Source organism: Herpailurus yagouaroundi, unplaced genomic scaffold (assembly GCF_014898765.1).
Source record: "Herpailurus yagouaroundi ecotype Mexico unplaced genomic scaffold, PumYag 199, whole genome shotgun sequence".
Lineage (NCBI taxonomy): Eukaryota > Metazoa > Chordata > Mammalia > Carnivora > Felidae > Herpailurus > Herpailurus yagouaroundi.
Genome location: NW_024412430.1, coordinates 19,689,815 through 19,761,903, shown reverse-complemented (window position 1 = coordinate 19,761,903; position 72,089 = coordinate 19,689,815). Strand labels below are relative to the sequence as shown.

The 72,089-nt window shown below is 47.4% G+C and overlaps 1 long non-coding RNA gene across 2 annotated transcripts; it reads left to right on the top strand.

Moving 5' to 3' along the window:
* Positions 1–38,168: 38,168 nt before the first annotated feature.
* LOC121013575 (uncharacterized) lies at positions 38,169–44,758 on the top strand. Of its 2 annotated transcripts, none has more exons than XR_005782784.1 (3): positions 38,169–38,452; positions 39,336–39,807; positions 44,534–44,758. It is a non-coding gene; the product is annotated as an uncharacterized LOC121013575 (long non-coding RNA). The 2 variants fall into 2 exon arrangements; XR_005782783.1 differs by having other exon boundaries at positions 38,206–38,452; positions 39,695–39,807.
* The last annotated feature ends 27,331 nt before the right edge of the window (positions 44,759–72,089 follow it).

The window sequence follows — 72,089 nt, the reverse complement described above, 5'->3', positions numbered from 1 at the left end:
GTTTATACTCAAGTTAGTTAGCATAAAGTGCAGCAATGATTTCAGGAGTAGATTCCTTAGTGCCCCTTACCCGTTTAGCCCATCCCCCCCCTTCAGTAACCCTCAGTTTGTTCTCTATATTTAAGAGTCTCTTACGTTTTGTCCCCCTTTCCTGTTTTTATATTATTTTTTATGTTTGAAATATTAAAGGGACAACGTAGAGAATGATCAGTTAATTAGCTTGTAGGTGGTCATGTTATATAAATGTTCAATGGCAGAAATTCTTTGGGGGCAGCCTCTATGTGGGTTGTGAAGCATGTGTATTTTTAGTTCTTCAACCTGGAAATGGAGAGAGAAAGCAGAACACAAACAGACACAAACAACAACAACAACAACAACAACAACAACAACAACAACAGGGAAGTCACTCACAGTAAAATATTAGGACGAGTTAGTGCAGTAAATTGGATTATTTTTAGAAATACTCAGTCCTTCCCCTGCTCCTACAAGAAGGGGTTTACCTCTCTGGTCTGCCAATGCTGGCTTGGTCACGTGAGTGGAGACGTTAGCCTTCGTGACACAGAAGAAAACCTGAAGACTGTTTGCGCAGTTGGGCTCCAACGCCTCAGACAACGTGCTGGAGCAGGAGTTGGATGTCAGACACGTGGCACAGAACTGCCCCTGCCAACTCACCCCAGTGGAAGCCCGACCGATGTTAGTTCACTCCCCTGAGTGCACAGATGCAGGAGATATCAACACCCGTTATATCGGATGCTGAAATATGGTGGGTGGTTGTTACGCAGCATTACTGTGGCAATAGCTAGCTGATACAACCGCCCACTGAAGATCAGCAGAATAAAAGGCATGCTCTGAAATGATACCGTAAGTCAGTGAGCGAACAGGCAAGTCAGCTTTTGCTGTGGCAACAAACAATTCCCTTAAACAGTCAGCATTTCATTACTTACCCCAGGGTCTGCAGGTAGGACATTGGTTTTCTACCGCAGCCGCGGGTCAGCGGAGACCCGATTCTCAAGCCCTTCCAGGCTGAAAAAAGAACCATCCAGCTGGGATACACAGTTCCCACCAGACAGGAGGCACATGTAGAGTGAGCCGACACAAGCAAGCATGTTCGGGTGTTCACTCGGCCAAATCTGCATCCATTTGCACTGCGGAAAGCTAACGCCAGGCCCTCAGCCCGTCGCTTGTGAGACCAGGATGTACGTCTACCTGGGCAAGGGGAGTACACGTTTCCTGAGCAATAGCACAATATACTCTCCCACCTAAAGTCGTGCAGCTGTTGGGGCGCCTGGGTGGCTCAGTCGGTGGAGCGTCCGACTTCTGCTCAGGTCATGATCTCATGGTTTGTGGGTTCGGGCCCCGCATCGGGCTCTGTGCTGACAGCTCAGAGCCTGGAGCTTGTTTCGGATTCTGTGTCTCCCTCTCTCTCTGCCCCTTCCCCACCCCCCACACGTGCTCTGTCTCTCTCTGCCTCTCAAAAATAAAGAAAACTAATAAAAGAAAATTTTAAAGTCGTGCAGCTGTTAATCTGAGAACATTTCATGAACAGTGCGATTCCTGTAAACAATACATGGTCAGAAACATGATATGAGAATGGCAACGGGTCTCCGTATCAAACCAACACTGTTTTCTAGAAGCTTCACTGAGGCCCGTTTATTCCCAGAAATTCTCTGTCGGGGGATGAGCAAAAAGCAGAGCTGGGGACAAACAGGATGAGTCACCAAGCTGTCCCATATCCTAGTGCATCTGGAGGAAGACGTGTGCTTTCTGATTTATTACAGGAACGCGTGGTCAGGGCCAACCGCCTGTCTTCTCAGCCCCCAAGAGCCACTGTCAGCTCACTGTGCGTCTGGTGGCTCCTTCTGCAGGGTTCCTGGAAGGATGATATCAGCTGGGTGCGGGCGCTTCCCGCCAGAGCAGGTGCTGGCCTGCATGTGGGTTGGGGGGGCGGGGGGGGGGGTGGTGTCGGCCCCGCAGCCTGCCTGCCATTTGTCTGTGCCGGGGACCCAGCACAGCGTGTGGGAAGGGAGTTGCACAGGGTGGGCTAGGAGAGCCCACAGACACCCCGCGGATACGATTCGGGAGTCATCTGGCCCGCCTCCCGCCTGTGCGGCCGCCTCGAGCTTGGGTTTACCCTTTTTCCAGCAGCGATTTCCCCGGTTCTTATTTCGCATTTTACATTGTACTCGGGGTGCGGTGATATGGAAAGCTCGTGTGAATACAGCACACAACCTGAACACGGTGTCCCGCATCGGAACGTGCAGGCTGCCTTCCGGTCACAGGAGAGTGTTCTCAGTAACAAAAAGAAATAAGTAATTTAAAAAAGGACTCCAGACTCCTCCTTCCATTTCCAGGCCGGCCAGGGGAGCACCTCTGTTTTAATTATCTAAAGGCTGCACCCCAACATCCCTCTATGATTCACGAGACGGCTGAACGTGGGCACCTTGGTCCAGAAGCTCCTGTCACGCCCGGCAGTGACTCGACTGCCTCCCGTCACCATTTTAAGACAGAGACCTTTGAATACGATGTCTGAAATGATACATGTTTGCATTGTCTTAATAACGAATTTATTTATTTATTAAAAAAAATTTAATGTCTATTTATTTTTGAGAGACAGAGGCAGAGCGCGAGTGTGGTAAGGCAGAGAGAGAGAGGGGAAACAGAGAATCTGAAGCAGGCTCCAGGCTCCTGGAGCCCGACGTGGGGCTTGAACTCACAACCGCTGAGATCATGACCTGAGGTCATGAGTCAGACACGTAAAGACCGAGCTGCCCAGGCGCCCCACTAACGAATTGAACTGCGGGTGCGTTTATTTAGAATGAAGTGAAGTGTCCCTCACACAGTGACATTTCTGTGTTGCTTCTTTATGACACAGCTTTTCCTCGGAGGCACATTCCGCGAAATGCGTTGTGATGTGGAAAGCTGGCGTGAGCCTTGTCTCAGGGCGCGTGTCCTAATGCCTTGTGAATGAAACAGGAAACGGAGAGAACTTGGGTTCGACGTTCACCTGTGGTTTTCACGTTATTATGGTAAAAGCACGTCGCAGAAGGTCTACTCTCTTAACAGACTTTTAAGCACAGCCTTGTTGGCCACAGGCAACTCCCCAGACTCGTTCATTCTGCACAACTCAAACTTTATCCCTTGAACAGCAACCCCCCCCCTCCCCCAGCGCGACCCCCACCCCCCGCTCTGTGTCCCTGCACTGGACGACTCTGGGGCCCTCATGTCAGTGGAACCACGGCATGTTTGTCCTTCTGTGTCTCCTTGTTTTGCTTAGCACGGTGTCCTCTGGGCTCACCCCTGTTGTTCCATGTGGTAAGGTTTCTTTCCTTAAGGCCAAATAATATTCCACTGCAAGTATCTCAATCTCTCTCTGTCTCTCTGTCTCTCTCTCTTTTAATCCAAAGCCAAAATGTAGAAACGACCTAAACATGTACCCACATTTGAATGGATTGCAGATTATATTCACTAATGCAGGAGTTTTCCTTGGAACCCCGGATGGGGTTATTGCTTTCAGTAGGAATGAAACACAAGAATCCCAGGGGTGCCTGGGGGGCTCAGTCAGTTGGCCATCCGACTTCGGCTCAGGTCATGATCTTGCAGTCGATGAGTTCAAGCCCCACGTGGAGCTCTGTGCCGACAGCTCGGAGCCCGGAGCCCGCTTCGGATGCTGTGTCTCCCTCTCTCTCTGCCCTTCCCCCGCTCACGCTCTCTCTCTCTCTCTCTCAAAAACAAATAAACATTAAAAACAAAACCAAAAACAAGAATCCCCAATTCCAAGGAACCGGGTTCCTGGAAGCCGGGGCCCCCTCCTCAGCTTGCTCCTGCTCCGTGAGGGCCTCTGAAGCCCTGACCCAGCCTGGGCTACTCAAGACATGAGTCAGTCACCCATGAGCACACCTGTTCCTTCTGGACTCAAGTCAGGAAACATTGGACACCCCCGTGGGGATCTGTATTTATAGGAAACGAAAGCCATCAGAACAGAACAGTTGTTTAGCAACATAACACGGGTCTCCTAGAAAACAAATTCAGAAGCAGCGTTCGCCAGCCCTCTCTCCCTCCTGCAGTCAGAAGAGCCTGGTTCCCAGTCAACACAACAAACATTTCCGAGGGCATGATACTCAGGGCATTATTTTTCTCTAGTTGGCATGCGAGCAGGCGCGTGTCCCCACGGGGCCGTCGCGGGGAATGGCGTCTGACCGTGGCCGTGTCGGTCAGGGATGCCCCTGGCTTTCTTCCCTTCCTAATTCAGCTTCCGTGACTTTGTACATACCCAAGACCCTGCTGCCCTGGGACGTTTCCAGACGTGATCCCCAGCCCCAACCTGTGTATTTGGGAGTGTTTTATAATCCTAGTGACGGGGTTCTTGAGCCAACGGCTGAGAAAGGATTCTTGAGATGTCCTTGGTGCAAAAAGGCGGTTTTATTAAAGCACAGGGACGGGACCTGTGGGCAGGACGGGCTGCACTGGGGTTGTGGTCTCGCTCTGCGGGTTTCAGGTGTGCGTCAGCGGGCTGCGGGCTGGAAGGAGATTTCATTTCCGTTAGACTTCTCTTGCCTTTGCTTCGCTCGTCACCAGTAGCTGACTAGCCGCAGCCATTCAGTGTGGGCACAGACACCGGAGTCCAAAACCCAACTCATCTTCCAGTTCCTTGAACCGGCTCCTTGTTCTGTGGCTCGGCAAACCTCACCCCTGTCCGCACCAGCTGGAGTCTCCTCATGGCCCCCCTCTCTCTCCTCCCGCACGCACACCCTCGCACCCTCTCCCCCCAGTGCTTGGAAACTGCCGCTCACCCCTGCTTTGGGGAAGAAGCCTCTGGGCCCCACCCGAATCTTCGAATCTTCGAGATGCTGGGCTTTTTGGCCTGCAGGGGTTCCCCAGAGCCCAGCCAGAGGTGCCTCTGCCCTCCCGAGGGGAGCCCGGGGCTCTGCCAACACTAGGCTCCGTCCGTCCCCCTCCGAGGGTGAGTGTGTGCTCTTCCTCCTACCCCACTGCCCTGCAGGATTCACTCCAGTTGCCCCCGTGGCCAGGGGTGCCCCGATTTACCTTCCCTCCTCTTCAACATATCCAGCCCCTGACCTCTGTTCTCCGCACCACCTTCCCTTCCCTCGGCCTCACGAAATGCAAAGGGCTCCACACGCTGCCTCTAAACCCTCCCATTTTTAGGACTCAACCCTGAGTGTCTCCCTCGTTCGGCTGTGCCCTCCTGGCATCGTTCATTCACCTCCACTCAATCAATGCCTTCTGACTTCAGATTAACACTCCCCTCCCTTCCTAGACTGGAGGCTCCCTGAAGGCCAGCCCTTCGAATCTTATCCTTCGCGCCCAGCAGGACGTGGCACATGATAAGTGACACAGAACTCTTGGATAAATGACCAAATCCCTAACACCAAACACCCACTGAAGCAGGGATTCACATCTCTCTCAGGATCTGCAAATATTCGTCCTAGCCTCTCTCTTTACCTTACCCTGGTTATTTTCACTGGAATCAGATAGAAATCTGGACCGCGAGAGGCAGCAACCACCAAACTCATGTATTTTTAATATCGTCCCTTTATTTCCTACAGGTGCATCGCTAAGTGATCCGTACATGTCACAGCCCTCGCCGGAGCTGAGGGTCTTGCATTATCCCGTGGCGTTGGCCCCAGCCGGCCCGCCTCACCACTGTCGCAGCGGATGGACCTCTGTGAACACCCTCAGACTCCAGCTGTGCTCAGGACTCAGAGGCGTCCTGACAGAAACCCAGAAAGCAAGCGTCATTTCAAGTGAAATCAGGGTTTCTGGCAAAGGATTTGAAAACATTCCATGGTCTTAGCACCTGCTGCCCGTGCGGGACCCAGACATTTGGAGTCCCTCGTCCATTACCAGCTGCTCAATCCCCCAAGTGGTGAAGAGATGGACAGGCAGTCTTCCGCTTCTATAAAGGAAATGTCCATGAGAACCTTCCACGAATGAAGGGCTCTGGGGTTTAGGAAAGAGTATTCTGAAGATACGCTCATCACGTTCTTTTACTACAAATTCCCGGATCTTGTAAACAATGAAAACGAAAGCTCTCTGTAAATTTCCCACTCTTCGAAAATTGAGAATACAACTCAGCGGGGCGCCTGGGTGGCTCAGTCGGTTAAGCGTCCAACTTCAGCTCAGGTCATGATCTCATGGCTCATGGGTTCGAGCCCCGCGTCAGGCTCTGTGCTGACAGCTCAGAGCCTGGAGCCTGCTTTGGATTCTGTGTCTCCCCCTCTTTCTCTGTCCCTCCCCCGCTCAGGCTCTGTCTCTGTCTCTCTCTGTCTCTCTGTCTCTCTCTCAAAATAAATAAACATTAAAAAAAATAAAAAAGAATACAACTCAGTGTCCTTGCTCCTTGTGTCTGGATGGATCACGGATTTAGGACGGGACCCCGGAGGCATGTGATACGGTGTCTGTGCTCACAAAGTCTGTGCTCACAAAGTCTGTGCTCACAAAGTCTGTGCTGGGGGCCATCTGGGCTGGCGTGTGGGCACAGGCCTCTGAGGGAGTGCGGGCTGCCAGCTGCTGAAGCCATTTCACTCTTCCGCCAATAAATGCATTTGTTTTTAATGTTTATTTAGTTTTGAGAGAGAAACAGAGCACGAGCAGGGGAGGGGCAGAGGGAGAGGGAGACACAGAATCTGAAGCCGGCTCCAGGCTCCCAGCCGTCAGCACAGAGCCTGATGCGGGGCCCCAACCCACGAATCACGAGATGGGAATGTCAGGCCGAAGTCTGGTCTGAGGATCCTTCCTTTGGGAGTAGGTGTGGGGGGTCCCTGCAATGTCCGGGAAGAACTCGGTGGGAATGGGTAATGGCCCTCCCGGAGCCATGCAGGGCTGCCCGTGTGCACAAAGGCGCTTCCTGACAACTCAGGCTGATGTGCGTTTGTTCTAGAACGGAGCTGTTTAGTTGCCAATATTTCAATCCATTCGTTTATGAAGCCGACACACATTCCCCGTATTTTTGGCCTTGTTTTGTGAGTAACATCTTTCAAGACGCCTGTGCCCTGGATATTCTGAGAAGCCGATTCTGGTAAAATTATCTTTAGTTCCACAAACAGTGCCGTTTTCATTATGTTCTGTGTCTCTGCAGGGCAGGCTCTTGGCACACTTATCTGGGATCTGTAAAAAAAAATTCAGATTGTGGGTTTTCAAAAGAAGTGGCGGGCAATATCACTCCCTTCTAGATGCTTCATTAAACAATGGAAGGAAAGGGCTCCGTCGTTCAACGGGTGCCGCGTTACTCTTTTGGAAACTCACAACGTTCCTGATAAAGTCACCTATTTTAACTCCATGGAAGCTGGTGTTTCTCAAACCTGCCTGGCCACGGCTCCCTTTTCTTATGTACCATCTGTGGGCATCACTGATAACAGGGGAAGGTACTTTGAGAAACTGCTCATCCAGACCCACTCACCAGAAGGACCCTCTTGGATGTCTATCTCCTCCTTGTCCTCTGGCAGAGGCCACAGCAAAACTGTCTCGGGTGGGCATGAAGATCCCCCATTGTCTCATTGTGCCCCCGAGACTGGGCGCAGCCGTGACCCCCCCCGGCTTTGGCTAATTTGATCCAGAGTGAGACGCGGCATGTCTTAAAAATGAACGCATTGAGGGGCGCCCGGGTGGCTCGGTTGGTTAAGCATCTGACTTCAGCACAGGTCATGATCTCGTGATGCGTGGGTTCGGGCCCCGCATCGGGCTCTGTGCTGACAGCTCGGAGCCTGGAGCCTGCTTCGGATTCTGTCTCCCTCTCCCTCTGCCCCTCCCCTGCTCGTGCTCTGTCTCTCTCTCAAAACTAAATAAACATTGATTGGCAATAAACATGTATTGGCAGAAGAGTGAAATGACAGACAGGTAAGTCTGCCTTGCCATCTGTCCCCTTAACACATCGCCAATTGAATGCAAAATCTCTTGCTAGGGAACGCACACTTAATCACGACCACAGAAATCACTTTCAGGGTCTTCTCGGGATTTGGACTAATTTCCAAAGGCAAGGGAGGGTTACCTTCAGGAATTTCCATTCTTTATAAAGGTGAGACCGATTTTCAATATGCATTCAGTATTTTCCTGGCCATTGTATTCAGTGCCCTGGGCCTTAGAACCCGCATAGATAACATAAGTGGCAAACGTTTGAGGGTGTGCATGAGTGGCCAGGCAGAAGGTCTTCGTGCTAAGTCATGCAGCTGGAAACAAGAGAGCTCGATGATGGGAATGTCTGTTTCTACCCCAAGTTTGGACGTGCCACATGGGAGACCGCAAGACGAATGCTCTCTGCTTGGCTGTAAGGGGTTTCGCGCTATTGAAATACCTTGCACTAACGGGTCCGGCATCCTGAGTACGGCCGAGAGACGCGGGAGTTCTCTTTTCTAAACTTGCTTCTGCAGATGACCGTAACCTTGAGTGTTACTTCATCTGAACGCACGAGGACGGTGTAATACTCTTAGAGGCAGATCAGAGGCACACAGTACGTGACTAACCAGTAAGAGAGAACTCACAGAAGATGTGCTGGACTTCACCTGCCGCCCTGGACCCTTTTCTCTCTGGGTGTTAGGAGGCTCCCGCTCCGTCTGGTGCCCTGTCAGGTGTGGCCGAGGGGAGGGACTGGGAGGAGCTCTGACGGCTGGAGCCAAGTTCCAGCGGCTTGGGCGCTGTGGGCTGGCCGTGTCCCGCTCTTGAAGGCCACCGGCAGGTCAGGCGGGCTGCTTCTACCAACCACCCTCACTGGGGTCCCGGGTGATGTTAATTATTCCTCGCTGCTGCCTCGTCAGGCTGGAGCTGTGAGCCCCGGGCACCCACCCTGCTTCACTGTTGAAAGTGTCTTTAATTACTGCTTGAGGATGGCATCCTTTCCCTCCTGGACTCTAATAGGCACAAATAGTAAACCCATTTCTCTGACACTCCACCCATTGTTTCCTTTGTCACCTGACGCAGACAGAGACTTGAATGGTTTCCGGTGTTGACCATCCATCATCTCGAGTCTACGCCATGCTTCTGTGAGTTCGGATGCGCGTGTGCATCATGTGTACATGTGAGAGAGAGAAAGAGGGAGGGGGCAAGGAGAGACAGAGACAGAGAGAAATGTCTGCACACATATTCACGTACACCGCCCACGGCAGCTGATAAAAAAAGTGGGTAGAGAGACGTTGACGGATCAAAGAGGAGATGTAACACGTCACTACATCTGCCTCATCCCAGGTAATTATCACCTGTTAGTTGCGTTTCGACCAAGCAAGTGACGCCTCCCTCAGTCCCATGAGAACGCCGGACGAGCAAACGTCAGATGGTGATGGGAGAGCTCACAGTAAGAGAGTGACGCGCGTCTCGTTGAATAAAGATGTCACTGTGGGAAGAACACACCCAGTCGATCTTGAGCATCTTCCTTGATTTGACAAACGTTTACAGTTCCTCTAGGGAATGAACAAAGTGAAGAGCTGGAAATCACTGAGCGTGACTTTTGCTTCTTGTCATACAGTCTAGAGAATCAAGAGCTCGGCGGTGAGGCCGGCAGGCACACCCACAGCGTTCTGGACGTCTGTCTGTGTGTGCAGGGTGCAGCGATGCAGGGTGCAGGGAACACGGGTTCTAAATCATGTGTCGTATCACTTAATGAGTGCAGAGAAAATAAGAAAACACTGGAGATGGTCTCAACTGGAAATGGGGAAAGAGGCCTTTACGATGAACAGTTTCCATTGCTTTACTGTCTCCAGCCAGCCAGTCTTGGATATTTGCCCCTGTTTCCATACATCACTGCAAAGCCTCCAGCCTGCCTTCTTTGCCACATTGCAAAGGAGATTGGACAACGGGTCCCCCTACTTGACTACAGAAACGCCTTGAAGTCACAACCCACGTTTGTCGCGTTTTTCCACTTACCGGTTTCCTGGAACAGAATGTACACCCGTGGTTTCTTGTGCAAGGGTAGCTCAAGTCAGTGGCTCAAGATGTGGTCTGAACTGTGAGAGTGGCCCAGAGTATTCTAGAAACGAGTTCCTCATAGCTTGGGTGTTTGAAGCCTGGTGAAATGTATCCCCTATTCATTCCATGAGTTGGCCATTCGTTGGCCCTAGGATACTACCTGCCTGTTCGCTCAGCCAGGGCTGTCCCGGGGCTCCCATTCGTTCTGTCCATCCATCATATCCCAGCGGTGACTAAGAGGTGGTGAGGGGCCATAGCTTCAGTGACAGGGCAAAGGTGACTTTGCCGCTAGCCATGACTCAGACCCTGGTGACGCACTGTAAGGAAGAAGCGAGGACAGAAGACCAGGGCTGGCCACGCCTCCTGGTGGAAAGAAAGATTGGCACCCACAAACGCCAGACATTTGGCTTACCACTTACCACTGCCCTGGATTCTGGGGAATACACATCACAGAGAACACAGCAGGAAAGGCACGCGTTGAAGCGTGAGCAGATCATGTCTGCTCACCCAGTCAGCTGGGCTGGCATTCCCGGGGACGTCATGGCCTCCAATGGAAGAGCGGAGGACTCAGTCTGGAAGCATTACCACACACCCCGCCTTTGCCTCCCACACGGGCTCTGCCCGAGTTCCCACTTACTCACTCTAAACCAACACAGCCTGGTTTTTAAAAAGAAGCCATCATCCGAATGCTGACCCACATGGTCCTAACGTGCTAGTGGTATGCATTCCAGATGCTCTGCAGCGTGGTGACCTCAGGCATCAGCTGGGTCCGGACTTCTGGTAGTTGGCGGCTTCCCCGACTCCGTAAACTCTCAACTATGATCCAGAGACACCAGGGTCAGAATCACATGCTCGGCCTCTCCTCTCAATGGGTCCTGTACTTCTACTCCAACTGTGGGCAACTCCTTCCTTAAAGACACTGCTTTCCCTTTGGGCCACTTGAATGGTGGCTTTGCCCCATCATCCTTTACCTCGGGCTTGGATGTGGACAGGGTGTCCCCTTGTTCTTCCTCGTGACTTCATGACCACCGTCCCCCCTTCCTCACTAAGCCCCCAACTTTGAAGACCATGTCTAAGACCAAGGCCCCTTCCGCTCTTCATGAAATTATTTGAGTGTTCCCCGTTATTCCTTCGGGGGGTGCAGCTGGCTTTCTGTCTTCTAGCCCTCCCTCCGTCACCACAGTTGATGACCTCAGGATTCACACAAACCATAGCATCGTGTGCCGGGGCCCCTCCTTTCCTACTCAACCTGGCAATACTCTTTCCTACCATATCACCTCAGAAACGCCTGACCACCATTATATTCTAGATACAGAATCTAGATCTATATCAACAGCAACATCTTACTCTCTGACCAGAACCTGCTCGTGTTCCAGGCCACTTCCTCTAGTTGGGCCACCGCAAAATGTCTTCCGCCACGGAGCCCTCTGAGCCATGCACCAACACGCCCCCATTTTCCTGATCATATACCCACTTGTCTCCTCTCTGACTTAGACATCTTGTTCCCACACGGTAATCACTCCCTCATAGACAATCTCAACGTTCTTGCCGCTTTCTCCCTGTGGTGTACTTGCCCTTGAAATCTCCTGCTTTGGCCACTCTGCGCATTCTGTGACAGGACCCACCCATGCCCGCAAAACACACAGCCATGAAGTTCAGCCATGCTTTACCTGCAGCTGATCCAGCATAAGGTGGACACAGCCTGCCTGGCCAGGCTGCCAGCAACCCTTCATCAGTCTTTACTCTCTCTGTGAGACAACTGATCATCTTGCTCCCCAAATCCCCAAAGCTGTGCCCCCTGCTCTTTCGAAGCTCATTTCTTTTCCCTCTAAAAAAAATTAAGTGCAATCATGTCTCCCTTTGGGCACAAGAAAATGCTGTGCTATATCCCATCCAATCAATAAATATAGACACTGGAGCCCCTGGGGCTCTTTCCACTCTTCCAACTATTCTCCCATTTACCAACATAAGATTATGGAAAAATAAAGTTGAAAAAGTTGTCTTTTCTTGCATTCTCTACAATACCATTTCTTTTTAAAAAAAGTATCATCGCATTACAATTGTTAAGTTCACGAACAAAGCAATCCCCACACTGTGAACCCCTGAGCAAAACAAGGAGCATTCAGTGCTTTTGCTATTCTCTCAATCTCCTGTTCCTTATTATTAGATGGTATTTTCACTTTACCTTTTCATTAAAACAAACAAAATGTTAGTTTTTTAACTGTAATGAGCTAAAGAGATTTTATAACCAGGTTTACTAGTATTTCTACTATTTCTCACGTTCTGCCCATCATATTTTTAAGGAAAGGCTTTTCAATGGTAAATCCTTTGTTTTTGTATGTTGGGAGATAACAGTGCTCACCGCATTGTTGAGTGATATTTTAGCTGGGTATAGGGTCGACACTCTGTGCTGCATTTCTGGGTGACTGCTGACCCTGGGAGAGAAATTCTGCACAGAGAGGCAGGAGGATTTTCTGAGATTTGAGCCCAGAGAGTTCCTTCCAGTCATGGAGCGGGTAAGCAGCTCTGCCTTTTGAGAGTACTGGAAGTCACATTGACCCTTTTGCAACATGAATTATATCATTTCTTTACTATTCCATTCTGTGTCTATGATATAAATTCTTCCCAATTTTCATTCTAGACCTTTCTCCAGAGTGGATCTTATTCCCAGTTATCACCGGCTCATCTGCATGTAGATTTGCTTATTCTAGTGCCTTCATAGGTGGGGGTTCTAATTACCAGGTCAATGTCAATGAGGAGTGTGTATGTAAGGAAACTATGTCAGCAGAGAGGCATCACAATTGTCCTTAAAAGAATCCAAAAAACAAACAAACAAACAAACAAACAAAAAAAGAATCCAAACCACTCTCCAATTCTTCCTGGATTTCTCCTTATCAAGATAAGTTTCTTCCTCTAGTGTGTGTACAGAAGCCACTGATTTCTCTTGTCTTTTCTTGATGCATTTTCTTTCCTCCTACTCAATGCTTCCCTTCTGGTTATGATCCTACCCAAAGTCCAGAATCCTAGATTAGAAGTTGTGATTTTAAGACTGACATTATTTCACTGTCTTCTGCCATTTATTGTTTCTAATGAGAAATATGGCACCAAATTATCAGCTTTTTGTGAGTCTGTCTTCTCCAGTAACTTTACAATTGTATTTTCATCTTTGAAGATCTTTGGTTTCCATCCAATGTGAATAGGTTAATTTTTACTCAAGTCCTTAGTGGGGACCTTATTCAGTTCTTCCTACAATCTGAAAACTGCACAGTGGATTTTTTAACTGAAGTGATATCTTCATTTGTGTTCTCTCTCCGTAGTCTGTCCTAGGCAGGGATCTCCCAGGTCCCTCTTCAGATTTACCCCATTTTCGTTCTCTCAAAGACAGAAAGGGTAGGGTAATGTTTACCTTATCTATAAAGAGCTTTTAAAAATTCCAATGGCCCTATTTGCTCTTTCTAGTATTTCAAAGTGGTTATTTTTTATGTCCATGTGTACCTAGCACTTTCCTTCATAATTACTTATATTTTTTAGTGCAGACCCAACGTTACTTTCTCTCTCCAGAGATATTAATGTATTTATGTTATAGCCATCCCAGTACTGCAAAGACAGGAGGGAACTCTTAATTGCTGGGTACTCTTGGGCAGTCTTCAATGCTGCTGGGGTCTCAGAATTTCAGTTTGCAAATTCGCTTGAACAGGAAGCCTTAATTCATTCTCTGTTGTGGTTGTTTTAACGATTTTGCGGTCCATCTCACTGCCCCTTACCATGGCCTAACAGAGGCGACAATCGGCAGGCGGATCTTGGGATTCCATTCCTATAGTGATATCATCATTTATCTAAACAAGTTCTTAAGGCGGCGCACTGCACCAGACCATGGAACAGCAGGATTTCCACCAATCGTGCAGGCTATATCCAGGCCGTGTTTGTGCAGCTAGCCTGGCCTCAGTTGTCCCACACACAGAGGGTGTCCTAACCCCAAACCTACCCTAACCCTAACCTCAACCTCAACTTTAATCCTAACACTAAACCTAACCCTAACTCTAACACTAACCCCAACCCCAACCCCAACCCCAACCAACTGAGAAACAGCTCCATTCAAACACCTGTCCTGCCACACAGGTGAAGACGAAAATGGAACGTGAGGGTCTTTGCTGCCGGTGACAGGGTGCTTTGTCCCTGGTGCGGGTCACTGTTGTCATTGTCCATGTAACTAGTAAGCTGAGAGCTACAAAAAACAATTTGTGTAAAAAGAGGTTGCCTTGCTCGCTATGGAAGGGCTCCTGCTGGTTAACGCGGAAGCTTTTTTCCTGTTGCAGAGAGATATAGGGATTCAAAAATAGAACGCATTCAGTTTCAAATTGTCCTGAATGCTCTAAAAACATCCCCTTTAAAATGTCATCAGGTGTGCATTTTGGAGCAAACAATAAACAACACCTAGAAAGGCGGACGTTTCCCAGGAAATTACTTGTCTGTTATCAGTTGCTATTTATGTCAGATTACAAGTCTGTTCTTGTTTATCTGTGATTGAATAACCACCCCCAATCCAGCGGTTCTGTTGCCCCCGCCCGATGCCAGAAGGCTGCCTCGCAGATGCCTTTCCACGACACCACCACGTAGCCTCCCCCGGTGTGGCCCTTCTCTTGCATCCCGGGCCCCGCCAGGCCACGGGGTGCCTGCATTTGCTCGCTTCTCGGGATTGATCGTCTGGAAATATCGATCACCTTTCAAACCTGCACCTGTGAGCTGGATAGGACCCGGGCTGAGTTCTTTCTGCACTTACAAGAGTCTATGGTGGACAAGGGTAGTGTGTGCATCTTGACACAATCTTTGCTCACACAGGCGCTAATGCCAGTGCCTTGCACACCCCGGGCAAAGAGCACAGAGGCTGCTCCTCTCCAGGTTGGGTAGTTCATTGAAGCGCTGAAGACACTGTCTTTAAATCCTTCCCCCAAATCACCTTGAAGCCCTCTCTCCACTCTGGTCCTAGACATTGCTCGGCTGTCCAATGGTTCCAAATATGCATTCAATTACCCGGGCACGGGAGGGAAACCAAGTCACCTCTACCTTCTTGACTGCCTGTCCCGTGCGTTCTCAGGTAGCCGGGCCATTCTTCCACAAGCTAGTGCCCTTGCCCTGTGCGGTCCAGCAGGATGGTGCACACCTGTCCTTCCCACCCTCTGGCACCCCCCTCCTTCTCCCAGGCTCTCGGCCTTCTCACCCGTGTGCCTTCTGGCCTTCTTGCCGGAGGCGGAACCCCACCAGCTAGCGCCGTGGAGCCCCTCTCCCTGCTCCTCACCTACTGGCTATGGTGGCGGATGAGCCGCTGTCCCCTCCCAGGGCTAAGACGCATCCCGCGCACCTCTGTCCTGCTTGCTCTCCGCACCTGTGCGTTTGGTGGGTCTAAATCCTCAGCTTCCCACGAGGGACTTGGCTCAAGCAATGGCCTCCTCTTTCCCCACATCATCGAGCCTCTGTCCTCTGCTGTTTAAATATCACTCATCTCGAGGACAAGCTCTCTCGGGCTTCCTTCTCTGCAGTCACTGCCAACCGCCTGTCCGGTGTCTCCACGTGCGCGCCTCGGGTGTCTGCAAAGAGCAGAGCTCTGATCTCCGCCCGTCCCCACCATTTTCTTCCCAGTCTTGCCGTCTGCGTCACCGGACAGCTCCTCGGCCCTACCAGAAGTTCGACGCCGTCCTTGGTTCCTACGTTCGCCTCACCCCCCACCTCCCCGTTCAACTCATCGGCAGGTATTTTCTGCTCCCACTCCAAAGGGTGTCCCTGGTCTCCCCCCGCCGTCTCCACTCCCGCGTTCACATCCAGCCACATGCCTCCTGCCGGGACTTCCTCAGTTCCTGTCCCCTGTCATCTCCCTGTTGTCTCTGTTGCTTTTTACCGTTTTGTTCAGAACACTGCAAGGGCCGGGATGCCCAGGGTCAAGGACTGGTGCAGACCATGTGTACACAGGCCGGGGGGATGCAAACAGGCAAAAAAGCGAACACGCAGCTTACGGGCCTCTGGCTTGTCTGAGCTGCCTTGCACGCCCTTGCTTGAAAAAGCTAGGGAGGGAGGGATACCCGGGGTTGCTGGAGCTCTTGGGTGTTCTCACTGGCTGCAACATCCTGGCTCGGTGTCTGTCCCACCTCTGCTCGTCAAGGTAGCGAAAAGGTAACTATAGTGACCTTTCTTTCCCCCTGTTTACACTGATGGTTGGCTTTCTGGAAGTGAATCCTAGAAAGCATGTGAGTTTTTTTTTTTTTCAACGTTTATTTATTTTTGGAACAGAGAGAGACAGAGCATGAATGGGGGGAGGGGCAGAGAGAGAGGGAGACACAGAATCGGAAACAGGCTCCAGGCTCCGAGCCATCAGCCCAGAGCCCGACGCGGGGCTCGAACTCACGGACCGCGAGATCGTGACCTGGCTGAAGTCGGACGCTTAACCGACTGCGCCACCCAGGCGCCCCGCATGTGAGCTTTTGACACTGCAAAGAATAGGCTCAAATCTCAGCTCCCCCATTATCCCCTGAGTTTCTTGGGAATTCAATTCTTTATACCTTGGAGGTTATGAGGTTTCTAGAGGAATACTAGGGGGGTGACTGCCCAGCATACAGAACCCCAAGCTCCTACCTGCCTTTCCAAGGAGAATCTCTGCTTTTGTCTAGACTAAATATGGGGGTTCTGCCTAATTAAAAAAATAAATTTGTCGGTAAGCCTGGGTGACTCAGTCGGTTGAACATCCGACTTCGGCTCAGGTCACGATCTCGCGGTTCGTGGGTTCGAGCCCCGCGTCGGGTTCTGTGCTGACAGCTCAGAGCCTGGAGCCTGGTTCTGATTCTGTGTCTCTGTCTCTCTCTGCCCCTCCCCCATTCACGATCTATCTTACTCTCTCAAAAATAAATGTAAAAAAATAAATAAATAAAGAAGAAATAAACTTGTGTTGCTTTAAAACTACTCCATGTTACTTCAAAAACTACTTCTTTAAAGCCCAAATAATAAATGTTAATAGTAGAAATTGTAGGCATGTTGGCAAACTTCTAGAGGAAGCATTTTAAGAAGGAAGGGATGTAAGTTCAGAGGTGACTCTTATTTCTTCAATGCATAATGAATAATGTGGTCCTGATATCACTAATATGAAATAACGCACAGTGATTTAAGATCGTGCACGTGGCCATCTAAGGAGCTGGCCGCTCTCTTGTTGTAAGGGTGTTTTTTGGGTTGGGCTCTACACAGACTTGGAGAGGACGTCTCCAGTGTAAGTGGTTTATTTGGAAGGTGACCCCAGGTAGGCACACTGAGGGGAGTGGAAAGAGAGGCAGGATGGGAGGGAAGAAGGAAGCCAGGGTTCTGTTCCTTTGGGGACCTCAGGGTGCTCAAAGTGATCCACCTCCGACAGAGAAGAGAGAGCACTCCCCCTCTTGCCCTCTGTCGCCCCTGACCGAGAGCTGCTCACAAGGCATCGGCTCCTTAGCTCAGCTGGTTGGCTCCACCTGAAGGTCAAGAGACCGCCTTCACGTGTGCAGCGGCAGGAGCTGGCGGGACAGATGGCATGGGTCACGGACCATAGCCCCGTTACGTGCAGTATGTTAGGACGGGGACTGTCTCATGTACGTGCACGCGGAGTGAGTGCAGGGTACGACCGTGCTGGGGCTTTGACGTTGGGTGGATTTAGGTTGGAATCTCCCCCATATTGCTACTAACAGAGCTATGGGGTTGATGGTTCAGATGGTTTTCCAGAGGGGTGGAACCGGTTCCCGTAACCACCAGGGGGCGATGGGAGTTCAGCCACTCCTTCTGGTCAATTTTGACTCTTTATATATATTTCAATCTTTCTGGTAGGTATATAGCAGTATATCGCACTGTGGTTTTACTTTTCATTTCCGGGCAGATAAATAAGCTTTATGGACCAGTTGAACATTCGCTTTTGTGACGTGCAATGTTTGTGACCTGCCTTTTCACTCTGTTAATTGACGAAAGGAATGGCCTAATTCGTAAGTGTCATCCATCAAGCCTTTCTTTTATGCTTATTGCTTTTCCCGGAGTTCAAAAAAAATGTCCTTTCATGACAATACTGTGAACATGGTCCCCTAAATTATGTTATGTCACATTTCAGATTTAGATTTATAATCCAATGGACTTGATTTGTTGTCGTTGTTGTTTTGGTATGAGGGAGGGGGTCAAGGGTCTTTTCTTTGCTTGTTTGTTTGCTTTCTATTCTGACTGTCGTCGATGCATCATGATTTCCTGAAAATAGCCCTTTGCTGAACTGGAGTCCCACGTTTACAGTAAATCAAGCTTCTCTATGTACACGGATGTTTTGTACCACCTGCTCTATTCCACTCATGCGCTTGGTTGCCTAATGCCAGCTTCTGTACCGACTTGATGTAGATGTTTCCATACATCTTAATATTTGAAGCTTTCCCACTTCGTTGTATTTTAGGATTTCCTTGGCTATTCCTGGCAATAGTTACATAAAACTTTGAAATCAGCTTGATGGTTTCTACCGAAATTACTCAATGCTATTTTCATGTGGATAGTATTGAAGTGATGAATAGTTTTGCTCCCCTTACACAATTGAACCTACAAATCCATAAGCATGATATAGCACTCCATTTGTTCGAGTACATTCTATTTTCCATCATTAAAGCCTGGCCTGGTAGATTGTGGTGACACAGTCATGCTTCATTTTATCTATTTGCTAGTTTATGATGGTTTATAATGCTACTTTACATTCTAATTTCTTGTTAATTTAGAGTAATGCAATTAATTTTTTATTGACCTTATATTCAGCATTCTTGCTAAATACACTTACAAATTCTAACAATTTATTTGCATACTCACCTCTAATTTCTACATACCCAAGCATGTGGTCTGCAAATAAAATATTTCTTCTTTTGGGGGCGCCTGGGTGAGTCAATTAGTTGAGTGTCTGACTCTTGGTCTTGGCTCAGATCATGATCCCAGGGTGGTGGGATCGAGCCCTGTGTTGTGCTCTGCACAGAGCATGGATCCTGCTTAAGATTCTCTCTCTCTCTCTCTCTCTCTCTCTCTCTCTCTTTCTCTCTCTCTCTCCCTCCACCTAGGCTCCTTTCCTGCTCATACTGTTTTTCTCTCTAAGGAAAAAAAAAAGAACAAACAAAAAGTGTCTTCTTTTTAAATTATTTTATTTTATAAGATATATTTTATTCATAAATATATTTTTATTTGTAGAAGCATTTTACCTCTTTTTCTTGTCATATTGCAGTGGTAAGATCTACAGGGATAATGCCAAATTGAAGTGAACTTTGTTTCTTTTGGAGCTGAAAGGAGTAAGATTTCCACTCTTTAGAATTAAGCTTGATATTTCTTATAGGTACATAGAGATGCCGTCTACCAGGTTATGGGCATTCCCTTCTATCCCTAGCCTGCCAGGAAGTTTTGTTTTGTTTTGTTAATGATATATGGATGTTGAATTTGTCGCCTGCATTCTCTGCATCTCAGATGATGGCGACGGTGATTTATCTCCGTCACCCCAGTAATGTGATGCTTCTACAGACTGAATAGCAGTGCTGAATCATTGTTACGGTCCTAACATGACTCAACTCCTTATGGTTTCTTTTTTTAAAAATTATTTATTTATTTATTTTGAGAGAGAGAGAAAGAAAGCAGGGGAAAGGCAAAGAGACAGAGAGAAAGAGAAAGAGAGAGAGAAAGAGAGCGAGAATCCCAAGCAGGGTTCCTACTGTCAGCACAAAGCCTGACACAGGGCTCAATGTCACGACAGTGAGATCACGATCTGAGCTGAAATCAAGAGTTGGACGCTCAACCAACTGAGCCACCCGAGTGCCCCAGGTTTCTATTATTTTTATACGTAAGTATATTTGGCTTACCATTTTTTTTTTTAATTTAAGGTTTTTGCCTTTATTTTATGAAGGGGATTGTTCTGTGATTTTCCTTTGTTATCCTGTCTTTGTCAGACTTGGTATGTTATGTTGTCTTCATAAACGAAATACAGATGTAGACTGTTGCTTTCTATCCTCTAGAAGAGGTTGAATACATTTGGCATCATTTATTCCTTTAATTTTTAGTACAATTCACAAGCAAGATTATCTAGGCCTGAAGTTTTATTTTTCTTGGGTAAAGGTTTTCAATTATTGATTCCATTTATTTCATAAATATAGGACGAGTCAGAGTTCTTATGTATCTTGTGCTAATTTGGGCAGCTTAGATTTTCTAGGTAGTAGTCTATTTTTATCTACCTTTTCAAGTTCATTGGTATAGAGTTTGCATAAGACCCTCGTATTCCCTCTGACATGTAGGCAGGGTCTAGAGCCGTATCCAAGTTTTTATTCCTTTATTGGTGACTTGTGCGTTTCTTTTCTTTCTTTCCAGAAATCAGTCTTGCCCCCTTTTGACTTTTGACTATTGATTCCAGTGTGTGTGTGTGTGTGTGTGTGCGTGTGTGGTTATTTCTCTTTCCTCCCTTCTATTACCTGCTGGTCTAATCTGATTTTCTCCTTATAACTTTTTGAGATAAATATCAAGTTCCTTGATTTTCAAGTTTTCTTCTTTTTCAACATACGCATCCGTACAGCGTTGGCCGTAGACCACAAGACTTGTGATGCCGTATCCTTATCATGACATCTTTCTGTTCACTGCACCTACAGCTTCTGGAGCACACGTCTCTCCCGGTGTGCTGACTCCAGCCCCGGCTACGGCGAGAGCTGGCGAGCCGACAGATGCCGCCCCTCCCCCTTGCCTATGAGCCATGTTGCTGTCTGCGTTCTGCCCAGATGTCCCCAGATCCTCCAGAGGCTGCTTGGTCTGTGCACAGATCCGGTCCCCGAGTCCAGGCCCCAAGCCCACTCAATCCACAGCCAGTTGTCGCTGGTGTGTGAATATCTCAGCCTCCCTCCTTTTTGCTGGAGGAGCTGGAAGGCGTTCTCTGTGCGTGGGCGAAGCAGATGTTTCACTCTGTTGACTTTCCCAGCCTCTCTTCTGAATTGTCCCCGTCTGTCACTTCTTCCTGGGACCCCTCCCAAATAAACTGTATATACCATGCTTTGTCTTCAGCTCTGCATTTTCAGTATTTTAGAGTAGAATATCCAAACATAAGAGAATGTATTACTCTTTTTTTCTAATTGGCTTCTAGCTTGATTTTACTGTGGTCAGAGAAAATTCCTTCTAAGATTGCTAACTGAAGCCATATTTAGGATTTCCCTATTCAACAATACATAGAATTAATATTTTTAAAAACACGTAAATGGAGCTGATGTGGTATGTGGTGGTATTTTTTTTTAAGTTTATTTGTTTTGAGGGAGAGAGAGAGAGAGTGAGCAGGGGAGGAGCAGAGAGAGGGGGAGGGAGAGAGAATCTCAAGTAGGTGCTGTCAGCATAGAGCTAGACGTGGGGCTCAAACTCAGCAACTGTGAGATCACAACCTGAGCTGAAACCAAGAGCTGGACGCTTAACTGACTGAGCCCCCCAGACGCCCCAGTGGTGGCATTTTTAGTGGATGGAGGAAAGGGATTATGGGTGAAAATAGTCAGGGGCAGCTTCTCTCTCGGACACTTTGTCATTTTGGTCCTCAAATGGGTCCCGCCACCTTTGCAGGCTCCGAGGTACCTCTCACCCCCAAGAGGCCCTCACCTTTCGAAGGCTACATAAAGTGGGGACAGAGAAGGCTGCGTGCAAGGATGTTTTCATGCAAGCCTTCATCTGGAGGGTTCTGGAACCCAGCCACGATTCAGCCACATTCACTGTCAAATGTACCGTCAACAACGCCAGTGGGCATCAGTCTGGGATGTCCTATGTCCACGTCCCTAAAAGAGCCTAGTGTGGCTCCTGGTGGCTTCCCTAGGCAGCTGGAGGCAGGGAGGACTGGATGCCTCACTTTCTCAGAGCAGAATGAAAATGCGGGAATAAAAGTACTAACACATCGTGTGTTTCCATTTCTTCCACGGTGTCTCTCTTGACTTACCACTGCAGTTTTCAATTTTGGATTTAACGTCACGCTAAGTAAAGTTACAATTAAAAAAAAATTTTATGTTTATTTACTTTTGACAGAGAGAGAGAGAGAGAGAGAGAGAGAGAGAGAGAGACAGAGCATGAGCAGGGGAAGGGCGGAGAGTGGGAGACACAGATTCCGAAACAGGCTCCAGGCTCTGAGCTGTCAGCACAGAGCCGGACGTGGGTCTCCAACTCACGAATGGTGAGATCATGACCTGAGCTGAAGTCGGACGCTCAACCGACTGAGCCACCCAGGCGCCCCAAAGTTACAATTTTAAGTTATTTGCACGGATTCTGCCATTCCTACCGCTCTGCGTTAGATGAGACGTGCCAGCGTCCCCTGGAAACGCGAGAGCCTTCCACTTCTGTCCAGAACCTCCAGAATCGGGCGTGCACACTGAGTTTGCACACGTGCACCTGACTCTGACCCCGGGCGGCGGGCCTGGCGTGCCCACGGTCAGCCCGCCCGCGGCTTCCAAAGCCGCTGCGCTGGGTCATTCTGTCCTTCCCTCTCCTGTGTGTCCTTCGCAGAGTAAAGGGTTGGCTAAGAGGGAGGAGGTAACAGGTAAGAAGTGGCAGAACGGGGCGCGTCGGCTGACCGCGATCCCTGGAAAGCCACCGCCGCCTTTCCGCACTCGAGGCAAGTTCTGGTTGGACCAGAGCATGTGTCGGCGTTCCCCCTTTACTCCGTGATGACCGAACGCGCTTAGCTTTACTCACTTTGCGTGTCTCTGAACTCTACCCATGCTGGGTGCACGGGAGCTCTGCCCCCACGGGACCTTGCAGGCTCCGAGAACGGGGCGGCAGGAAGGCGGACGTTCACGTGGTGGGAATCTCCTCTGCTCCCGCGCAGCTCCAGCGTCCCACGGACTTTGCTTACAAAACCCAAGTTCAAAGATGAGTTACCGGGGGTGTCGAGATGCTGTGGCAGAGCGTCAAGCCAAGGCCGGGGCTCTTCTGAGTGCGGGGCCCTCTGTGAACGTGCAGGTCTCCTCCCTGACTGTGGATGAAAGAATCCGCATGGGGCGGCTTCAACAGAGTAACGCGGTGTCATGATCCGGGTCCGCGTTTGCCTGGGCCCCGCTACACTCCCCCCACAAGGCAGGGGCCCCTTCCTTGTTTCTGCGGACAGGAGACTGGGCTTCACGGAGCAAGGACAAGGAACTTGGGTGGAGAGGGGTGAGCTTTAATTTAATTTGTTTTATTTTTCCCTCTGCGGTGGCTGTAAGATATCCTTGACAATGACCTCGCTGCTCAGGCCGAGGAGGCCTTTGATTTCTTTGCAAGCCTCAAGGAGGTTGTGGGCCGGGCCCGGCTAGGCTGGGACGCTCACTCTGCCCCGGGCCTGGACGCAGCCTCTCTCCTGCCGGTGACGGGGAGGGCCGGAGCTCCCACCAGGGGGCAAGACATCAGACACCCCCGGCTGTCACCTGCTCCTTCAGATGCGGTCAGGCTGGCAGGGAACTAAGTGTTCTCCCGCCACGCTTCGTGCACGGGGCCCACGTCAGTGGCTGGCCCCTCGCTCCCTCGCCCCACCCCATCCGCCAGGTGCCCTCTCTCTGTTGCCGCGCCCTTCTCGGCCCTTCCCTCCCGGCCCCTGATTTTGGCATGGATCACCCCCGCCCCCTCCCCGAGATTCACCCTCCCGATTCTCCTTCTCCAAACGCTTGCTGACAGGTGCACACTCTTCAAACTTCCGCCCTTGGCTCTCGTGTCCTAGCCACCTGCATAAACTGCAGGTATAAATACAAACCACTTCTTGGCTAGAGATCTGAGATCACGTGCAGCACTAATTGGAAAAGAGCCTTCCAAAAATACCTACTGGCGTTGACACTCAGTGGTAAGGCTTCCAACCCTGAACTCCCTCAAGTCACTTAATTTCTCTGGGCTCTCATTGTCTTACCGCCAGGCTGAGATGTGTGCTTATAGCTAGAGACCTTCATCTAGATGAGGATATGCACATCAATTTGCCCACGTACTAGTAGTTGGAAGGATTGTTTCTGAGGGTTCCATCATGATAAAAGCCTACGCTCCTCTAGACGCCTGCCTGGTTTTCGCAGAGGAGAAGGCAGCTGTGCCTAGGATTTCTGTAGGTGGATAACATGGAAAGGTATTCCTGTTAAAGGAATGGCCCGTGGCAAACCCCGGAAACCCGAGAGGGGGCTGTGAGGTGGGCCGTAGGGATGAAGGAGGACCATTCTGCAACAGGAGATAGAGACTCCGTCCTGCCAGGGAACCCCCCCCCCCCCCCCCCCCCCCCCCCCCCCCGTGGCGAGGAATCTGTTATTTGAATGGATAAGCCAACAAGATCCAACGATATTCAGCCTATTAGAGACTCACTTTAGCTCTGAAGATGCACCGGGAAGGAAGGGTGTGGAAAAAGAGACTAAAAGCAAATGGTAACCAACCAACCAACCAACCAACGGACCAAACAAATAAACAAAACAAGCCAACAGAGTAGCGATCCTTACGGCAGACAAAACAGACTTTAGGCGAAAAACGCTAAAAAGAGACAAAGAAGGTCCTCATCTAAAGACAAAGGGGCCAGTCCACCAGACGTAACAAGTAGGAACAGCCAGGGACTTCACACAGGAGCACATCACACATAAAGCAAGTACGGACAGAACCAATGGAAGCTCAGGCTTTATGTCCAGTGTCACAAAGCACTTGAGGATTCGTCAGCGGTGGACGGGTTTGGAAAGACTGGTGTTGGAACGCAGACTTGGTCTCTGGAAGGGACTCAGAGAGCTCAGAAGAAAACCCTGCAGGCGTCGGGGAGATCAGAGATGGTCAGGTGCCTCCGCGGAAAGATCGCCACGATCCTCCAGAATCAGCTAATACTTGCTGAGGTCGGGGCAGACTTGCGGCGGCCAGTGGGGGGCACGGGGTGCTGATGCTGGGGTGCGGGGAGCCCGTGGTCCTGGAAGAAAACGTGGAGGGAATCCAGTGTCAAATTAAGGAAGCCGTACCGATGTTCGTTATTTGAACAGGTTGTGTAATCCGCATAAATACGACCATAGAATTCTGCTTAAAATAACAGTCGGAAGTTTAATGTCTTTGAACGTGGTATTATCTTTTCTTCCCCTCTGCTCTGCCTCCCCCTTCTGGGTTTTGTTTTGAACGGTTTTATTTTTCATGAAAAAGTTATTAGAATCTAAGTGCAATTTCTCCCACATCCACTAGGGGGAAGCAAAGTACGCAATTCTATTTTTTCCACCTGCAACTTCGGGTTTTCAATAAAAATCGGGTGCTTCCATTAAACACCTACGTTATCCAATGGCAAAAGTGAAAGATACATATTTTGGGAAATATAAAAAAATATATAACAAGGAACTGTAATCAAATTGCAATCCTTATGCTACATCTGTGGCTTTTAAGTTGTTTAAGTTGATGTGTAAATCTGTTTTGCTCTTAATTGGGATTACGCTGCAAATTCTGTTTAGTTTCGGGATTTATTTCACTTACCACTGTATCATAAACATCTTCCCACATCATTCTTCAATTTTTTACTTTTAACTGAAAAACCGTAACAGTTGCATATTGTCTGTATGTTTATATCTTTCTATAATGTAGCAACATGCATTACAAGAAAGCCAGTGTAAGCAGCCACAGCCATGCATATTTGCCCCCATCTCTGGTCCTTCCACGGGTGTATTTGCAGAGTTTAAATTCTGTGGTTTAAAGGAACGGACATTTTGAAGGCCCTTGATTTACACAGTTACCTGCGTCTGGCTTACCTAGTGCTACTCACACCTGTATCTGCACAGGCTACCACAGTGTCCCCTTGGCCAATTTGACATGGGTGTTCTTTTTCATGTTAAAAAAGTATTATTCTTGGGGCGCCTGGGTGGTGAGGTCAGTTAAACCTCTGACCCACGGGGTGCCTGGGTGGCTCAGTCAGTTAAGCGTCCGACTTGGCTCAGGTCAAGACCTCACGGTTTGTGGGTTCGAGCCCCACGTCGGGCTCTAGGCTGACAGCTGAGAGCCTGGAACCTGCTTCGGATTCTGTGTCTCCCCCTATCTCTCTGTCCGTCCCCCACTCACGCTCTGTCTTCGTCTGTCTCAAAAATAAATAAACATTAAAAAAAAATTTTTTTTAAGTGCTCATTGGAGCACCTGGGGGCTCAGTGGGTTTAGCTTCTGACTCTTGATTTTGGCTCAGGTCACGTCCTCCCAGCCCGTGCTGGGGTTTGGGTTCTCCTGTCAGCTGAGTTGTGAAAGACCGTCCTGGGTGCGCACCGAGCGGGAGCCAGTCGAGGGCCAGTGTGGTGGTCAGTGGTCAGTCCCGTCACTGAGTCTCAAAGTCTTTGTGTTACTATTGGATCTGAGCCACACACGTGCAGCCTCTGGGTGTGAGGCTAATGAAAAGTCCACCAACAACTTTACAGGGTCTCTTTCTCACGCTACCTTCTTTCCTCAGTCCTTCTGGTACCTTCTAGTACTTTCTGGTACTTTCTGAATTTTTCTCTGTATTTTTATCCCTGGCCAGACAGCTAGGGCTGTAGTCACAGCACTCTGTCATGCATGGTCTACATCTGCTTCTGTGTCCGGGTGCCCATGTTCAGGCATCGGGATGCCCTGACTTCAAGCTGGGGACATTAGAGAAGAAATGGAAATTCTCCCATTTCTTTTCTCCCATCAGCTTGGTGGTACTCTAAGTTTTGGTCTTCTTTTCCAGTCTGCCAACTACCATTATTTAGTTAGTTAGCTGTATGTTGTATTGTGGTTAAAAAATACATAACATTAAATTAACCAACTTAGCCATTACTACGTTCATTATGAAAGTCAGTAGTGTTCAGTATATTTCACATTTTGGGGCAACCGACTTCAGAACCGTTTTCATCTTGCAAAACGTAAACTCTTAGTCATTAACCATGAGCTCTCCCTTCCCCCAGCCCCAGCCCCCGGTAGCCATCATTTTGCCTCTCTGAGTCTGACTGCTTTGGATACTTCCTATAAGAGGGATCATACAGTATTTGTCTTTTTGTGACATGCATAGCATAATGTTCTCAAGGTTCATGTGTGTGTTGGGACTTCCTTCTTTCTGAAGGCTCTATAATATTCTATTTTATGTATATGCCATATTTAGTTTATCTGCTAATCAATCAATAGACATCTAGATGGCGTCCACCTCTTGGTTATCGTGAATCATGCTGCAATAAACAAATGTACAAATAATTCTTCGAGATCCTGCTTTGGCTTCTCTTGATATGTACCTAGAAGTGGCATTGCTGAAGGAAATGAAAGGGCTGTTACGCCCTTTGTTTATATGTCTCCCTGGAAATACATTCTTCTGACAATAAAAATAACTAGCCCTGGGCTATTGTAGAATTTGTACATTGGGGATGTTATGCATTAAGTCTTCTAACTTATGGTAGAAATATGTTTTTATGACTATATACTAAGTGAATGGAGAAAGTTTCAATTTGACTAAGTTATTTATAAAGTGTAACTTATGATTGGTAATCCTCTGTAAGATACTACTTTTTATGAGGTAAATCGACCTAGAAAGAATTCGTTCTTCCCTCAGCGTGACACTTAATAACACTGTTAGCGATAAAACTCTCCCCGAGTCTTTTGGGTGTAATTCACAAAGCCAAGTACATGTCGTAAAATTCAAGTAGATTAGAGGCAACTTCTATTTTATCGGGTATACTATGTATTGGGAATTGATTTATGGCGTGCAACTGACCATGACGGTGGTTCATCCAGTGAAGTTTATGAAGAGTTGTCCTCTTTTCTTGGCAAAATGCACGCATCCACCGTAACTGCCATTTTGACGGAACAGATTTTACTTGGAATTTATGAACAAAAGAGTCTCATTTCACCATGAAGGATGTGTCTTTTTTCTAAATACTGCCTAAAGCTCTTACGAATTGCTTATTGTGCTCACACGTTCACATCTGCCTATTTCTGTGCATTGTCATGCAGCTACAGGGACGCTTCCAGAAAGAAGGCGGTAGGTTCTTGGCTCTGCGGTAGGTTCTTGGAGTAACGGCCATGTGAGTAAACGTATATCTTGGGAGAAAATGGAACCACATATTTGAAACTAGTCTTGTTCTAGAATATCCAGGACATTTGTTTTCCTTAGAGATAATATTTGTAAACCAGGTTATTTCCTTTACCATTCAAAATGGCATAGTTTTTAACTTTTAGGGTCAATCTGTATTTTTATCAAATTACTATGTGAAAATGGTTTACAAAGTTAAAAAGTGCAGTCAGTTTTATAGTAGGAAACTGTAATGTCCTGCCCCAGTCCTGACTGCCTCTCCCCAGAGACAACTGCTTTCAACCATTTCACTGTTTACTTTTATTACTTTGAAATAACACACATTGGGGCACCTGGGTGGCGCAGTCGGTTAAGCGTCCGACTTCAGCCAGGTCACGATCTCGCGGTCCGTGAGTTCGAGCCCCGCGTCGGGCTCTGGGCTGACGGCTCAGAGCCTGGAGCCTGTTTCCGATTCTGTGTCTCCCTCTCTCTCTGCCCCTCCCCCGTTCATGCTCTGTCTCTCTCTGTCCCAAAAATAAATAAACGTTAAAAAAAAAATTAAAAAAAAAAAGAAATAACACACACATTAACTATTTCTCCCTGGATTTTCCCCCTTCATTATATTTTCACTTCTGTTGGCTGCTTTTAAAACCGTGCTTAAATATTATATATATGTGTGTGTAAAATATGCATAACAAAACTTACCATTTTAACCCTTGTTCAGTGGTTAAACATTTGGAGAACGGTAGCATTAAGTGTGTTCATGGTGTTAGCTACATCACCACCATCCATCTCCAGAACATTTTTCTCCTTCTAAAATTTGTACCCAGAGTCCTTGATTTTTTTTTTAAGTTTATTTATTTATTTTTGAGAGGGAGGAGAAAGAGTGGCAGAGACAGAGGGAGAGAGAGAATCCCGAGCAGGTTTCACACTGTCAGCGCAGAGCCCAATGCGGGGTTCAAACTCACAGACCGTGAGATGGTGCGCTAAGCCGAAATCAAGAGACACTTAACTGACTGAGTCATCCAGGTGCCCCCCCATATTCTTCGAGTTTTAAATGTAACCATTCTCTATCTATCTATTTATTTATTCTTTTTTTTTTTTTTTTATGTGAAAGATGAAAATCAGAAGGAAACTCTTCCCTTGCTGCCTGGGCAGGAGTCACATGAAGAAAGAAAAGCCTTGGAAGGTGAAGACTTGTAGGACCCTGCTCTCAGACACTGACCCCTGCACCTGTGTGGGCCCCAGCTTCGTCCCCTTATCACATCCTCCTGACCTACGTACCGTGCCCCACGTCAGCCCACCCCCGCAGCCCCATCCTCTTCTCTCAGCCTGGCAAACCTTTTATAAACTTAAAGCAATGCCTGGGGCGCCCGGGTGGCTCAGTTGGTTAAGCGTCTGACTTCATCTCAGGTCACGATTCACGGTGCGTGAGATCGAGCCCCAAGTCGGGCTCTGCGCTGACAGTGTGGAGCTTGCTTGGGATTCTCTCTCTCCCTCTCTCTCTGTACCTCCCCTGATTGCATGCTCTCTCTCTCTCTCTCAGAAATAAATAAACATTTCTTAAGAAGTTAAATGAATATCAGACGGTCACTTGGTTATCCTGACGTCAATGTCGTTCTCTGCCACGCCATTATGCTTACATATTCCTTCTCACCCAACTCTGCATTTTCCTTGTGTTCCTTTATTTGGTTGCTGTGGGAGCTCATTACAAAGGCTTTCAGTTTTCTGGACTTGGCATCGTCCTCTCCTCTTGAGTCAGGGCCAGCCCTTGACCAAGAAGGGGGTAGGAGTGACGCTCTGGGTCTCCTGAGGCTGGGCCATAAGGAATCTTCCAGCTTTCACCTGAGTCCCTTGACACCCGCTCTGGGCAAAGCTGACGCTCTGGTGTGAGGAAGTCCACGTGTGGAGCAGCTGTGTGGATGGGAAGAGGTGCCCGGCCACCCTCGGGCTGCTGTACTCCCAGCCAGGCGCAGGTGTACGGCGGGGGGGAAATGGAGTCGTGTAAAGCCATCCCCTGAGGCTTCCGGTGACTCCAGTCTCAGCCACCACCTGATGGTAACCATGTGCGAGGGCCCCAGGTGAGCCCTGCTGAACCTGGTTGGCCCACGAAACCTTGGGTGACAGCAGCCAGTTATGTACAGCCATGAAGTTTTGGGGTTTACCACATGGCCGTAGCTACTGGAAACACGGGGTCCTTCAGTCCTGAGGCGTCCATCATTCTCAAACCCTCCGACCGAATGGGAACGTTCCTTCAAGTCGAGTCAAGAACGTGAGCAGTCAGGCGATCTTGCCCTTGGAGGCCTCTGCTCCCTCCTCCGGCTTCACTGGCTTGGGCCCGATTCACACATGGAATCCTGGGCATTGTTTTGTTCTGATCCTGGGGTTTCTCCTTTCTGCTCTCCTACAGCGGATCCTGGTTCCTGGCCCACGTCTTTATCTTTCTTTTTTCAGGAATACAACATCTTCTGTCTATCTTCCAAGTGTCAGTTACGGTTAACTTGGATTTTTCTTTTGCTCCCTGCCATCTCTCCCTTCTTGTTGAGTTTTCCATTTTGTCTTTTTCCTATTTGTCTTTGTTCCTTTTTTTTTTTTTTTTTAACCAATGCTTTGTTAGAGGTTCCCTTAACTCTGGTTACTCTTATGTATTGGTTTGTATTTAAAAGGAAAGCACTAGGGGGCGCCTGCGTGGCTCAGTCAGTTGAGCGTCCGACTTCGGCTCAGGTCATGATCTCACAGTTCGTGAGTTCGAGCCCCGCGTCAAGCTCTGTGCTGACAGCTCGGAGCCTGGAGCCTGCTTTGGATCCTGTGTCTCCCTCTCTCTCTGCCCCTTCCCCATTCATGCTCTGTCTCTCTCTGTCTCTCAAAAATGAATAAACATTAAAAAAAAAAAAGAGGAAGGCACTAAAATATTGATTGTTGACTTCGTGTGTGTTTATTGGTTTGCCAACTGACGAGCTCCAGGGCGCAGGGGTCACGGGGCAGGCCGGACGCTTTCATCTACAGGGGTTTGTGTTTGAGCTGCTAGATCGCATTTCTGGGTGTGCCTGTGTCGGGACAGGGGATCAAAGTGGCGGCAAGTCCAGCCACCAGCATCCTAGAAATGAAGGGGACCAGAAGCTAAGGAAGATGATACGATGCTTCCAACTAAAATTCTAAGAAGAAAATGGCAGTAAGAAGCATTCTGATTCCACAGATGTGAAAATGTACATGTTAGTGTTGACAGAAGACAGAAATTTCCATCTTCGGTGCCTGGCTTGTCTATAGCCTCAGAAGTTCTGTGACCAGGACTCCTCCAGCTCGGTTTCTTTTGAGGACAAACAGCTCTTTTCAACCAATCATCCTGTGTTTGTAACTCTTCTCAGCTTCTCTTTTGGACATAGTGGGGACCCTGATTCCTGAGCTCTTCCGGGTATGGCTTGCTCCTGAGGGTTCCACGTGCGGGCTGTGGTATCAGCCTTCCCCCCTCCTCTGCCCACTATCTGTCTCCTAAAGTCTTCTAGTTTTCCACCAAATTCTCCCCTGTTCTCTGTGTCCTCACAGTTTTATGTTCTTGTATCCATTATGATCATTTCAGAGGGTTTCTCAGGAACAGAGATACAAGGTGCATCAAACACCTTCCTTAGGCCAGAAGATTCAGCCGGATTTAAAGCAATTCATGCTTATAAAATTACCAAGAGCAAAGTCCAAAGACCAATTAAAAACTAGGGACATGTTAACTCACATGTGAACTCATTTCACAAAACTGATTTCCCCTGATACGTAAAGAACTTCTGCAAATAAATACAAATGAAACTATTGGATTTTAAATGTAAGAAAACATAGTCTAATTCATAGTGAGAAGAATGCGACGATCTTAGCTGGTTTGGAAAGACGGAGAAGTTATATCACACACTGGGTTGATGATGCATCGACAAGAGGTGTTGTCTAGCCTTCCTCAAGAGGGGAAGGCTGGAATGGAGTCTAGGGAAAGCAATTAGGAAAAGATGGTCAAGTTCAACATATACACATCCTTTGACTCAACATTTCCCTTTTGAGGAAACCATCCTACGTCTCTAATTGAATATGTGTCACATAACTGAGATTTGAAATTAATGTTAGCAAAAAATTAGAGACACCACCACGGAACTGGCTTAGTAAACAATACTATATCCATACAGTAGAATATTAAGCCAGCCTCAAAATGAGAAGTCTGTTTATTGAATCGATATGGGAGATATTCAGGCCATATGTCTAAGAGAGAACGGGGAGGTACCAAACTGAGTATATTGTGTTCCTGTTTGTGTATAAATGAAAAAAGAAACTCACAAGAAATGAGAAAGGAGTGCTTGGCCGTTCTTGGCACCCAAAGGTTCAGATTTCCAGGATTCATTCTTCTCCCACACCTGACATAATGCCATAAGGACATGGCAAGGAAAAGGCTGGCTTTGTTGGGACGACGTCTTTCTCAATTCTTTGGCGGGTCGGAGAAGGAAAGGGGTCCTGGCTAACACAGTGACATATTCCTGTACTTGGAAGGAGAGTGAGCCATGGAGGCTGACCGACTTAGTGACAATATTCCGGTGCAGATAAAAACTATTAAGACAGGGGCGCCTGGGTGGCGCAGTCGGTTAAGCGTCCGACTTCAGCCAGGTCACCATCTCGCGGTCCGTGAGTTCGAGCCCCGCGTCGGGCTCTGGGCTGATGGCTCAGAGCCTGGAGCCTGTTTCCGATTCTGTGTCTCCCTCTCTCTCTGCCCCTCCCCCGTTCATGCTCTGTCTCTGTCCCAAAAAAATAAATAAACGTTGAAAAAAAAAAAACTATTAAGACACTCTTCAGATATAATGGCAGAGTTTTTAGAAACATAGTGGTTAATCCTTAAATGAAAATGAAAAAAAATAACACTTAGAAAATAATTACTTTGATGAATCAGCAAAGTGGTATGATTTCCCCCTATGCTCAATACACACTGATACGGAGTCAAAGTTGGGAAGGGCATCCTGGACCCTGGAAGGTCTCCCGCCTACTGGGCTGGGTCAAGGGACCATTAAATTAAATTTCCCAGCAGAGGGGAGGGAGATTCCAGTTCCAGACTTTGTTCCCGGTTACCTGACAGCAAACTTCAGGACGGGGCTGTGGACTCTCAGAGACACGTTTAACTTCACCAAGTCAGACAACAAATGTACTGAGAACCGTGTGTGCCCCACCCTGGACCGTGGACCAGATGACATTGGCCATGAAACTACCCACACAGAGCTTCTTTCCACCTGACCCTGGGATTTTAGAAAAAGGAAAAATAATAACATGATTAAAAAATGTCTAGTCTCTGGGGCGCCTGGGTGGCGCAGTCGGTTAAGCGTCCGACTTCAGCCAGGTCACGATCTCGCGGTCCGTGAGTTCGAGCCCCGCGTCGGGCTCTGGGCTGATGGCTCAGAGCCTGGAGCCTGTTTCTGATTCTGTGTCTCCCTCTCTCTCTGCCCCTCCCCCGTTCATGCTCTGTCTCTGTCTGTCCCATAAATAAAAACGTTGAAAAAATGAAAAAAAAAATGTCTAGTCTCATGACCCGGACGTACTTTCATTATGTTATTCTTAGACCGTCGATCTCTTTCTTAAAAAAAAAAAAAAAAAAAAAAAATTAGCCTTAAAATTATTTTTCCTCTGTGTGAAAAAGGCAAAAATTTAGCTGAGAAGAAGTCCAGATTTCTCGACCTAACATTATACACGTACTGGATTTCAAGTTCTGCTTGGAAGGTGCACATACTTTACAAGAGTCCTCCAGGCTCCCAAAGCAACCTGACCTGCCCAGGTCTATGCAGCGTGTGTGAGCGGAGATCCGACCTGAAGTGCCAGCCGGCAGGTTGCTCTCTTGAAGGCTCACCTGGACGTTCCAGATGGCTGATAAATCACACAGGGGTGGGTTAATTTGAAAGGTTCAATCTTGGCTAATTGCCTGTAAGACTTTCTTTCACAGAGAAATGCTTTCAAAGGGGAAGGGAAGAGTCTAAAATCTGATCCTAAGAGGGAAATCATAAAACCAGACAGGTTTTTATAGGACTGTCCCTATTGGAGCCCAAACGTTGACCGCCCCTTAGAAACGTGTCCTACACAGACCTTGAGAGGCTTGTGTCTCTTATGACGTAGAATGTGGAATGAAGACACGTCAGTGCGCCCGCACCTATACTTGGGGGATTCAGCGTGGCCATGGGGCTGGCTTCCAGAGTCCCTGGCTCCACGGGGAGGGGGCGGCATGCAAAGGTGGGTTGGTGGCATTTTCTTGCCTTTTCTATGTAACTCTTTTAAACATGTACTCTTAAGGGAAGCTTGCAAAGATGGTGGTTAAGTTCCTAGAAGAAATGTGATAGTATTTACACAGACCATGTTTGAGTTTTACCAACAAGAACGTTTGCCTGGAGGCGAATTCCTCGGCCCAGTGGACACCAATCCGACTGTTTCCAGGACGCAAGGACGTTGATGCAGTCGGCAGCATGGGCTATTATTTCTCTCTGGAATCCTCGACAACGCAAAGAAAGTGAACAGAGCCCGCGTTCAACATCATCAGACCGAGATCCTGCGAACCCAGTGGCATACTCTACCCGGTTCATGACTTCGGGTTTGCAGTGCCTCTTATCCCATGTTGGCTGGATGTAGCAGGGCTGGCTGGCTGGACGGCAAGGAAGACCAAGTGAAATACGCCACGGATGTAAAATCACTTCATTACGTACATCACCTCTTTCTAATTTATTTTCCTGTCACCTGTCCTTGTTGACCAGACGCTCCAAGCTAATGCTATTTCTATGAAAGCTAAGGCTTCATTAGAACACCTCTTTCTGGATGATCAGAATAGGGCTTTCCCCCCAAGCACTGAGGCTCACCTCCCCCAGGAAGCCTTGGAGTGGCTATGTCTGCATCTGGAGGTGGCAGTGTTTCCAAACTCCGAGCCCCCATGTAGGACGCAATGACTGCATGGCTTATCGTGAACGCCCAACGTCTAGTCCAGTTATATAGCACCAAAGAGAGTTCTAACACCCAGTGACTGAGGATAGCGCATAACTCTCTTTCTGCCTCAAATGCTCTTAGGCATTGTTATGTGATTGTGTACGGTATTCTGTCCTTGGCAACCTCGGCCAACATTTCCTTTGTTAATCCTCTCGGCTCCCAGACGTAGCTCTGCGCCCAACACTTGTTCTTACAAACTGTTCCTTCTGGGCTATTTCCCCTATTCTAGTACATAAACCTTTCCACAAATTGAACATGATTGTTAAGAAAACAATATGCTCGAGGAGTTATTTAATACAATATTTGATTTTAGCCAAACTCACTGATGAGAAGTACGCTTGAAATCCCCATTATAAATAATGATTATCTAAGTTGGTGAGATTGTGTTCCTGTAATTACTAAATGGAAGGTGCTTATCATAGACTAGAAAATAGTCTTGCTCAGGAAGAGGGAAACCAAATCACATTACGGTGAATGCTCCCAGAGTGCTGGGGACGGTTCCAGCTACATCATTTCCTGTTCTGAGTAAGTATTGTCTGGACCAGGGTGCAGCTGGAAGGTGGCCCAAGCCCAAAGACAGATGACCATAGTGTAATTTCCACGACATACAAAACCTGGTAAAACAAAACAAAACAAAACAAAACGGACACAACAAACCAGTAGAAGCATAAATAAAGTAGGTGCACAGACATTGAAAACAAAGACTTAAAAATGCTCAATCAACACACGGATAAAGACTTGACCATACTCATGGTCAATGAAACACAAGTGAAATCCATCATGAGACATCATCTTTCATTTACAAATTTGCCCGAGATTTAAAGGTACACTAACTCTTAGGGCTGATGGAGTTTAAGTGAAACGTGTGATCTGTGGTGGGTGGAAAATAACACAACCATTACGTAGCACAATTTGACAGAATGCATACAACTCGATGTGGACGTACTTGGGTTCAGCAGTTCCATTTATAATCGTGTGACTCACTCAACGCCAGTGTGCAAGATTGCGTACCCGCTGTTCACAGGAATAAAATAATGGCAACAAACTACGACTGTATCGCTAAAGGGTTATTAAATTTGTGATGGGGAGCATCCCCTATAGAACCTACTCTCAATCTCACTGCAAAACACATCAGGGGCCCGGCCACTGCCGGTCCCCTCTACCACCATCTCGATACCCAAGTCTGGTCCACAGGACGGCTCGCCCAGTTGGCCTTCCTGGTTCTACTTTTGTGAACTTGAACTATATCACCTGACCCCAAAACAACAATCCACACTTACTGGAATGAAAAAGTGTAGGTTCACTGCAGAGTGTCAGTTCTAGACCTTCTTCTACAAAGCTTCTACCTTCTTCCCTCCTGTCTCTTCCCTTCTCAGGATCTTAAAGGGCACACAAAGAGTCTGTTACACAAAACATGTACAATATTAATTCCGCACTGAGTTGTTTTTTATGCTATTTTTAAAGAGGGTGAAGTCAGTTGTATGCTGCCATGGATTCTTCTATAGGAAAAAATAAGACTGTAAACCATGAATGTGACTTGAGTCCTATTTTTGGAAAAACTTACCTTAAAGTCCAAGTCCTGAAACATGGAGCTGGGGTCGGGGAGAAGGACATCCGCTGCCGTTGGTTTCCTGGGGTTGGTTTGGGACTTTTCTGGTTGTGTAAAGATGGGCATCCGTCGCAGGTGAGGCCAGATGGGAGAAGCAGCCCCAGCTGGGGTTGCCGTGGTCCCAGAGCAGCCATGAACTCTGGTCTGCCTTGCTGTGCCCACCGGTTCATTCTCTGGCACAGTTGTGTGTCATGTGCACAGAGCGTGTTCTGTTGGTGATGGAGTTGGGTGCAGAGGGGCCCGGTGCAGGGACACTCCCAGGAATATGGCCGCTCCCGTGTGGAGACCCTAAGCCACAGATAACTTCTCTGATTATCTATACACGCAAGAAGGATCTGGCATCTCTTCTGTGTGTGTATTTTTTGACTTATTTTATTTCGACTTAGTGAACTCAGCTATTATTTAACATAAAACAGTTGGGGGTTGTAAAAGTATATGGTGTGCTCATCTTCCATGAACCAAATGCTACTAAAAAAATAAACTTCCGTTTTCTCATGTGCGTAAAAGCAACCTGGCTCCAGGCCTCTCCTCCATCTGTCCTGCTCTCATCCGCCATCCACCCTGCACTTTGTACAGCGGTCACATGGGCCTCGTGGGTCACTCCCCGCCAGCCCTACCACGCCACATGCAGAGTGCCTCGTGCTCTTCACGTTTGGACACCAAGAAAGACCAGCCCACCCTGCTCCCTCGTGGATCCCCCCCTCACTACCTTTGGCAGAAAGGAGCTCTCCTTGTATGGTCTTATCCAAATGGACTTTATGTCAACCAACAGGCCTGCTTCTTGCAATACGGGATGTGTGTTCTCTGTGCTCTTCGAGAGTCTGGAGAAATGTATTTTGTTCAACATATTCACCGTGCACGGCACCTAACCCAATGCCCGGCACGTAGCTCTTGCGGCACGAGGGTGTTGGGGACACGGACCTGACAGTGTCAGGAGGACCTTTATCAATACATCATCTAGACACATGAGAACATGGATGTGGATGACAGCTGGTGGCCGGAGGAGTCCTCACCTTGGCAACTCTGGGTAGACTTCCAAGTCCTAAAAGGAATCGCCTTTATTTTACCCAATAGCCAGAAACCAAACGGACATCCCTGTGGGACCGCTAAGACGCGTGCAGCACAAGGTCAACAGCCAATTGGATATCAAGCCAAGAGTGGCACCTAAGCATGGCTCAGGTGTTTGCAGACTCAAGGGTGGCTGGAGACCGCCTCTCCTGCAGGCCCCTGGAGGGTCTGCTTGGGGCAGGTCAGGATAGAATCCTGGGAATTTGCACGTGAATGAGTTTCTCGGTTGATTGTGCCGCCAGTCAAAGCTGAAACACATCCTGAGAGACTCGGCAACTCTTGGTGGCCTTGAAGACCACCCTTCTTTGCACTTGGGAGGTCTGCTGCCCGGCTTGGGGCCTCTGCCCGGAACCAGCTCAGCTCTCTGCGGTGAGCGATCACAGGCGGCCTCTGTGAGCGTCCCTCTCACCCCAAGTAAGAGGGCTCAGCCTCCCCCGGCCCAAAGGCCACCTACAGGTCATCGGCACACAGGTCATCCGGGAGAGAAGGGGCTGGACCATGTCTGTCTTTTCCCTCTGTTTTCCGCCTCCTGGCAAGTAGGCCCTGCCTCCCGAGTCCTGTAATAACTCCTGACTTAGTCATGTTGAGACCTGGTCTGCTTCTGTATCTAGATCCACGGTGTCCTCCAGTCCTAACACGCCTCCCCAGACACCCAGAAATAGGACTCATAGACTTGCCCTCAGAACCAGCCCCCGCCCGCCCCACGTAGTCACAGCCTCCAACAGCGCAAGTGGCTGGTGAGCCTCAGTCAACAGCCCCCTCCAGCCTCGCAGCCACCGCACAGGCCTGCTTGGCACTTGGACTGTCACGACCGTGTTCCTGGAACTTGGGGGTAGCAAAAGAGATATGCAAACAAACCGGAATGGAATGGCACTCGCTCAACCTCTGGGGAAATCCGCACTACATAAATGACCAAGGTATTGTCCCAACAAGGGGGAGACACTGGCCACGGTCTGGTGGGACGCTCCTTAGCGGAAACCGAGTTGGCAGAAAGACCTAAAAGCAAATGCATGCCCCCCTGCCCCGGCCTCCCGGGGACAAAGTGCTATAACCAGACATCCGCAGAGAGGCGCTGAGAAATGTCTGCGTTACTCAGCGTTTGGTTTCATCTAATGAACGGGCAAAGAGTAGCAGGATTCCAAGGGGAGGACAGGCAGGGAGAGGAGTAGTTTTGTTGATACTTATCTATTTGTTTTTCCGGCAGAACGAACCGTGTTTTGTTTCTCTTTCGGTACCTGTATACTTTTCCTCAAAGTGTAAAATAACACGGCTGTGCCGCAGGCAGTGTAGACACGGGGGTGCCCCGGAGCTCAGCGCATCCGCAGCCATCCCAGGAAGCTCCTTGGGAACCACCCAGCGGGCCCCTTCTCGTGTCACCTGCCGGTTAAACGAGCCAAGAGGCGCACGCGGCAAAGGAGTTGGTGTATGATGGGCGAGCCGCGTTCGTTAACCAAGGCTCACCCGGAGATAGACCAACATCCAGTCTATTCAACTTACGTTATCCATAAAATAGCGCAATCCCACAATCCGGGATTGGCCATGCAAATCCACCTCCAGACCAATCTCTCCCGTGCCCTCTGAACAGTTGAACGGATTTCAGTGGCCCACACCAGACAGGAAATAGCTACGGTTTCCTGTTTGGCTCAGAGCGCACCTCCTCCTAAACATGGTAGGGCCAACATCTGCTTCCTCCTGTTTCCAGGCACCTGCCTCGATCCTTTTATTAAAATGCTTTCATGTCTAACTAATTCTCCTCTGTTTACTGTTCCCTTTCTTCTATGGCGACTGGCGGGCATGCAGATGTGCCATCTAGTGCCACCTGGCAGGTGATCGCGACGCACGATTCGTAAAGGGATGCTTGATCACGTCCAAGGGCTAATTGGCAGGGAGAGCTGCTGGAAATCACAGGAGAAGGGAATCATTGATTGTGCTGTAATCTTACTGGAATTGGAGGCAGGAGCTTTAAATCGCCCAGAAATGGAGGAGCTGTCTTTTGTGTGACACCTCTGGGCTCGTACGAGCTCCACTCTGTGCGGACTCTGTGCAGATGCTGAAGTAGGAGTGCGGCTGGAGGGAGGCCCTCGCCATCTCTTTATCAAAGCTGGTTTACATGATACAAATTGTCCTACACTTTTGGTTCATCTTCTACTATTTTCTAGAGGGCCCGGTACAGAAATGCTATATCCGTGTTCCACGGAAACCCACTTCATTGTTAATCATTTCATTTTGATTTTGTGACGACACCGGCAAAAGTTGCGTGTTTATGCTCTTGGTGAGTAAAGCGGAATGAATATGGATAGAAAGTTTTTATGATAAATTATGTGGAATAATTTTTTTAAAAGCATTTTAAAAGGGAAATGTTTGTTTACAAAAGAAACAGGAGTTAGTTAATTCAAAGGCTCCCTTCCTTTGACTCCCTTTGGCCCAAGACACCCCCCAACTCAAGCACCCTCTTTTGAGGGGCGCCTGGGTGGCTCAGTAGGTTGGGCGTCTGACTTTAGCTCGGGTCATGATCTCACGAATTGTGAGTTCAGGCCCCACATCGGGCTCTGTGCTGATAGCTCAGAGCGGATCCTGCTTCAGAATCTGTGTCTCCCTCTTTCTCTGCCCCTCCCCGCTCTCTCTCTTTCTCTCTCTCTCTCTCAAAACAAACATTAAATTTTTTTCGAATACAGAATATTCTCTATTTATGAAAGGAACGAGCCATAAAGCATTCCTGTTGATCTGTTATGCCCTCCAAGAATTTAGGAGTGTGCTGTGAAGATGGAATAATCAGACAGTGGAGTTCTGGTAAAAAGAGCTCCTCTTTTTGTTTTGTTTTTTTAAGAGACGTGTGTTTTTTGTTAGGAGCTTAGAATTTAAACTACTACGGATTATCAGCTGCTTCTACATTTACAAGCTGAAATGCACACACACTGAACATCTGTGAATAATTCGGTACTGCTATAAACCTGCAAAAAAACCCAAGTGTTGTCTCGTTACATCAATTTCGGATATTTGCTGTAATCAATGTTTTTATTAACTTCTCATACTTAAAAGTCATTGATTTCTCTTGAAGGAGTTTCGGGCATCATTAAAACTAGGGAGAGTTCATTTTACAAAGTAAATTTGCAAAGAGCCCTGTGTAGAACGCCCAAAGCCAGTTCAGGGCACAGATTTTGTCACCTTTGGTGTGTTTACCCTTGTTCTCTTGTTTCAGAAGGAGGAAAACTTCCCATTGGTTCCCTGCACCTCGTGCTCACCAAACAGGAAGTTTCACTTCCTAATTCCAGCCTACCCATGGGGGTTGGGGTGCGGAAAGAGCCTTTTCATTATTACGACTTCACAAGTTACATTTTCTAATTCATTTAACAGCTACGTTGGCATACAACCGGCACACAATAAGAAGAGTATAATTTGATTAGCTTTGACATATGTATGCGCCTGTGAAAACAGTAGCACGATCCAAATAATGAAGATATGGGTCATGAAAAGTTCCCTGCTGCTTCTTCCTAATCCCTCCATCCTGTGACCCCTCCCCCGCCCAGCCCCGGGGGCCACCAATCGCCTGTTTTGTCACTACACCTCATTGTGCATTCACTGAGATTTTCTGCACACAGAGCCACGTGCTGTGTATTATTGTTTTGCCTGACTGCCTTCTCTCTGCATATTTGAGATTCATTTATGTTGATCGGGAATGTTAGCCCTCTAACTTTGTTCTTTTTCCAAATTGTTCTGGTGATTCTCTGCCTTTTCCCTTTTTATGGATTTTAGAACCAAGTGGTCAATTTCTATGGAAAGCTCACTAGGATTTTGGTAGGGATTGTGTTGCATATAGGGTTACAATTAGAGGAATGACCATGTGAACAATACTGGCTCTTTTTGCCTATGGACATGTGTATCTCCCATTCATTCGTGTCATCTTCTTTTTAATGTTTATTTATTTATTGAGAGAGAGAGAGAGAGAGAGAGAGTGAGAGAGAGAGAGAATGAGTGGGGAGAGGCAGAGAGAGATAGAATCCCAAGCAGGTTCCCTGCTGTCAGTGCAGGGCTTGACCTCGTGAAGTGTGCGATCATGAGCTGAGCCAAAATCAAGAGTCCGTTGCTTAACTGACTGAGCTGCCCAGGCACCTGGCATTTTACTTTTTTATGCTGCTCTAAGTGGTATTGCCTTTTTTTTAAAATTCAGTTTCCATTTGTTATAGTTACGGAGATGACATTTTTTCTGTATATTGATCCGGTATCCTACAACCTTGCTAAAGAAAATTGTCAGTTCGAGAAGCTTCACTGTTGATTCCATCAGGTTTTCTACGTGGATGTCAATGATCACACCATCCTTATTTGTAATAACTAAAAGTTGAAGTAATCCAGACGTCTTTCAGTGGGGGAGAGGTGAACCTGTGACACATGCATGTCATGGGATATTAGACAGCAATCAGAAGGGAGGAACCATTGACAGAAGCAACACCCTGGGTGAATCCCCCCAGTGAATTATACTGAGCGGAAAAAGCCAATCCCAAAAGGCTACGTACTGTGTGATTCCGAAATGAGAAAATATATAACGTTCTGAAATGAAAAAGATACAGAAATGGAGAACAGATTAGTGTCTGCCAAAGATTGAGAGGGTGGGGGGTGAGGGGGTAAGAGGCAAGTGGATGTGAATGGAAAAATGCAACACAGAGAATCCCAGTGGGGATTCTCTGTATGTTGACTGTATCAGTGCCAGTAATCTGGTTTGGTATTATTGAACTATAGTTTTGGAAGATTTTGCCATCATTTGCTGTATAAACAGTGTTTATTTCTGGACTCTCTTCTGTTCTGTTCGTCTCTAGGTCTTTCTTTATGCCATGATTTATCACTATTCTGATTATTACAATTTGGTAGTATGTTCAGAAATCAAGAACCGTGAGGCTTCCCACTTGGCTCTTCTTTTCCAAGACTATTTGGCTATTCAGGATCCTTTGCGAGTCTTTATACATTGTAGGATGTTTGTTTTTATCTCAACTTTGCTGAATCTGTTTGTTAGCCCTTACAGATATTTTTAGTAAACTTCAAAGTTCTCCATAGATGAGACAGTGTCATCGCTGAACAGAGATAATTTGGCTTTTTAATTTTCAATCTGGATGCTTTTTATTTCTTTTTCTTGACTAATTGCTGTGGCTAGGTCTTCCAATACTGTCTTGAATACAAGTGGTAAGAGGGAGTATCCTTGACTTATACCTGATCTTAGAGGAAAAGCTCTCAGGCTTTCACCACTAGAGCAAGATGTTAGCTGTGAGCTTTTTTATTTCATATATGGCTTTTTTATTTTAACGTCGTGATTGTTTTTTTCTATCCTAGCTCTGAGTGTCTTTTTTTTTTTTTTTTTTGATGAAAGAATGTTGAGATTTTTTCCAGTGCTTTTTCCCGCATCAGTTGAGATGATCCTATAGTTTTTTTTATAATGTTTATTTATTTTTGAGAGAGAGAAAGACAGAGCGTGAGCAGGGAGGGGCAGAGAGAGAGGGAGACAGAATCCGAATTATATATGCATAGATAATTCCCTGTTCTCAAAATCCTATAATCTCTTACTCCACCTGGTGTCTATCTTTGGTACTGCAGTTTCTCTGGTTCAGCTCGGGGCTACCTTCATTCTCCAAGGACCCCAACCTGGCATCTCAATGATACCTCTGCTCCCTTCAGCACAGCAAGTCCAGCGAGGTGGCAACCAGTTCCTGTGTCAGGGCCCAAATATCCCAAACACTGATGGGTATTCCATTGTATTTTCATCCTGAGAGAAAGCCGGGTGTTGAGAGCTTTCTCCCAACTGCGCTTCGTTACTCTGGAAAGTAGAAGAGACCGGGGTGGGCAAAGGAACGGACGTTCTCACTTACCTCTTTGCTGTGTGTTCACCTGGAGCGCTTTCACCGCTTGTGCGGTGTCTGAAGCTCTCACAAACATCATGTCGTCCCTACGTTGGTTTCAAGTTACTTTCGTAACAGGACGATGAGGGCCTGGGACTTGCTGTTCTGCCGTCTTGATGATGTCAACCTACACTGTTGTATTTTTTGAATGTTTGTATCACTTTGTATTTATTCTGATCACTCACGATGAGACTCAGTTTGCTATCTTATTTTATAAATTCTGATAGGTTTGTTTTTTTCTTTTTTAAATTGCACTGCATAGATTTCATTTTCTGCACTTAGGAAAGCTATATATTCTATTTGTATTTATGTATTCTATGTATCTATGTATTCTATTTGTATTTTTCTGATAGTGTCTCTAACTTAGATGCATTTTCCCCCAGTAACTTCAAAAGCTTATAAATATCTAGAGTTTCACCCTGAATGGAAAGATTACTTCATTTGGCCCTTCCCCTCCCCTCTTCTCAAAAGATACATAAACATTAAACATTTTTTTTTTAATTCAATGGTTCCTTTCCTGCCACCCCAAGATGTACAGGGTCCATTTTGGAAAGTTCAGCAAACTTCCCCAGGTTATTCACGGATCACTTTCTTAATTATATGATTCATTTCTCATTGCTTCTTTGAAAATGTATTCATCAGTTTCCTGGAATATTTGGTTTTTAAAAAATGTTTATTTATTTATTTTTGAAAGCGAGTGAGCACAAGCAGGGTTGGGGCAGAGAGAGAGGGAGACACAGAATCCCAAGCAGGCTCCAGGCACTGAGCTGTCAGCACAGAGCCCAAAGGCAGGGCTCGAACCCACGAACCCTGAGATCAGGACCTGAGCCGAATTCGGACCCTTACTTGACTGAGCCTCCCAGGCGCCCCTTTTAAGAAGGTTCTCAATGACAGTTTCAACTGTAGGTTCCCACACCTTTTAGTCTGCATGACTGAAAATGTTTTATTCTACGTCCAAATTTATCCGGTAGCTTCACTAGATAATAAACTATGTGTTTCAGGTTCTTTTCTTTAGAAAGAAATGGACTCTGTTTGCTTTTTGCATGTCATATTGCTGCTGAGAAGTTTGATGTCAACCTGAATTTTTATTTTCTTTTTTCTTTTTCCGTGTCTCAGGAAGCTTTCTGAACAGGATATTTCTCAGTGAAAAAGTCATGCATTGGGGGCAAGTCTGACATCAGGCGTTCCTTTCACGGATCGTGCCTTTGGCGTTGGATCTCAGGCACTCTTTGACTTGTTCTAGATCCTGAAGGTTTTCCTCCATATTTTCTCTAAAATTTTATAGCTTCATATTTTATATTTCAATCCGTGGTCCATTTGCAGGGTTTTTGTTTTTTGTTATTTTGTGGTCTTGTTTTGTTTTGTTTTTGTATAAAATGTGAGAATAAAGTTGAGTTTCTTTTTTCTTTTCTTTTTTTTTTTTTTTTTTTTTTTGCCTATACGATGTCTAAGTACTGCAGCACCATTTGCTGAAAGGTTCTTTCCCCCAAATTGTTTTTGCACCATTTTCAAAACTCACGTAGCGGGGCACCCGGGTGGCTCGGTCATTTAAGTGTCTGACTTTGGTTCAGGTCACGATCCCTCGGTTCATGGGTTTGAGCCTTGCCTCGGGGCCAATGCTGTCAGTGTAGAGCTGGCTTCAGATCCTCTGTCTCTCTCTCTCTCTCTGCCCCTCCCCTGTTTACTCTTTCTCAAAAATACATGAAAATTAAAAAACAAACAAACACAAAACAAAAATCACAGGGGCATATTTGTATGAGTGCATTTACAGACTCTCTACAACATTCTATTGAACTCTGTGTCTTTGTTCACCCACACCACACCACCTCGATGCCTATAGCAACGTTACACATCTTGAAACTGCATAGACTGATTCACCCCAGTGTATGCAGAAGAGTTCCTGTATTCTTCTTTTTCAAAATTCTTTTAGCTATTTTAGTTCCTTTAACCATTAACAACATTCCTTTAGCTCTTCTAGTCTCCGTACAAATTTTAGAATAGTATTGCCTGTGTCTGCAAAGAAGCCTTGCTGAGAGTTTAAGAAGCGTTGCATGAAACTCGTGTATCAATTTGGGGGAGAATTAGCACCTTTACTATGTCGTACGTTCCAAAATAGAAGCATGTGTCCCCCTTTATCTAGATCTTCTTGATTTCTGTAATCAGCAGTGTGTTTTCTTGTTTAGATTTCTTTTGTTTAAAAAAGTTTTTAGCTTTATAATTGAGTACTTTTATTGTTTAATGATGGCAATTTGTTTGTTTCTTTTTAAAACTTTTAAAAAATTTTATTGTAAAAAGAGGGGGAGGGGGGGTGCTGGGGAGAGGGGTGAGGGTTAAAGAAAGAGAATCTCAAGCAGGCCCCACATTCAGTGCAGAGCCGGACAAGGGACTCGATCCCACCACCTGGGGTCATGACCTGAGCTGAAATCAAGAGTCGGACGCTCAACTGACCGAACCGCCCAGACGCCCCAAAGTATTGTGTTTCTAACTTCAGCGCCTACATGTTCACTGCTAGCACATAAAAATCGTTTGATTTTTATCTCGAATCCTGAGATCTTCACGATCTCATAGTCCATGGGAGTTATTCCCTAGGATTTTCCTGGAGACAACTGGGCCATTGCAAATAAGGACAGTTTTATTCTTCTAGACGTGTGTGCCTTTTTCTGTTTTGCGCTGCCTGGTGTCTTTGGAGCAGACTGATCATTGTCTCAAAACGTTCTCTTTTGTCAGGGGCTTTTCTCACTGCACCTGTTCCTGCTTCCGGGCTCTTGGGTTTACGTTCCCTGGCCTAACGCAAGGAGGCAAACAGAAAGGCCGGGGAGTTCGCCCTTGGGTTTTCAGGGACCCCTCCGCCCCTACCTGGTCTCCCTGTACTGACACACTTTCCGAGAGTGCTTATGTGCATTTCACATTTAATCCCCAGATTTTGTACCTGTGTTTAATGGGAGGAACAGAGGGCAAACAGGTATTCCACCTTCCCAGAAGCACCCTTTGATTTTTAACAATATTTTGAACATCTCACTCTTTGATATATATGTCACAGGCCCCATTCAGTTAGGAGAAAAGATTTTTTTCTTTTTTTTTCAAGTTACAACGACCACAACGGAAACAACTTACAGTTGCTTAGGAAATGACACCTCCAGGCTTGTCTACCATAGATTGGGACTCAGCGAGGCTGGCCTGCCCCAAACTCATTTGCTTGAAGGACAGATGCTTTTCTCGGAGAAGAAAACCAGCTTGTGGAAAGAGCTACGGGCTCAGTTCTGTTCGGACCTTAGGTGGCCAGAGGAGGCGAGACGCTGGTTACAGCAAGGAATTTACGTCCAGGGGGATTTTCTTTCCCGTGAAGCCCTCAGGACCCTGCCTGAGAGTTTTGGATGAGGCTGTGGGGCCAAGCGGAAAGAACCCAGTTCCGGCTGCGTAAAACAAACATGTGGCCAACGTCCCCCAAAAGACTGAAAGATGCTGTCTTCTCCACGTGGTCACAGGACATTAAACTACTTTGAGGACCGATGCTGGCTCCTTCCCGTGTGAGCTTGGAAGGAGAGTCTGGAGCTGTTCTGTGACCATCGGGCAGAACCGCGTGATGACAGACGATGACAGGAGCAAGGGCCTGGTTGGTTTGCATGTGAAGACGCACTCTCCATTCTGGGCAAGCTTATTCTGATTCCCCTAAATCCCTCACAGTGCCAACGCGGCCTGTGATTGCTCAGGGCACGTTTGTCATTGGACTTCTGTTCCTTTCACTGTCCTGTGCTGTTGCTTATCTCTCCTGCGCCCCACGTTAGATCAGTCCGTTCCAACTTAGCGTTTTGGGGTCCAGCTTTTTAGACACCGCTTTCCTGACTACACTGCTTGTATTTCTAAAGGTGGCTTCCCATTGTTAGAGCTAATATTTCTCCACGTTTTAATTCGCACCATTTCTTCCCACGCCGCAAACCCTCTGTTTCTCTTTTCAGTAGAGATGCTGTCGTTTCAGACAGGACTTTCGTCACCTGGCAGAGTCCCCCTGCTTCCGGTCACCTCCGCCGCATGCCTTGGGCCAGGCGGACCTTCCAGCCCACCCTCTGGTGTCTGCCAGGTGTTTATTTACAGATGTGTTTCTGGAAAAACAAAATAGGAAGTTTGCTACTCCCTGGGCTGCTCCGGATGCCCAAGGGCAGGATTGGGCGAAATATTCGTTGTCCATCTATCAAACCTCTTCTGCTCCCGGCTCTGTTCGTAGGGAGCTTCGTGGCAGCGTCTGTAGCTCCTCGGGCACAACCTACCGCCAGACGCTTCTGTTCTGCGTGGCCCGGATTCCATGACCAGAAAGAGCGCTTGGTTGGAAACGGTTGGAATGGAGCTTTGGGAGAGCAACAGTGTGGCCTCCGGAGGGGGGAGGTGTTTGCGAGGTGTGCAACTCACACTCCCGCACCGCGGGCCGGGCTTCCCTGCGAGGAGCGCCGCCGTGGTCTCGCTTTGTGGTGGTGACGTGCTGTGTTTTCATTTGCACGTCAAGCACGGCCTGCTGTTTGCATTCCCCAGCCCACGGTCACCCGCCTGGTCTGGGCGCCTCACCGGCTGCGGATCAGAACCGCTTCCGAGAGACCCCGGCATAAGATCGCCCCTCGAGGCTCCAGTCTACCTCCGAACCGAGAAAGCTGACATCTCAGTGACTGGAAAGGCTTGCCAGATTCGGGCAAAGCCCTCCCCGCCCAGCTTATTTTTCAGCGCTGTCGACTTTCACTTCTTTTGTGCCCTCACGCGTGTTTTAGAGGAGATTTGGACGCCCTGCGTCCAGGAGCTGCGAGCCAGGGCCTCGTTTAGGTAGTTACCTGCCACCCTCCCCTGAGTCCCTTCCGGCCTCGGTTGCCACACACTTACGTGGCAATTTTGTTGGTAGGAGGTGGTGAAACCAAACAGGAGCGAAGGCCCCACAAGAAGCTGACACGGGAACAGAACCGGGAAGCACTTAAAGCTGTCCTCGGGCCTGGCTCAGTCAGTTACGTGTCTGACCCTCGATTTCAGCTCAGATCACAATCTCATGGTTTGTGAGTTCATGCCCCATGTCAGGCTCTGTGCTGACAGCTTAGAGCCTGCTTGGGCTCCTCTCTCTCCCTCTGTCTTTCTGCACCTCCCTTCTCACACATGTGCTCTCTCTCTGTCTTTCTCACACATACACACACACACACACACACACACACACACACATGCACAATACATAAACCTAAAAAAAAAATGCTGTCCTGGGGTCAATGTTAGAACAAAAATGGTGGGGAAGGGAATTAGCCACGCACCATCTTCCCCTGCATCCACGGGTTTGGTACATGCCGCTAATTTCATAAGGCCAAGTATGAGCCGGTCGGGGTGCCACAGTTTTAACAATTAAATGGCAAGGTGGCACCCGGTATTGTGCCCCACTATGTTGGGGGTGCATTAGCAGCAAATTATTCTGGGAGGTGAGGGCAAACAAACATCACCTGCAGGTACAACCAAGGACACCACCGTCCTCGGATATCAGGGCCGAGCGAGGCCTTGGGGAGTCACGAAGCGGGCAAGCCCTCCGCCTCTCCAACTGGGGCTCTCTCCACCTGCTCTCGGCCACAAGACGCCTGGATGCCCGGAAGCCACGCTCCGGTGCTCGGGGAGAGCAGGAGGATCAGGGCCCAGAGCGAGTGACTGCGTGCGATCCTCACTATGCAAATGCAGGATCCCTGCTTTGGGTTCAAGGTCTCTGGGCATTAAGACAGGGAAGATGCTCTGCCTCCCCCGGGGGCTCTCTAGCCAGGTCTCGGGGTCCGTGCCTCCCCTATGTCCACCAGTAGGGATGGCCCTGGGGCAAAACACGTGTGAGACTGACCGATCTGGTCTGCTTCCTTCCTTGGGGTCACGACCCTGTCCTCTGGCACATCACAAATAATTCTAGAACCGTCTCTGGGATCAGAGCATTTGCCATCCTTCTCACGGGCTGTGTGTTTTCACAGTGGGCGCCTGCCGTGGAGGACCTTGCTCACTGGAGACAACATTCCGGAGCAGGTGAATCTTTGGGACGGGTCTCGGACTCTATCCCGACAGGAATTTTTCACGTCTGGGGAAAACTCTGGTCCGAGGAAGTTTGTAATTACTGCTACTGGTCTTTCAACTGACGCTGAATTTGTTAAATTTGGGGTAAACAACGTTGTTAACGTCCAGAATAACATTACCCTTCAACTAACAGTTCATTTTATAATCCAATAAAAAAACAACAACACTATTAAAACTTCCACTGTATTGCCACGAAAACAAACCTAAACCCACAAAGTTAACACATCTGACTCTCTAAGACCTTCACTCACCTACCTAGCATCTAACAAACAAAACCTTTCTTAATTACTCAAGCCGCTCTTATAATGCTAAGAAATCACCCTTATAAACATGACAGACCGCTTTGAACACCTTAAAGGCAGAGCCAGCACGGAAGAGAGCCCTGGTCCCCGAGATGCTGCCACACCTGTAGGTCGCGTCCCACCGCAGGATGGGGCTGCCACCTCTATTCTTCATCCACGCTACCAGGGGACCCTCGCCCCAACCAAGGAGGGAGAGGCCCCCGGAGCCACTGGGACAACACAGGCGGTGGGCTGAGGTTCAGCGCCTGAGACTTGTAAGAAAAAAAAAAGAAAAAAAAAAGTCCAGGACTATTTACCCTAAACTGGCTTTTGTGGGATTTAGCTCTCATGTACGACGGGACGTGATTTCTTCCAACATCACACACTATCTTCTTCCATTCTTTACCCTTTTATTTTCTGGAAGCACTTACAAACATCTTATCATAACCTCTTTCTTTTTTTAAAAAATGTTTTTATTTATTTTTGAGAGAGGGAGAGAACTCGGAGAGAGAGGGAGACACAGAATCGGAAGCAGGCTCCAGGCTCCGAGCTGTCAGCACAGAGCCCGAAGTGGGGCTCAGGCTCACGAACCGTGAGATCATGACCTAAGCCGAAGTCGGACGCTCAACCGACGGAGCCACCCAGGCGCTCCCATAACCCCTTCCTTAACGCTGTTTCTTGACTAAGATGATGCCCCTCCTCACCGTGGCAGTGGCTGGCCAGCTCGTCATCACAGGACACCCACATTGCTTCATTCTCTTGCAGCCAGGTGGCCGGTGTGGCCACGTGAGCACCTCCCACCTGGATGCGAGCGGAATGGATGTGTTTATATCCAGCACCAAGGGAATGTCACACGGAAGCTGACAAAACAGCGTCAGCCCGGCCCCTCGCGTGACCGTGGGGACAGAGCTGCCTCGTCCACCTGAAACCCGCTGTGACTGATACGTGAGAAAGAAAGACACTTTTTGTAGTTTAGTTGAACTCCCCGGAACCTGGGGGATTATCTCTCACTGCCACGTAGTCTGCTCTAACTAACGCGCACACTCGGAACGGCGTTCAACTAGATTTGCCTTGATGGGTCTAGACGTTCACCAAAACCTTAATGCGGTGTGCGCGTGGCTTGGGTTGACCAAGAGGCAGAATTTCTACAGATTAGAAGTCCTGAGCACCAGCTCTTCAGGGTATCTGGTCATTGTTGAGCTTTTACTATCTCATCATTCCCGGCATTAGTGTTTTCTTTGTATTGCTTAAATGATTTGACCTTGGAGGAGGACTAAGTAGGTCTTTTGCCCGTTCCAGGATTTATACCAGATGTCTTTCAAGCCACTCTTAATCCTGGCGATAAAAAGAGGTCTAGTCTCAACTTGATGCTTTCTGCCTATTGAAATACCAAAAGTCCTTTCCAGAACACTGTAATTTTTTTTTTTTTAGTGGAAACAAACATCAGAGTACTTTACCCGCCCGCAGGTAGTGACTGACATCCCCCCTCAGTCATTATAGAGGCAAAGCTAGAAATGACATATGTTTAAAAGGACGTGAGTTCACATTCATGTTTCCATTTGAACACCACACTTCCTAAGTTTTACTTGTCTTGTCCTCCCACCAGATATTTTGAATGAATTTATCCCGTTTCCTGAGCCTCTTTTGCAGATGACATCCTCCTAGTAAATTTAAATATAACACATTTATGGGCTGCCATAAGAAAACACGCATTTAAATTATAGTAAGTGTCTAAAACTTCTAAAACATAATTGGAGGCCCCACCCTTGGTTTTTGGATCCAGGGTGACCCCTTTTACTCTCTCAGCCTCGATAAATTTCTCCGCCTCTTGTTCTATAATCATTTCTTGATTAGAACCACCAGAGGTAAGGGGCGCCTGGGTGGCGCAGTCGGTTAAGCATCCGACTTCAGCCAGGTCACGATCTCGCGGTCCGTGAGTTCGAGCCCCGTGTCGGGCTCTGGGCTGATGGCTCAGAGCCTGGAGCCTGTTTCCGATTCTGTGTCTCCCTCTCTCTCTGCCCCTCCCCCGTTCATGCTCTGTCTCTCTCTGTCCCAAAAATAAATAAACGTTGAAAAAAAATTAAAAAAAAGAACCACCAGAGACTCTGTTATGTCCCTCCAAAATTTTTCAGCAAAAGTCTCCAAATTCCCCTCGCTAAACAGGGACAAAGTCATTACTACACATTTGTGAGGATTTCTCTGGGAATACGCGCAGTGCTAAAAATGCAAAGTATATTTCCAGAGATTTCAAAAACTCATCAGAACCTGAACGGTTGCCATTCTTAAAATCACTTTTAAAATATGAAGCCTTGTGCTTGGGTTATTGAAAGGAGGTTGTAGGAAGTGATTGCCCGTCTGCCAAGATTGTATAGTGTGGATGCCGTTTTCTGTTTTACACGTTCCCATCCCAGAACGATGGGTTCTTGGAGGGAGCACGATGTATCACAAAAACCAGAAAGAACATGGCGCCATGAGATTGATGCTCTCATTTGGGGGACTTTACCAGGGACATTTGTGACAAGTCAATAAAAAAAGAAACTTTCTCGCTCGAAGCCACCAGCTCTTTCTTCCTTTTCTCATTTAGGTTGCTAGTAACCATCAATAGAAAAACCACAGGAGGAGTCCCTGGGTGGCCAGTTGGTGAAACATCTGACTCTTGATTTCCACTAAGGTCATGATCTCATGATTCATGAGATTGAGTCTCTGTGCTGACGCTCTCCCAAGACCCTGCTTGGGATTCTCTCTCTCCCTCAATCTCTCTGACACTCTCCCGCCTGCCTTTAAAAACAAATAAATAAACTTTAAAAATAAAAGAATGCAAAATCACAGGAATGTGGACCAAACATACCAATTTCAGTTCGAGGTCTCTATGTGCCAGTGCAAAATGTGTGGTAATAAAATGGAAGCAACACACTAACTCAAACAAGTGAGTCAAATGTAAGGGGATCTCTGATATCTGTCGAATATTACAGGGGGAATTTAAACAAGGAGTGCATTTCCGACAGAAGGGGATTGGAACTAGTACTGCATATTTGGAACACAGTCCCTTCTCTTTACACCCACTTTTGAGGGTAGAAAGAAAGAGAAGTTATTAGAGCAAAGGACAAGAATCTGGTTCCTTGGCCAGTGGAGATATGGGTCATGCTTTGTTTACAGGTGAAAATCCGGCCCAGAAACAGGATTTATTAATGGGGAGAGGGGAACTTGAAGCGGGACTCATGACAGAATAGTATTTGGCAGAAAGTCCTGTTGAGCCGCCTACTCTCTGCGGTGATAATCTTTTTCTCGCATACAGTAGTTGAGAAGTGAAGGAAATTTCTATCTTGTACGTACGTCTCATGTTGAAGAAGATCTGAACAGTACCGAGGAGTATCTTCATGCCCCATTCTTCTTGTGTACTGTAAATCTTAAGGAAGCAGGTTTCAAATATTTCACAAAAACAGTAAGCGTGACTCCACGAGTGGGTCTGAGAAGGCTTGCCCAGGACAAATCAAAGACTCTCGGAATTTAAGGACTCCGTCTGTTTGGAAACACACACGCATGCGCTGGCCATCACTGCTATTCTTATGGGAAGAGTGAGAGGCAGGCGTGATGCTCATGCCACACACAGGTAAGGACAGCTACTGGGCTGTTTCTATGATCACACCCCTGGAGGAAATGGATTCGCCCAGTATAGTGCGCTGTCCGGTAGAAGAAACAAAACAAATCAAGAAGCGTTCATAACGTTGAGGTATTAAAAATACTGGGAGTTCTGTCATTGGCCACCAGACTTTATTGTGTATTTCTCATTTCTTCCTGCATGAGAATTACAGTTGGTAGCAGAGTCAGCCTGGAATCTGCACCTACTGTTACAGAAATGGACCTCGAGCAGCGTGAGAATGGCCCGGGTTAGTGGTATAGGTCATGGCAAGGACTAGAAGATACAGATAAAGCTGTGATCGGGAGAGCCTTCATGCAAACGTTGTTTCTGTCCTCCTTCCAAGTATAACCCATTGTCCCTAGTGCATCCTCCTGCGTGAAAGTGTCCCATGACGTCATATAACCTAACTGCACACGCTGCCTTTTGACTTCCAAGCTTCCCTTGTGACTGCCTGTCGTTTCTCACTAATCTGACCCAGATCGTTTTCCCTTTGGGGCAGTCAGTAAATCATGCAAGTGTATCCAACACGGATACACTCAAAATTCAAAAGGAGGAGTTTCCAGCATCGTCTCTCCACCGGCCACTGAAACATGACAAACTCCACGTATGCCTGGGTGCACGTACGTTCCTACCCACACCCGGCTCTTTTGGTGGGCATCTGTAGAGGCTAGACCTCTTTCTTGATTTTCTTGCTTATCTTTCTTTCCTGGCTGTGGTCTATATATTTTCCATTTCTTTCATCTTTCAAAGTGATGTTCAGGCTTTTGATGAAGCATTTTTCCCCTAACGCTCTTCCTTTGATTCATGTCCATGCCTTCGCTTTCTCTGTAGCCTGTAACCTCTATTAACAAGATATTTCCGGCACAAAAAGTAATTCCTACTGGCAGCAGACTGATGAAATGTGAATAGAAATTAAAGCTTCATTTTCCTCCACTTAGGAATCTTGCTCTTCTGTAAATATAAGGCAATCGGTGATCAAGTGGCTTGCCAGACGACCTCCCTATTTATTAAATGTTTCAGAAATGTTAGAGCCAATCCTGAAAAACATTCGAGAAGAGCACAGTTAAGGACAAATGGATTTTTGGGGGTCTGGCTAATTTTCTACTTTTCGGTAATTTCTTTTCAGATTTAACCCCACTCTGCCAAGACTTTCATAAGCTTCCTGTTTCTGTAGGAAACCGTGTGAGGTTTGCTTCGTTTTAGAACGGGGGCCCACAGCAGCTTCCACGAGATGAGCCACGAAATGCAGAGCGGTGGGCGCTGAAGCAGGGCTGTGAATAATAATCGATCAGGCCTTCACCGGTACCTTCGCTCTCTGAAGTAACCATACCTAAATCCAAAATGAGCCAAAAGGAAAAAAGAGAGTTTGAGTAGGGACGACCAATCCATACCACACACACATATTTCTGTGGACCACAGTACCTTAATTTCTAATCCTTGAGTATTATCGCTGACTGGTCTCTTCTCTCCTGGTGGTCTGCCTCGGGCTTCACTCTGGGTCTGATTCTATATAAGGCAACTCATCAGGGCGACACATAGGCAGCTTCCGGCCATAGATTCAACCTTCAGGTAGAAGGAAAGCAGAAGGGGCTATGTTCACCCTTGAGGTTGGGCAGGCAGTTCTGAGTTATGGAAGCTTGGATTCTCATAAGCTACTGGTTGAACGCTCGCGCTGGGATGGGCTCCCCAGGCATGCTGCTTTTGGCTGTCTCCCTCTGGAGTGGCAATATGAAGCCCAGTAAGGCCGTCGTGTTGGTAGGATCAGGGAAGAGATACTCGCTCTGCTTCCCTCACTCAACTAGCTGTAGACATTACAGAGACAAAATTAGGCACCTCCCACATGTCGCTGCAGAGAAAGTATTGTGCCTACCATGCTGTCGGGACTTAGACTCATGATTACGGCATTCATACGCTTCAAAAATTTCTTATGCTTATTTATTTATTTTTGAGAGAGAGAGAGAGAGACAGAGAGACAGAGAGAGACAGAGAGAGTGTGCACAAGCAGGGGAGGGGCAGAGAGAAGGAGAGACAGAATCCCAAGCAGGCTCTGAACCACCAGTGCAGAGCCTGATGCAGGGCTCGAACTCACGAAACCTGAGCCGAGATCAAGAGTCAGATGCTTAACCGACCGTGCCACTCAGGCACCCCAGCATTCACACACTCTCAAATCTGTCCCTGTTTCGATGCCACCCCAGTACGCCGTGTCTTACCTAGACCCAAATCCTTAGGATCTCCATCACATACTCTTAAAGTATCGAATGTTTTAACATGACCAAGGGCTCAATTCCTAGCAAGATTCTCAAACATGCCTAATACACTCTCCAACCCTGAAGAAGACATTAACTTTACACGTTATATCTCGGTTTTAATTGATTCCAGTGTCTCTTGCTAAGACCATGTTTGATAAGACCGTGATCAATGACTACGAAGATTTAGATGTTCTTTGTTATGTTTACTCTTTTATTTCTTCTGCCTTCCAAATGGTCTGGGGTGTCCTTCAGTGATGTTGCTTTAGTGGTCCTTCTATATCCTTGTGGGGTTAAACGGTGTCATCGTTTCTGTTGGGTCTACCGTCTACTGTCAGCTCAGTGTCCTGCTACGTCAGGACAGCTTGATCCCCAACTTGTCCACGTTGTGCCCTCTGTGACAATAAGATTGGGACATCGTAAATTAAAATGGTTGTTCAAAGTTTGTAACGGCAATACATGACCGTCTCCTCTCAGTCTCTTTAGTTTGAGATATTTGTGACGGATTAAGTTCGAGGGCCAAGTTGTCAGACCACTGAATAGTATTTATAAGAACAATTACGGCTAAATTTTTTGTGACTTTTCTGCATATTATTATTATTATTTTTTTTAAATGGGTTGATTTGCCTATCTCCTTCAGTCTATCAGGAGTATCTATTGTCTCTGCCCATCAAAAGTCTCGGTTTTTCGGGGCACCAGGGTGGCTCAGTGGGTTAAGCATCTGACTCTTGATTTTGGCTCAGGTCATGATCTCACGGCTTGTGAGTTTGAGTCCTGCATCGGGCTCTCTGTTGACAGTGTAGAGCCTGCTTGGGATTCTCTCTCTCCCTCTCTCCCTGCCACCCCCCTGCTCGTGTTCTCTCTCTCTCTCTCTCTCTCTCCAAATAAATAAATGAACTTAAAAATAAAAAAATTAAAAATGATTAAAAAATTCTCAGCTTTTCATAATCACTAGTCTGGCCATTTTTTGTTTCCCTTTGGTGATAGAGTCTCTTCCTTTACCTCCTCTGTTTGCATGTTGGAGGCTGTTTGGTGTGTGGCCCGTATCTGCGGCTCGTATCCCTCTGTGTGGTCTGTTACTGTGTCTCATGAGGTTGCTTGTCCCTGTGACAGATGTTTCCATTATTCAAGTGCAGTAGAAGTCTGTCATCTTCCCAGCTAACAGCTTTCTCATTATCCTCACTAGACTCTGAGCTCTGTCAGGTCCAGGCTTTTAAGAATCTTAAAGTAGGGATTTATCCTAGTTTGTGTTGGTTGGCATACGATCGCTTCCCACCTATCCTTTTAACTTGTATGTATTTTTTCATTTTATCTTTTTTTTTTCATCATGACCAACGTACTCGTTAATCCCCATCCCGTATTTCCCGCATCTTCCACCCACCGCCCTCTGGGGACCATCAGTTTGACCTCGATAGTTAAGAGTTCTTTCTTGGTTTGTCTTGCCCTCTTTTTTATTTTTCGTTGCTCATTTGTTTCTTGAATTCCACATACGAATGGGATCATGTGGCATTTGTCTTTCTCTGACTAGCTTATTTCTCACAGTATTATACTCTCTTATATTTTGTATCCAATACATATTCCTCTAGGTTTTTAGTGCTCTGAGTGGTTTATTCAGTGGTTTATTTAGTGCTCTGAGTGGTGTCTTGGGGCACCTGGGTGGCTCAGTCAGTGAAACGTCCGACTTCAGCTCAGGTCATGATCTCACAGTTTGTGAGTTCGAGCCCCACATCGGACTGATAGCTCAGAGCCTTGAGCCTGCTTTGGATTCTGTGTCTCCCTCTCTGTCTACCCTCCCCCACTCACACTCTGTCTGTTTCTCTTTCTCAAAAATAAATAAACATTAAAAATTTAAAAAAAAAAAAAAAGGTAGTCTTGAGTGCTCCAATCAGAGTGGCTCTGTCCTGGAGAGGGGCCGCCTTTGTGTGTGTTTCAGTGAGAGTACCGTCCACACATAAATCAGATCATAATTTATATTCTACGTGTGAATCAGCGTGGGTCCGTGCTCTCCTTCCTAACTTCACAGATTATCATTTTGTCTCTCTGTGGTCTTCTCAAGCTTTAGCTATTTAGCTGTTGCCTAGAGTTTGACCCGTTTCTCTATCCCTGTAAACATCCCTGTCAGTTAGGGTTGTAACACACCCGAGATCTGTCTTTTGTCTGATTTTGGTCTGTCGTCTGATGTGAACCCTTCTGATGTGTTCAGTTCTCTTCTGCATCTTCTGCGGTCCTGGCTGTGCCCAGGACCAGTGTACAGAAGTTGGCCCTGTCGTCCACACCCTTGTCTCTGTTATGTCTTTCCGCTGAAGATACTGTGGCCACCGCACACACTGAGAGTCCCAACGCACGAACTCGAATGTTCTGCCTTACATTTCTTCCTGAACCAACTCCGTTTCCTAAACCCCCAACAGTATGAAGGAAATTATTCACTCATGCATTTATTAGTTACTTAGGACACACCAAGTGCCTTCTACTTGCACTGCCGGAAGTATGACTGTGACCCGGAGCCCCAGACAGCTCCTAGATCTTTCCTTGCATCAAGACCATCAATCCAATTGCTCCCACAGCTTCTTCTAATACTTTTTTTTTTTTTTTTTTTACATTTTACTTCTTAGCATCTTCATGGGTTTTAATTTTGTGTTGGGTGTAATGTAGGGATAGTGTTTTTCCCCTCACACGAGTAGGACATTGACAGAAGTCACTAATCATCTAATCCACATTGACGCGAGTATCACTTTCACAGCACATTTATGACATTATATGATTCGGGTTTTCAAAATTTCTCCACTAACATACACATAGATTCTTGTGCTTGAGAAGAATGTATTCCAGTTTAGGGCTGACTATAAACATGCTTGTAGTTTATAAGAGCAATATTTATGTTCAAGTATTTTAATTGTGTTGTTGACATCATCTCTGTATTTGCTTATTATTCCATGTATCTTATCTGTTCATTTCAGACCAAAGGAGTTATATCACCGAGTAGGATTGTCAATTTTTCATTTGCAATCTGAATTTCTGCCAGCTTTTATGTATTCTAAAGTTGCAGAGAAGTTCAAAGCTCCTGTAGGTACTGGCATATTGTAGTTTTTTATCAACATAAAATATCTCTCTATCCTTTTAAATGCTTTTCCCTCCCTTTCTTTTATTTCCCCTTATTGTTTGCTGTAGTCTAGTCTCTTGTAAACAAAATAGCTATTTGAAGAAATGTAATTATGCAATATCCGTCTTTGGGGAGATGTTATTCACCCTCTATATTTATCTTGAGTAAAGCTAAACACGGACTTGCCACTCTTCCCTTATTTTATTCTTTCTGTTTGTCATGCTTTCTTGTGTTTTTGTTTTTCCTTTACTGGATTTTATTGAATTAGGTTTTCTGAGTTATACTTGCATTTTGAAAAATACAGATACACTTAACATACAAATACATTTGATATCCGATTTTTAACTTTATAATCATGATCACCAAATTTTAAAACATACTCAGCTTGTATTTTCAGCATGTATTTTTCTCTAAAAACCTGCTGGTCTTCTATATTTATAATCTCTCTCTACATAATGTGAGCACCAAGGATGCCTTTACTTCTCCCAGGAGGCACTTCTCAAAATGACATCTCAAGGGCTGTAGTTTCTACTTGTTAGTATTTTGTGTATTTATTCACCGGCATTTAAATGCACGTTTACTGGGGCACCTGGGTGGCTCAGTCGGTTAAGCGTCCCACTTCGGCTCAGGTCACGATCTCGCGGTCCGTGAGTTCGAGCCCCGCGTCGGGCTCTGTGCTGACAGCTGAGAGCCTGGAGCCTGTTTCGGATTCTGTGTCTCCCTCTCTCTCTGCCCCTCCCCCGTTCATGCTCTGTCTCTCTCTGTCTCAAAAATAAATAAACATTAAAAAATTAAAAAAAAAATAAAGGCACATTTACTTAAATTCCTCAAAGGGTATCACACAGGAACTGTATGGCCACTTGTCACATTGCCATCTACATTGCTGCAATTTTGGACATTCAGGTCACAGTCGCTGACACACATGATTTCTGAGGGTCTGCAACAAAATTCTTCCTCTCATTTAAGATGGCTGCTTAATACTCATTTTAAATTGTGACTTGAACTAGTTTGCATCTTAAATCTGGCTATCTTTAGTTTTTTTTTTAAGTTTATTGTTTTGAGAGAGAAATAGAGACGGGGAGCAGAGGAGGAGCGGAGAGCGGAGGAGAGAGAGAGACAATCCCAAGCCGGCTCTGGACTGATGGTGCAGAGACTGATTCGGGACACCACCCCACAAACCACGAGATCATGATCTGAGATCAAGAGTTGGATGCTTAACCGACTGAGCCACCCAGGCCCCCCACCCCAAATCTGGCTTCTTTAAATTTACGCATAACATTTTGGGTTTTCTGACCCATGCATTATTCTTCTTCTCGCTTAATTCACAATTAAACCCTTATTCTCTAATCATGAGGAAGATTGTTTTCTCAAGGTCAACCATGAAATCGTGCCCTGTGTGTTTCCCATGGCTTCATTTGTTTGACAGAATCACGCTGACAAGCAGAACACAGTGAGACAGTGAAGAGTAGGGTTGGGGGAGATCAGGCCTCTGTGTCTATATGGGAAGTTAACAGTCAGACTTCCCACCAGAAGAAGGACAGTGAACTCTTAAGGCACGTGTCTTCTGAGACACCCTCAGAATTCTTAACTTGATCCGCCTGTAGACAAACCATGGTCGTGTATTCTATGCTTTACCTGCACTGGATTTCTATCAGCTAATGCATATCCAGATTATTTATAGGCAGCATTTATTATTTTATTGGTTAGTTACCATCAAATGGCACTAAATACGTTAAGACCTTATATCTGCAGCTATTAGATTTTCCCTTGGATGTAGCCATACACTCGGGGCCCGATATAATCATATATCAACTCAGTTTCATTTCCTGAATGGAAAAGAGTCCTCGATGGTCATAATGCCTGTGCTGGTTCATCTGGGCAGCTTTTTAAATTCCTGGAACTCGACGCTGTCTGGCAATAAATGTGTGTAAACAAAGATGATTTTCGATAGCCTTTTATTAACACCGAAGACCACTTCACTCTTTGATTTATCGTGTCACCCAACCAAGGAAACTCAAGTTGGCCTCCTCCTGTTAGTTTTCTAGATTGTAAGAATCAGGTTTCGATAGAGACAACCATGAATGCGCAGCCTCATATAATCGCCAGTTGACGGTTCAGTGAAATGAAGAGACCTTGGCACAAATCAGTTACCGTGATAAAATTGCCTAGAAAAACAGAAAAACAATCAAGCTTGCATTTGGTCATACACCTTACCTTTCTTACATGTAAGGATTCATTTATTTCTCAGATCATCTTAGGAGTTAGATCCTATTATTTTTATCACTTTTCATGTCAGAAAAAAGGGATGCAGGGCCAAGGTTGTACAGCCAGGAAGGGGAGGAGACAGGACCTGACCCCAGATGGGAGTCCTGTCCCTGTGGATGGATGTGCAAGGAATTTTCCCTAAGAAGGCCAAGAACCACATGTTCACAACCAAAGACATGTCAACTGAGTGACACAGCCAACATAGTGATAATTAAAAAGGAAAGAAAAATCTCCTTTCAAAAGCATGGAGGGGCACCTGGGTGGCTCAGTGGGTGAAGCATCTAACTGTTGATTTAGGCTCATGTCGTGATCTCATGGTTTGTGAAATCGAGCCCCAAGTTGGGCTCTGGGCTGACAGTGTGGAGCCTGCTTGAGATGCTCTCTCTCCTCCTCTCTCTGTCCCTCACTTGCTCTCTCTCTCTCTTTCAAAATAAATACACATTAAACAAATTTTAAAAAGAAGCATGGAGAAATGTTTTGATTTCTCACACGTACTTCTACTGACATAGTTTCATATAGTAAGGAAAGAGAAAACCAAATACGTTTGCAAGGTGGCACGTTGAGATAGTAGGATAGCTCCAAAAAAAAAAAAAAAAAAAAAAGGGAAAAATTAGTCAATATGACATATGTCATTGAGAGTCAAAATGAGAATGGGGCAGGGTCCCCTGTGCTCGGCAACATGGGTGTCGCTCCTAACCAAAGGAGAGGAATGCCAGTTGTGTGGTGAGAACAGGAGGCATGGGAGGGGGCAGGGGAGTGAGCATCAGGGAAGGGCCAGTGGTGCTCTGAGCACACGTGTCTTCTGAGAGCTTGGTGAACGAGTGGGAGCAGAGGACCGGGCTATGGACCAGTTAGGACCTTCAGGAAAGCATTCGAGGACGAGAAAGGTTAAAATCTGGCTTTACTATATCAACAGCCAAATGGTCCTTCAGTAATAATGGAGAGGCCAGTTTATGTTTAAGACTTCCAAACACTATACGAAAATTCTAAAGGTATAATATAATTTCAATTCCAGAAACAAGGAGAGAATAGAGGAAGAAAGAAAAAAATAAACATATTTGAAGTAATATGGACAGGAACATCCCCAAATTAACGACAGGCATCACAACACAGACCCAGCAAGTCCTGAGACCACTGAGCAGAGTAAGTAAATAAAAATACATTTATACAAATAAGCAAATACGTATTTATGGAAATATATATGTTAAATATTTATTTAAAATTTTTCCCTAGTCACATCCCACTCAAACTGCAGAGAATCAAACACAAACAGCAAGAGTTGAAGAAAGCCAGGAGGAAAAAGAGAGCTTAACTTGTAGAGGCAACAGGGAAATAATTACATCAAGCTTCTCATCAGAAACCATGCAAATGAGAGTCGTAAAATGTCACCAACCTACAATTCTATACCCTCCCCAATTTCTCTTCAAACGTGAAGGAGAAATAAAGACGTTCTCAGACGAACAAAAATGTAGGGATTTCAATGAACCTTACGCCTTTTTTCCAGAAATGTTAAAAGACTTTGCTCAGAGAGAAGGAAAATAATATGGTTCGGAAACCCGGCTCCACATAAAGGAAGGCATCAGAGCATGAATAGATGAAGCCCAGATGAGATGTTTCACTTACCTTGATTAATCGATCTAAAAAGAAAGTTGTTTGGTTAAAGTCCCCAAAGTAGCAACGTGTTAAGTGGTGGTAGCACGGGGATGAGTGAAACGAGTGGCACGGGCCACTGGGGACGAGGAGTGAGCGGGTCCCACTCTGTCACGAGGTACCTCACACGTGGGTAGCGGTGTGGTGTTATTTGAAGGTGGGTTTAAATTACTTACAAATGCATATTTCCTAGGCTCTGAGGCAAAACCATTAACTTTTATTTTTACAAAAGAAGTATAATCGGTCCACTAAGCAGGGGCGGGCCCGGGAAGGGGGGCAGGGTGGGAGCCTATGAAATCTGTGTTAGGATCAGAAAAGGCAGATAAAGGGAGAAACAAAGAACATGCCTGAGGCAAACCCAGACAGAATTGGTGGAGACATAGACAAATCCACTCTCAGAGTTGAGGACGTTAAGTACCCCCTTGTCGCTAATGGATGAACCTGGCAGAGCGTGGGTGAGGACACACGTGACCAGAACGGACGCTGTCACTACGCGATCTGGTTGACCAAACGCTCCCCCCAACCACGGTAGGATACGCATTCTTCTCAGGTTCACGTGGAACGTGCACCAAGCTGTGGACCACCGTCTGCCGTAAGACCCACCTCGACGTACTTAAAAGCATAGAGATTATGTTCTTGGACCACAGGGGAATTAAACTGGAATTAAAATCAGAAACCAGCTCAAGTAACTGGAGGTTAAAACCATACTTGTAAGGGGCGCCTGGGTGGCGCAGCCGGTTAAGCGTCCGACTTCAGCCAGGTCACGATCTCGCGGTCCGTGAGTTCGAGCCCCACGTCAGGCTCTGGGCTGATGGCTCGGAGCCTGGAGCCTGTTTCCGATTCTGTGTCTCCCTCTCTCTCTGCCCCTCCCCCGTTCATGCTCTGTCTCTCTCTGTCCCAAAAATAAATAAAAACGTTGAAAAAAAATTAAAAAAAAAAAAACATACTTGTAAATGAAAGGCGGGTCAAAGAAGTCTCTAAAGACATTGAAACATGTTTTGAACTCGACGAAAATAAAAATGGAATTTATCAAAATGTGCGGGGGCCACGAAGACAGCTTTCAAAGGGCAGCATACAGCGGGGTCACAAGCATTAGGAAAGAAGAAAGTCGTGAAATCCGTAACCTGACATGTCATCTTAAACTACAGAAAAAAAAAAGCAATTTAAGTCAAAGCAAGGAGGAGAAAAATCAATTTTTTAAAGGTTTATTTATTTTTTTGAGAGAGAGAGAGAGAGAGAGAGGGAGAGAGAATCCCCAGCAGGGTCTGCACGGGTGCGGGGCTGGAACTCACCAACCATGAGATCATGACCTGAGTCGAAATCGAGAGTTGGAGGCTTAACCGACTGAGCCACACAGGCACCCCAAAAATCAATTTTTAAGGTTAGATTGGCTATCAATGAACTTAAAAACAGGAAAACAATAGATGAAGAGAGTGAAAGCAAAAAACTCCTTTTGGCTTTACGTGTAGAGATAAGGGAGGCGACCCATACACTTGGATTTGTTCGATGTTGTCCGTGTGAATACCCATTACCAGGAGCTGTACACAAAAACCCCAGAGTACCGGAGGCAGGAACACGGGATCCATGTGATTAGAGCGTGCAGTCCAGGGTTGGTCTGGCAGAGAGTCGGTTGGGCTCAGTGTCAAATCCTCTGTCATCTGTTTCCTGATTTGGGGTAATTATTCAATTAAATAGATAATACATTACACCACTGTCTTGTCCTGAGAATCTCATGCAGGAACAGAAAGGCTTGAACTAGAGATTCATAAATAGTGTTTTGAAAAAAGCAATTGCTTGGGGCGCCTGGGGGGCTCAGTCGGTTAAGCGTCTGATTTCAGCTCAGGTCATGATCTCGCGGTTCGTGGGTTCCAGCCCCGTATCGGCTTCTGTGCTGACAGCTCAGAGCCTGGAGCCTGCTTCCGATTCTGCGTCTCCCTCTCTCTCTGCCCCTCCCCCACTCATGCTCTGTCTCTCTCTGTCTCTTTCTCAAAAATAACTAAACGTTAAAAAAAAAATTGAAAAAAAGCAGTTGCTATCTTGAATCCAGAAAGGACAAAACATAGTTCCAAAACATCTAGAAAGAGAAAAGTTCTGATTCTTGTGTTTGCTTATGCTTGTTTCTTTGCAGGGATGTAAAGCAGAGGAGAGCATTCCAAGCCTTTCCGGGCCGATCGCTGGCAGTGCGGGGGCACCCATCCAAGTGTGAACTTACCACGCTGTCACGGATGACATGTGTTTAAGTTTCAAAGGAAGTGACATGTAACTCTTCTGATATTTTAGGATTTCTCTGGGGGCGGAGAGATGTGAAGGAAAGTGGGAGAAGAAACTCTGCCGGAGAACGGAGGGATTATGAAGTCATGGTATAAAGGACGGGGTCTCTTAGGGGCTGCAGAAATCAGCTGTGAATGAAGGGAGTGGCCGGGAGTCCCCAGGGGGAAGGCCCCCTCCTTGGAAAAGCCAAGGGTATGGCTATAATATCACTGAAAGAAGGAATCTCTTTTGTATACCCTGGCCAGTATCCATCCCATAAATATGTATTAGCTATCACCTCTGTGCCAGACAGAGCTCCGGATAGGGCACTAACGTGACCACACAACGTGACCAAAGCCCTCAGGAGTCCGACGTTTGGGCTGCTCAGGAGGACCACAAACAAGCAAACGATCTCAGAGGTGCCGAGGGGCACTAAGAGAAAGCTGCTTTCCAGGGCCAAGGTTGCTGAAGGGCTGTCTGAACTGCACAGGGAGGGTGGGGAGCTTCTCTAACACGTGGCACGGAGGCAGAGATGACCAAGGAGACCAGAGAGCGAGGAGAGGCGGGAGGACCAAGAGGAGGACCGGGGAGAAGGTTTAGGAAGAGGAGCGGGAAGCCGCAGAGTGGTGTCGCGGCGGACGGCTCCATCCGCCCCAGGGGACAGAAGCCTGGCATGGGCTGGCGGGGAAGACAAGTTAGTCCGGACGGGGGTTGGCGGAGGATGGCAAGACGGGCCCGTTCTTGCACGTTATGAGGTCCAGGGTCATTCTGTCCCGTTCGTGACACTCCCGGAGGAACCTGGACAGCCCTTGCTCGTGCCGCTCTGCGTAGCTGGACACGGTTCCTGACACGCTGGACCGTCACCAGAGCCAGGAGTCTTGGGCAGGAAGAACCCACCCATAGATCCACAGGCTGAAACATGAAAGGACTGAAATGAGAAACCCTGCCAAGATGGTCCACCTGGTCCTTCCACTCAAATTTAAACTGGCTTTCCTTCCTGTTTTTGTTCAGCCGCTGTTTTCCAGGACACTTGATAAATTTGACCCTTGTCCCCTCCCCTTCCCCCAAAGCCCTGTGACGCTTGGGTATCGAGGGGTGAGCACCGTCTTCCGTTCTCATCTTTGCTTTTGGACTCAACTGACAGGGTACCAGAAGGCCACGTCCCACCGCCCTTGTTCAGTATCCCACCCGGCGCTCAAGCGAGCGGACAAAGCGGGCCGTCGCTCCAGCAGAAGCATCGTGGTACGAGTCAAGAGAGGTCGTCCAAAACCAGTTCAGGTCTCACTCGGGAACTAGTTGTAATCACTTTCTCACAAAATGGCGTCTTAAATTGGTTGGTGGACCCTTGAGTTGTTTTCCATTTGGGGTTACCGTAGATCATTCTGATATTTTGGTTTTCTACAGCTTTTGATGCACGCGCTAAGTCATGGTGCATGCAGACATTCAGGTTTTTACTGCCAATCCCATTTTACTGTGAGTCAGACCGATGTCTGAGGGGAGCAAATGTCACGTGCTAGGCTGGCCATCAGAGAAACAGAAATACAGAGGCCTCTCAAAGATGGGAAGTGATGTAAGTACGTGGGAAGCTGGAGGAGATCAACATTTGAGTGACGTGACAGGAAATAAGATGTGCACCGTGAACCTGAAGAGTTTCATTAAAAGGCTCTAGGGGAAAACAAGCTATTTCTTCTCAGTGCATGTAAATATAATCTCTGGTGCCAGGTTGCTGCTCATGGAACATGGCAATAATTCATATATCATGATAGTTGAGAGAGAGAGAGAGAGAGAGAGAGTCCCAAGCAGTCTCCCCGCTGTCAGCACAAAGCCTGACGCGGGGCTCATTGTCACGACCATGAGATCGTGACTTGAACCAGACTGAAGAGGCAGACACTTGACCAACCCAGCCACCCAGGTGGCCCTCAGAAATGCTTATACTTGCTGAAATATGGTCGCGTGAGCCTTGCCGAATCTCACGTAGGCTAGTCTCTACAACTAATTGACCCTGAATCACTCATTAGGTTCATTTTGTTATGAAGTTTCAGGACACAGTCATATGCTTAGGGGAAAAAAACTGTTCAGATAGGGTTCGGAGACCAGCCTTTTGGAACCGAGTCTCAGCTCAAAATGAAGTACGTATTTCATCTGTCCTTCGCTGGAAACACCACGTCCACAGGCAACTGTCTAGGTGAGGCCATAGTCACGTGGATTCGGCAGCTCCAGAAGTCTGGAAACTTGCGATGCTTTGAACCTAGAGGACCAAGCCAGAGGCAAGACGGGATTGTGGCGGGGACTACAACTGCCCGAGAGCGGTTCTCGGACCCCTGGCGGATAAATAATGCCACCACACAGCGTTCTGGATTCGGGAGACAAGTTGTTTCCATGGCTGCACTTGAGGACCAGTGTCAGTCTGCAGAACTGAAAGAAAACAATGTAAGTTCCATGAGGACAAAATGAAGCAAGAAAGGGAGCAGAATGTCCCAGAACCCGTTCCACGGGAGGCTTGCATGGCAACCACGGGCCCACGCCATTTGGATCCCCTGTCAAAAAACGACCTGTTGTTCAGCTGTTGGGGGTGCACTGAGCTGCAATGTGTGAGCTGAGGACATACCTGCCAGGCGTGGCCCGTTGGTGACAGCGTGGCTTGTGTCTTTGGGTCTGCTTATGTCTTTGCATCCAAGCTCACCAATGAGCTAGTCGAGACTTCCCGAGACGCACGGTACCCTGAGGTTCCTGGCCCGGCCCTCCTTCCCTCTGCTTTTGCACAGGCATCAGAGGGGCCTGATGGCAGGAGCACTCCTGCCCACCCCCACCCCTACACTTTCTGGGCCACTGTTTTCTTGCTCATCTTGGGTCTGCCTCCCAGGGGACGCACCCAACACGGGGGAGTCTGAATGCCAAGGGAAGGAAGACATCTCACTGAGACTCTCCCGGGACAGTCCCTCGCCCTGTTGGTGAGATATTTTCTGCAACGTGTGGGGAATCTGTGCCCCACCCAGGCCTTTGCCCGTTTTCCTGTATCATCGCGGGGAAGGGACCGGCCGATGCTGGCACTAAAAATGCACGAAAACCCATTCAGTATGAAAGACACAGCTGTCCCAGCCACATTACCTTATTCGAGTAAGTTTTGCAACCCAGGGAGTGAGACCGATTTGCAAATCCCAGGGACCCCGTTGGCTACACCACAATGGGCTGAAAGACAAGAGGGAAAGGGCCACAGCTCCCTTGGCACCTGCTGAGTGGAGTAGAGTGCAGGCTGCTGTCGCTAAATCGTTAGTTTTTACTTAGAAAGTCCTGCTGATAATGGGTGAAGTTCGGCTCTCCTGGGCAGCTGGCGGGAACCCTGTGAGTCGTACGTGCCATTGATTAGTTCTTTGAAGGCTATTCCAGGACCGGTCGGAAGCCTCCAGGTAAACCAGCCCGGGCAGGACCGGCTGGTGCTGGGACGCTGGGCCTCCGGGCCGGGCACAGTGGGTCAGAGTGTGGGCAGTTCCCCGGAGCCTGGATCCAGTTCACTAACAGCACCACGCTCTGGAATGGCCCTCCAGTTATTGAAATCTGATTGAAGGAAAGCCCATCTTGTTCTGACTTCCCCGCCCCTTTTAATCACAGCATCAAAACACCATCAATTCTTCCAGATTCGTGACTGATGACTCGCCCCTCTTGCCTCCGGTGAGGCCCCATCGGTGGGAGCTGCTCGCCCTTAGAGTGCACCTGCTTCTCCCTCCGGCACACGCATCTCCTGCCCTCCCCCTTAGCAGTGCAAAGGGTGCAAAGTGACGCCCATGGTGACATTCTAGAGGGCTCCACTCATTCAGGAAGTCCTGAGAACCAAATCTGTATTAGCGGCCCCTGGGGGACTCAGTCGGTTAAGCATCCGACTTCAGCTCAGGTCATGACCTCCCTGTTCGTGGGCTCGAACATCTGCATCAGGCTCTGTGCTGACATCTCAGAGTCTGGAGCCTGCTTCCTATTCTGTATCTCCCTCTCTCTCTGCCCCTCCCCTGCTTGTGCTCATTTGCGCGCTCTCTCTCTCTCTCTCTCTCTCAAAAATAAATAAAATATTTTTAAAAACCTGTATTGGAAACTGTGGCAGGGCTACAAAAATGACACAAACAGACTCCAGGGAGCATAAGATTCCCTTCCTAGCATGGGAGGTGTTTCTACAAACAAATCATAAAAATAATACATTTTTTTTTTTTTTTTACTGTAATCGCACAGGAATAAAGAATTCTGTTGGCTCCAAGGACAGAGTGACTTTCGCCTGGAGGACTGTGAGAAGGCTCCTGGGTGACACAGGCCGCCTGGCATCTGCACCAACCGTGTCCCCGTGTCCTCCCCGTATGCGTATTCAGCACCCCCACCCCCAACCTCCCAACTTAGAGCTGCCATTACTATAGATACAAGTTCTGCAGCGACGCCATGTTGGTAACACTTGAGCTGGAACTTGAACCATGTAGAACGTCCCGGGCGGTCACGCAGGGAAAAGTCCAGCAAAGGGTATGTTCCTTGGTACGGTGCGCGGAGATACAAAGGGGTAAAAGGGCAGTTGTAAGTCATTATCGTCCTGGTCTCGCCTGGAGTCAGATACGGCCAAGAACTGATACGGACAATGTAGTCAAGTGACAGGTGGCTAGGTTCCTTGATGCCACGAGTGACACACCACGCAAAGGAGTCCCATCCCCTGTACACGGTTTTGGAAAACGCGGTCACATATCCGAAACTCCCCAGGCCTGTCACAAGGGCCACTGATGCTTGTTGTTCCAAGGACCGCTAGGGTTAGAGAATGACAATTTCTCATTCACTGGAGTAAAGCAGCTCCTGTGACAACACACTCTGGGCGGGAATCAGAAGTGTTTATTCTCTTCGCCCCAAATCACCCCAAACGGTTTCCTCCGTTGGCTGGCCGAGGCATAACATTCGATTTGCCGGAGTCCGTCCTTCGCGACTCAAACTGGGAGGCTGCCAAACACAGAAACAACATGCATCCGTCCCAGTTCAGGCGACCTCTGCCCCAGCCAGTGTCAGCAAGGAAATACTTGCTACAGAGAAGTAAATGGTTTGAATCTGTGCTGGGAGGGCTGGAGGGAGACACTCCAGATAAGAAGTTCTCCACCCCGTCTCTGCACGGGAAGCACACGGTGGGGCGGGGGGCTGGGGGGGGGGGTTTCCACAACTCCATGTCCCGAGATGTCCTTGAGGTGACAAAATAACTCCCTGGGGTGAGGCGGTCATAGTTTTACGGCCCCGCCAGGTAGGTGGCTAATACACGCAGCCAGGCTGAGTACCACTGCTGCAGCCCGAGCATCCAGGATTCTGAGAACCCCATTACCGGATCCCCACCCCCCACCCGGACTCCCCCAGGAACGACCATGCCTTCTCCGTAACCCGGAAGCTGCTGGTTCCACGGTGATCAGCGCCAAGCAGTTCCCAGCCTCTGACATCACCTGCAAAAGTAAATGATACTGGAACTCGTTTTTTATGTTTATTTTTTTTTATTTTTTTTAATGTTTGTTTATTTTGAGAGAGAGAGAGAGAGAGAGAGAGAGAGAGAGAGCGGGGAGGGGCAGAGAGAGAGGGAGCCACAGAATCCGAAGCAAGTTCCAGGCTCTGAGCTGTCAGCACAGAGTTCCATGCGGGTCTCGAACGCAAGAACCGCGAGATCATGACCTGAGCCGAAGTCGGACGCTTAACCAACTGAGCCCCCCCGGCGCCCCTGGAGCTCATTTATTCTTAACAACAGATAACACGCGTGTGCACACGCACACACAAGCCAGATGTTCCCACGCCCAAACTTATAGCAGAAACAGCGAAATGTGCAGATCTGTGGCCTCACTTTCTGCTCCCAGACCTGAAAGAAACGCATCTTATTGGTGGAATCTAAATCACACGCAACACCTTAGCTGTAAGGAAGCCCGGAACATGGCATTTTTGGCGTTCCGTCCTCTGCAGTAATGAAAGGAATCATAGAAAGAGAGTACAATGAAGGTTAAACACCAATGTGCTTTATTCAACACAGCACGTGCAAGAGAAGAAACACTTAGAGTAGATATTTATTTAAAAAACTGTTATTTGAAATTTACTTCTACGCGTAATCAATGTGTTTCTAGTTTGGCCATAGATTTACGTTAGTGCCTCAGGAAGTACAATTGTCTAGCATTGCCATCCTCTTCCAGCCCCAACATGAGCTTGGGATCTTCACTGTTACTTTCACAAGAAGAAATATGATCGATTGACAAACAATGACTCCTCTTTGATCAACCAGTGACAAACCGCGTTGCAAAACTGAACGCTGCCACTGGAGACAGACTGCTAGGACCACCTAAATGGCAATTGACAAATTAGGGGAGGCTGAGTGTGAAATGGCTTGGAAGTTAAAAATTCCCGGAGGCCCCCAACTTTCGCAAGCGTGGCCAAGTCCCGGTGGCAAAGAGGGCACAGGAACCCCCTCATGCTCCTGGAAGGAGAAGTAGAAAAGTAGCCGCTGTGAACTCTGGCCAGAGCATTCTGCTCCCCATGGCAGGAGCTTGTCCTCAGGAGGAAACACTTCGCTGAAACCCTGTCTGCCCTGGGCATCTGGCTGGCTCAAGGCCCCTCCCGCCTTCCTAGCTTGCATAAGGGGGGGAACGAAAGGCTAAGAAACTCTCCAAAAGACACAGCGGAGGGACTCAAACTGGCTAAGAAAACAAGAGATTTACTGATAAGGTCTTAGAAGCCTCCTTCTCCTCTCTAACATCTTACTGCCACGGCAGCAGAAACCCCACATCGTAACTGTGGCTTTCAACAGACAGAGCTGCGAGACACAGACTCTACGTAAGGTGGGATTTCTAGGGAAACCCAAAGACAACGGGGGAGGCCAAGGCAACAAACCCAGAGGAAATAGAAAACCTCTCGCACCTGCAGCTACAGCAAACATAAAGCAAAGCCTAACGCTCCTTCCTATATAAAAACCTCACGCTGACGGCCTGCGTGCCTCAGCCCGTTACCGTGCATCCCATCTACAGCTTTCAACAAAAAGTGGTAAGGCACGAGAAGAGACGGGAGGAACGGGAGTAAAGATACAAAGAAAGCATCAAAGCAAACTCCAACATGGCAGCCTTTGTGAAATGATAAGATCAGGGATAGAAGACGACCATGAGTAATATGCTGAGAGGTCTAGTGGGAGAACGGGGGCACCAGG